We start from the raw sequence: 60,948 nt of genomic DNA, 5'->3' as shown, positions 1-60,948 counted from the left end.
TAAAAGGCCAACTTGCTGGAATTACATTCCCCCTCCAAATTGAGACCCCTGACATTGGATTATTAGAATAATTGGTTTCCTGACTCTGTACAAGTGGTGTGTACCTGCTGAGCTTCACTGCACCTTGAGATACACAGATGCTACTTTCTCCTATCTTTAAGAGCAATGCTGCAAGATTTTGGGTGCTTGTCTCAAAAGCTGTACCACAACTGGATGGGGTCACAGGCTTATAAAGGAAGAGGGGTGCAAATAAAAGTATTCAGATGATTGAGGCAGGGGGGGAAGCAAGGCAGAAGAGTTTCAGAGTCAGTGATCGAGATGTGAGGAGCAGTCAGAGTGAGGGGAAAAATGGGATGCAATAGGGTGTGAGGTTCAGGATGAGAGTCTGGAAGGTGAAGGTATTATTGAGTGATTCACAGATGGGGAAAAAGCAGGGGGCAGGTGAATGCAGGATGGGCATGAAGACAGTGATGTGTTGGTTCTAAGGGGAGAAAAGGCGTGTGGGGATGGATTTGGATAGGGTAATGGGAGGAGGTTTAAGGGTGATGGGAGGAGAGGAATCGTGATATTAGGTGGATCGATAATGATGGGGGGCTGGGGGAGTTGGGTGACCTGGGGAGGGTAAAAGATGGTGGAGATTGTCTTAAAAGTTACATGCACCATTTTCACAAAGTTGTTCTTGAAAACACAGTTGCTCTGGATGTGCAAATCCTTGAAGATGGAGAAGGGGCTTTTGGAGGTGGGTAGTGTTCAAGGTCAGCACAAGTGGCCAACTAAAGCCACACCATAATAATGATGATGAGGCAACTGATGTCAATTATGCTCATTTGGTGTTTTACTCTGTTGTGAAGCCCACTTTGCAGTAGAACTAGTGGCTTTTGCTATTAAATAAACTGTTGGACTTTAACTTGGTGTTGCGAGACTTCTTACTGTGTTTACACCAGTCCAATGACAGCATCTCCACATTAAAGATTTTAAACCAAAGTTCCATCAGTAACAGATACTATATGTAACCTCTCGAACAGGAGCATCAAGTTCTCCTAGAATCATGGCCAACATTTATCCCTTAAGCAACTGATAAATTATTTGTGTTTTTGCACAAACTGTATGAAATCTTTGCCTGAAAAATACATTGGTCAGCAAAATCATCATATTTCGTTGGCTGTCAAGTACTTCGTGATTTACTGAGGATGTGAAAGGTTCTACACAAATGAAACTACTTCCTTTCTGTATTTTGCATATTTTCAATTCATTTTGCTTTTATGACATACTTTTTCAACTCACTCTGTACTTTCTTGTGAAATCGGTTTCCAAAATGCTATTTTAAATCACTTTTCAGGCTTAATTTTCTGAATTTAGTCCATGGCTGGCATCCATGCTATGCTAAAGCTTAAAGGGAGATATCCAGTGATTTAGAAATGAGGCAGAGGCTGAAACAGCTGAACTTTAGCATCTAGACGTCCATGGAGCAAAGGGTAAGTTTGGGGCAGGCACAAGTGGCAGAGTCAATTAAGGCCTGGTAATAGGGCAAGACTTATTAAATGAAATTGAGCACCATTGATCCATGGTGAGACAATCACCTTGATAATGTTGTTTACTCAAAAACAATGGAGAAAATCTGCAATCATAAAGGATGCAATATTAAATAAACACACACAAACACCGTTAACTTAGATGCTGGCAACTAGTTTGACTTTACAAAAATTGGTTTTATTTTAATTGCTTTTACAGAAATATATTATTCAGGCATTTGCAAACATTAAAATGTATAGATTTATTAAGAAAGACAAATTCTGCAACATCTCACAGGGTTGGTCCTTGGTAGGTTATATTTATGCAAACAAAATAAATAGTTCAGCATTACCAAACAGAAACAAATAAATTAATCCCTAGATACAAAAACACTCATTGAAACTAGTGCTATTTGGTAAAATCCACATCATTTTTTGAAGAATTCAAATCACTTCAACACATCTAGATAATAAAAATATAAAAAGACTGATAATCAAAAACAAATATACAAAATTAATCTGTTCTTGTCTATGTAATGTAGAACAATTTTTCACCTCCAGGATCTTAACCTGGTGGGCACCATTATCTGGTGTTAAGTGCTGAATTAAAATATTTATTCCAGGCAATTACAATGGTTCTAAGCTTTAGAGATATTGATCACATTTACAAATCGAATCCTTGAGGAAAGAAATAATCCAAACATTTGGTCAGATGACTGCCAATTCCCAACCAGATGCTCAGTTGTGTTGTTGAAGACATTTTTCTCAGTTTTCTAAAATTGAGATACAAATTGGAGATTAAGTCAAAACAGAACATATATTTTGTAATTAAACATCATCTGGTCTTATTTCTGGCCTGAATACAAGTCTTAGGAAGGGACTAGAACAGGCAGCCAGGGAATCAGGAAGATTGTGAGAATCAGAGGAGGTGGGGAATTCCTACAACCCAGCTTATGGTATGTTAGCCTATATAGGAAGGGGTATAGAGTATAAGAGCTGGAGTCTAATGTATCAGTTGTATAGAACATTGGTTAGGCCACATCTGGACTACTGCGTCCAGTTCTGATCGCCTTACTACCGGAAGGACGTGGAGAATCTGGAGAGAGTGCAGGGGAGGTTTACCAGGATGTTGCCTGGTATAGAAGGACTGGGTTATGAGGAAAGATTGAGCAAATTGGGGCTGTTTTCCCTTGAAAGACAGCGACTGAGGGGTGATCTAATAGAGGTATATAAGATTATGAAGGGTATAGAGTAAACAGTGGTAAGCTATTTCCTATGTTAGAGACACACAGTACGAGGGGCCACGGGCTTAGGGTGAGGGGGGGAGAGGTATAACACGGATATTAGAGGGAGGTTCTTCCACACAGAGGGTAGTGGGGGTATGGAATGCTCTGCCAAGCAAGGTGGTGGAGGCAAGCATACTGGAGTTGTTTAAGAGTTACTTAGACAGGCACATGAGTGGGTTGGAGATGGGAGGATATAGGAGATTGTTTTAAATAAGGTTCATTAGCATTGGGACGTCCCTGGTAATGTATAAGGATGTGGAATGATACTAATGTTTTTCTCTTTTCATTCACAGGTTTTAAGTCGGTCTGCCTTGTTGTCCAACGAGGGGCATACACGCGATGGGCCGTACTAGGGCTGCTCTTGGATGTTCGAGAATAGCCTAGTGCTTCATGTCGTTGTGTGTGCTTAAACTGGACCAGATGCTGGGCAAGACGACAGCTCAGTGACTATCGCTGTTTGCTATGCAGACACATGGATTTGGGCCAGTGTCTGTGGGAGTTTGCGCATTTTCCCCGTGCTTGTGTGGGTTTTCTCCAGGTGCTCCGGTTTCCTCCCACACCCCAAAGATGTGCTATTAGGCTGATTGGAGATAATAAATTGTCCCTAAATTAGTTTCCCTCAATGTGGAATGCCATAAGCATAGATAAGGGTCATGGGTGGAGGGACTGGTAATGTTAAAATGGCGGCACGGGCTCGTTGGGCCGAAGGGCCCGTTTCCCGGGCTGTTTTTGTTCTTTGAAAGATTAAGACAAAAATGTACCTTTAAGTCAGCAGTGGTTCTTTGGGATATAGCAATCACTGCAGAAAGTTGAATAGAGCATGCGGCCCAACACCTGCCTCATTCATGCATTGCTGCTCAGTTTGTGCGTGGGGACCTAAAACAGCCCTTTAAGTACATTGGCATGGAAAATCACTTGCGTGGGTTTTGACAGTAGTGACCAGAAGAGATCAAAAACAGCGTTAGGTGTATGCAGTTGGGTTTGTGGTAGGGTGAGGGGGAGGCAGATGTGGTCATGTGGAGAGCAACCCAGCTCCTCATGGTCAACAAGCAGTTTACCTCAGGTTACTCATTTTGCAACATTTTTGGGTAACAAAGAACAGAGAATGACTACAGTTTACATTCCACATTGTACACTTTTGCAATTATTTCCACCTTTTCCACTAAGTAATTCTCACTTCCCTTCAGCTGCATGGTTTCCTGAGGCTTGGGAAACCCAAGTTTAACCATGGAGGAAAAGTTAATTGTGAGGCACATAGCCTCATTGTAATGTTTAAATGACAAAACCACCTGCTGGGTTCCTTGTCCCCCATCTCTCACTCTTTACAGCCAGAAGCGGACTGACTGAGGCCCAGTCTGAAACAACTGACCTAAATGCAATAATCCTCGCAGATTAAAATTCCATTCATTGTTACAGTAACTGTATAATGTGGAATCCACAGCTCAATTTAAAAATTTGCTGACTGGACCACTTAATCTATTCACTAAAAGCTATATTCATTCCTCAGAGCCCAAGCTTTTGGGGCTGAATTTCCCCAGCTCTGGAGCAGCTTTGGATAAGGGGTGGGCAGCAGAAAATTAGACAAAAATTCAGACTGGCTAGCCGACATGCTTCTATATCCTCAGATTTTCTGGAGGGTCCTTTTATTCTAGTCAGTGATCTGTTTATCACTACTTATTTTGAAACCAACTGTGCAAGGCTTTTTGGCTGAATTCTAAGATAATCACTGAAATATAAACTTGTGTTTGTCAGACTGCCTCCTTTTGGTATCATGCAATAAAGCAATTATTAATTTTAACAGTTATTTTCGTCAATGTTGATTACTGTAAATCAAGGCGAAGCCCCAACTGTGATGAGGCACTAACCTTTCACCAGTTTCATGCATAAAAGCTGGAGAAATTTTATTTGCAATTAATATATATTTTGCACACTAGAGGGCGTTAAGTATGGACATTTAAACTGTACACAGCTCCAAACTAAACCATTCAGAAAATACTCAGACTTTGATAGTAACAACCCCCATTACAACGCGGGGGAAATGGTAGGGTAAAATTTCACTAACCTGCCACGTAAGCAGATTTCCTGCCTTGGAGAGGTGGAAACACTTCAATAATAGATTTAAATCAAGGTTTTATTGTGCAATCAGAACAGAATTTAGAATTCCTGCAGAAGGAACACAGCCCACAACATTACCTCTGCCACCAACCCCACCCCACCAAGGCAGTAGGTGGTGGTTAGGGAGGGGAAATTGAACACAAAGATAAGGAACACATTTCAATGCTCTGCCTATGTGCCTGTTTCCATTATTGCGGCAGCGGGTTTGAACAATGTGAGGCTTCCTTGCCTTGGAAAGGTTTACTCAAACAAGGCTCTCGCAGAGCAACTTATATTAGCTGCTGCTGGCTGGGTTTCATGGGCTTTGGACATCCAGGAATGAAAAGGGATACAGAATTCAGGCTCATGAAGTTAAATGCCTTTTACAGCACTCCTTGTGGGCCAGGAGGAATACACATAGTTCCCCTGCACCAAAAGGAAGTGTATGGCCTACCTTTGTCAATCAAGGATGCTTTATCACACAGACCCCGCCTATGCTCCCCAAGCCTGCATTACCTCTGCTTATAGTTATTGTGACTAAACTCTACAAGCCTAACAACTCCCATTTCCCTAAGCCCCGATCTCCTGCTCTCTTCCCAACCAGATTTCCAGGACCAACTCCAACTATGGTTTCCTGTTGTTGTTTTAATACTCAGTAATTCATCTGCCAATTTGACAGGCAGCCAGGTGGGACAGAAACTTTTTTTTTGTAGTAAGGCCCAGTCATTCAATTGAGCAGGACCTAATGTCCATAGTTTTGCTAGGATTTTCTATTAGTTACAGAACTCAACTGCACATTCCCTACCTTTCCAAAAGGACAGGACTTTAGCGTTCAGAATTAAGTACCAGAACAAGTTATCCCCATTATTTCCATGTTTGGGTTAATTTCCAAATTGCAATGATCACTATTTGTTAAGTTCTTGCACACTCCTTTCTCACAAAATACATTGACACATAAGGTTGAACTCATGCTGTGTGACATTCATTATAAAAGTGCCCAGTTGGTACATGCCTTTGATAAAGTGGACTTAAATGAACCCATTAATGTACTTGTTATGCACTTTTCACAGCATGATCTCAACTCTTGAATGCAGACAGAATAGGATGCTTTTCAACACTGAGCACAAAAAAAATGTTGCCTACAATGCGTCATGATTGCCTAACTTGAATAATTACCCACACAGTTCAATCTAATGATGTTAGGAGAGAGAAACTTGCTTCAGTGGGTAAGTTTGAGTGCCAGTGTGTTCCAGCATTCAAAATCACAGCCATCAGATTAAAAGCTGAGCCACTTGGCCATAACTCTGTATGTGAGGATATCTAACAATGTCTGTGGTTAGTCTTGATTTTGTACTACAAGCTGTTGAAGGGGCAAGTTGATAATGACAACAGTGAGAGATTCTGGGTCCTGAATAAATTGGATATGCAACTATACAATTTTAAGGGCTCCAACAACAGATAGAACCTGATGGAATGAGGCACATATTTGTAATAATCAAGTTTCAGTGCTGGAGAGGATGATTAGCAGTAGTCAACAATTTTCAAGATATTACATTGGACTTGTGCTTGAAATTATGAAAGTTTAATTTGTACCTATCATACAAGTACAGCAGCTTCACACTATTCAATAGAGGGAGGCGTGCTGTTTTTCACCCTTATATCTCTTTTGCTTCTCTTTCTTACTTGAATTGATTTCTCTTTCTCTCCCATTCCATTTATCTTCTCACCATTTTTGTTTGAAAATAATATCTATGAATATGGATCAAATGTGGATAAATGATATTAAAGACATCAGACATGATTTGACTGAAATGGGGATTCATGGTTGATAAACTGAATGACCTATTATGTTCGTTTCTGTCTCTCCTTTTAAAATTATTTTCTCTGATCTCTATTTATTTTCTCTCAACTACCTTTTTAATTATTTTCACTTCCCCCTTTTCTGCGTTCTTATTATTTGGCTTTAACTCATATTCTTCTGCTTATTTCTGCAACCGTTGCTGGTGAACATCATTAGCCTCAACAACTGATACCAAATTCTGAGCCCATCTATTTCTTTCAATGCTGAACTCACTTTATTTTGAAGTTGGACATGAATTACATTTCTGTTTCAAACATAAACCATGCAATAAGATGAAGGTGAGAAAGTCAAGCACTCACCCCTTTTTTTCTTGCAGTTTTTCTTGTTTTGATGGTCATTTTTATTTAATTGTTTTCTTAAATCTTCAATTTTATCTTCATCAATATATTCATAGTCATGAATGTCAGACAAATTCAAGTTTTCCACATCCATCGCAAGGCCTGCAGCTAAAAAAGGGTTTAAAGGTGTGATTTACAAAGACAATATAACAAAGGTTGCTTAAACAAAAAAAAATATCGTATATTAATGATTTGGAAATTATACTAAGATTGCCATTTGATAATTATGGAGTTATTGCCTGAATGATTTATTTTAATATAGTTATCATTTGGCAATTGAGAATAACTGATTCTCAAACATTTTCAAGATGGGTCACAATTCTGAAGTCTCCTGTACTCTGGTAAATCTGCAGAGAGAAAAAAAAATCACTGTTTCGTTTACTCTCACTTCATTTTTCTTTCTTGCCTGTTTCTGTTTCTCCCCTTTTCTAATTTGCTGTCTTCTAATTCCTCATTTTTGTTTGATAATGATATGAAAGAATCTGGATCAAAGATAGATAAATGGTGTTGAGGTCAGATCAGATATGATTTGACTGACTGGGGATACATGGTTGATTAGATGAATGAATATTTGCATAAGGTTCTTTTCTATCTCTCCTTTTAAAATTCTTTCCGCTGTTCCCATTATTTATTTTCTCTCATCCTCTTCTTTTCACTTTCCTCTTATCTCTGCCAAATTTCCTTTGTGGATTTGCCTCACGTTCTGTCACTGGTTTCTGCAACCATTGCCCTATTTATTCTCGAATGGGACACAGAGACTATAGGAGGTGGGTAGCACCTCTGTAGGCTATCAGTGAAACTAAAGAGCAGATCAGGGAGCTGATGGATGCCAGAAGTAAAAACTAGTTGATGTGGAAATGGAATGATCCACCAACTGAGAAATGGCTGGGTTGCTTCTGGGGCTTATAAAAACTGGACGGCAATAGCTTAGAGACAGTTCAAGCACACAGTTTTCCAAGAATGAAGCTTAGGATACGGTGGCCCAGTAGCACAATGGTTAGCATTGCTGCCTTACAGCACCAGAGGCCCGAGTTTCATTCCTGGTTTGGGTCATTGTTTGTGTGGAGTTTGCACCCACATTCTAAAAGACATGCTGGTCAGCTGCATTGACTGAACAGTTGTAGACTGTGGTGACTAGGGAAATTTCACAGTCATTCTATTGCAATGTTAATGTAAGCCTTACTAGTGATTAATAAATAAGCTTTAACACTGGGATGGCATGGTGGCACAAGGGTTAGCACTGCTGCTTCTCAGCTCCAGTGACCTGGGTTCGATTCCCAGCTTGGCTCATTGCCTGTGTGGAGTTTGCAGATTCTCCCCGTGTCTGCATGGGTTTCCCCTGGCTTCTCCAGTTCCCTCCCCATTTTATTTCAGATTTCCAGCATCCACAATATTTTGCTTCTGTAGAATAGGCCAGTAGAGCACCATTGGACAAGATGAGCACAATTGTTCAGCTGAGTCTGTTACTTGCATGTACATCAATTAGCTGTCTCTCTAACTATTGTGATAAACAGCTGTACCTATATTTTGTAAAGATATCCATATTAAGCATTGGACGTATATTTATTAGTCCTTGAGCAAATTGACAAAAAGTCAGTACAGATTTTCAAAAATGTGTGGATTCAGTTGATTGGCCATGCTAAATTGACCCTTAGTGTCCCGGGATGTATTGGTTAGAGGGATTAGTGGGGTAAATACGTGAGGTTACGGGGATAAGGCCTGGGTGCGGACTCGATGGACCTCCTTCTTAACTGTAGGGATTCCATGCACATGTTTCAACTGTGCAAGTTTGCAAAAAAAAATGAGCATCCACAATTTTCAAATTATATCATGCCAAGTCTCAATTCATATTTAGTTGTTTTAACATATCATTCATCATTTTAGTGCCCACCACACAAACTTCCTCATAATTAATTGCAGGTTATTTGATTGTAATCAAACACTCAATCCAGTACCTTCAACACATGGATTTGTAAAAACAGAAATGTAAGCACTGAAAATCTGTACTGACTTTTGGTCAATTTGCTCAAGGACTAATAAATATAAGTCCAATGCTTAATACAGATATCTGTACAAAATATAGGTACAGCTGTTTATCACAATAGTTAGACAGTTAATTGATGCACATGCAAATAACAGGCTCAACTGAACAATTGTGCTCATCTTGTCCAATGGTGCTCTACTGGCCTGTTCTACAGAAGCAAAACATTGTGGATGCTGGAAATCTGAAATAAAACAGAAAACGTGTCAAATACTCAGCAGGTCTGGGAAAATACACAGAGACACAAATACAGTTAGTGTTTGAAGTTTGTGACCTTTCATCAGAACTCAAAATGTAAACCTTGTTTCGGCCTCCACAGATACTGGCCACCATGCTAAGTCTTTCCAGCATTTCTGGTTATTTCTATATTGGTTTAAAGAACAAAGAACAACCAGCACGAGAAACAGGCCCTTCGGCCCAACGAGCCCACGCCACCACCTTAACAAAGCATTTAGTTCTAAATTAGGTCCAATACTAAATTCATAATTTTTTTTAGGCATCTGTGAATTTTCCATGAATCCAAGTTCAAAGGAGACCAATATAAAGGCAATTTTATCCCATCACTCCCCATCTGCATATGACTCTCTGTCCAAAAGTGGGATACGTTATACTGTCTGTGAAGCAGTGATCTATAAAACTTTACTAATGTGTGGCATAGCACCTGCTGCTAGAGAACAAACAGCAAACCATACAACATGGTAACACAACCATGCGAAGGTGACAATGTCATTCGGGGGAGGTGGGGGTTGGGGGGCGGGGGGGGGGGGGGGGAGGGGCGGTGGTGGTGATGGTGGTGTAGTGGACCATGCAAAGATCCGTTGACCTCGGGCAGGATTGTCTGGTCTTGGGCAAGCACGCAGTCAGAAAATCCTGCCCCTAATTTCTGAAAGTACAATTATAATTTGTCACTGGTAAGGTATCTCACATAACAAACCTTTAAGCAGTGCCACGCCTGTTTCTAGTGCACTGTGGTCAGGTCTTCCTTTCACATGCTCTGTAATTGTAACACAATGAAGAACATTTTCTGTTTTTTCAGTTACGTCTTGGATGTGTTCCTGAGAGTTTGGTTTGTTTCTTGGCATTTCTGTTGGTGAATTCTAATTTAAAAAAAAATCAGTGAATCAGCACAACAACATTTTTCCAATATGTATTAATAACATAATATAAGCAGTTAACTGAAAACCTTGTCAAAAGTTGATAGTGTCAGAATCTGACTGAAAACTGGTATGGTTTCCACCTCGAGAAACAGGCAGATTTTTACAGGACTTTTAAAAAAAGTGTTTCAATTTGTCAAAAAAAAGGGCGGGGTGGAGCCTAAATATCATTTTTAAAGGGCACCTTGATCAGAGCTGGCACGTCTTGCCCTACATCTGCTCCAGGCAAATCAGAGTCAGCATTCTCCATCATCCGCCCTCATTATCATTATCAGCATCTTGCCCACGGACAGCACAGTATCACAGTGGTTAGCACTGCTGCCTCACAGCGCCAGGGACCTGGATTCAATTTTGGCCTTGGGTCACTGTGTGTGGAGTTTGTACATTCTTTCCATGTCTGTGTCGGTTTCCTTCCACAATCCGAAGATGTGCGGGTTAGGTTGGTTGACCAGGCTAAATTGACCCTAGTGTCAGGGTGATTAGAAGAGTAAACGTGGGGTTACAGGAATAGGATCTGGGTGGGATTGTGGATAGTGCAGACTCAATGGGCCGAACAGCCCCCTTCTGCATTGCAGGGATTCTATGAACATCACTGGCATCGGACCTCTTCCCCCACAATCCCCAGCCAAAGAATCAATGATGGCATGGTGTTGACCAGTGCTAGGGCACTGCCTGGCCATATCCCTCTCCCCCAGTGGCTATACTCACTTTTACTACTGGGGGAAATCACCCCAGGCCACAAGTTAACATCTGGATGAACCTGTTGTAAACCTCGCCAACATGTTACGTTGGTGAAATTTGAATATATGAGGGAATCATCTGGCAAGGGGGGTTGTTTAATGACATTCAAAAGTATTTAAATGTATTGTAATCAGGTTCACGCCTATAAATGTCACCAGCATGGGATAGCAAAAATAGGCAATCAATCATTAGCTCGGTGGTGAGATTTGCATTTTCCAGGTTTTGCCAAATCTTGAGCCCTTGCTGCCATTCCCAGGAATGGTGAGCATGGGCTCAAGATCACCCTCCCACCCATGTTTTGGTTACAAGCACTTCTTCAATGCTCTCCTTGACACACTGTTGCATTTCTGCGACTCCCACCCAAGACAAGGTCAACTTGTCCATTATTCCTGTCCTCAGTAAACTTCATTAAGCTCTCTATTCTTAAAAACACCAATTTAAAAAATCCCCACGTTCATTTACAAATCTACCCACGACCCCAACACAAATTACCTTTGCAGTGTGCACCTTTTAATAAACAGGGCTCATAACTCTATCAAGTTTTAAAATTCTCAGCATGTGATACTGAAACCACTGAAGATGACAGTTGTGTGAAATACAACTTAATTCCTCTGTGAGGATGTAATCAGAATATAAAACTAGCCACAAATCAGCATGAATTGAACAAATTGCTGAGGTTATATGAATAGTTGAAATTCTGAGGTTTGATTTAAAGCAGAAGTCAAAATCACATATTATAGGTTCATAGGATCCCTAAAGTGCAGAAGAGACCATTTAGCCCATCAAAATTGCACACAGTCTCTGATAGAGTACCTAAACCAGGCACTCTCCCCGGCCCTATCCCTACATCCCCATGCATTTGCTATGGCTAATCCATCTAATTTACATATCTTGGGACATAAAGAGGCAATACAGCATGGTAAATCCAGTTAACCTGCACACCTTTAAGCTGTAGTAGAAAATTGGAGTACACCGAGGAAATCCACATGGACACGAGGAGAATATGCAAACTACACACAGTCACCCAACCCATGTCCCTAGAGCTGTCTGTGAGGCAACAGTGCTAACCACTATAGCTCATCGTGTGACAAAGAAGGCATCCAGCAAAAACTGCAGCAGGCGACGGTGCAGAGGGACCTCGGGGTCCTTGTGCATGAGTCGCAAAAACCCAGCTTGCAGGTGCAGCAGGTGGTCAGGAAGGCAAATGGGATGCTGGCCTTCATAGCGAGGGGGATTGAATATAAAAGTAGGGAGGTCTTGCTGCAGCTGTATAGGGCATTGGTGAGGCCGCAGCTGGAGTACTGTGTGCAGTTTTGGGCGCCGCACCTGCGCAAGGATATTTTGGCCCTGGAGGGAGTGCAGAGGAGGTTTACTAGGCTGATACCGGAGTTGAGGGGATTGAGCTATGAGGAGAGGCTGAATAAACTAGGCTTGTACTCGTTAGAGTTTAGAAGAATGAGGGGAGATCTCATTGAGACGTATAAGATGATGAATGGGATGGATAGGATAGAGGTGGAGAGACTCTTCCCGCTCAAAAAAGACAGTAGGACTAGGGGGCACAGCCTCAAGATAAAGGGGAGGCGGTTTAGAACGGAGTTGAGGAGGAACTTCTTCACTCAAAGGGTGGTGAATCTCTGGAATTCTCTGCCCGTTGAAGTGGTGGAGGCTGCCTCGCTAAATATTTTTAAGAAGCGGGTTGATGGGTTCTTGATAAGAGAGGGGATTAAGGGTTATGGGGAGAGGGCGGGAAAGTGGAACTGAGCCACAACAGATCAGCCATGATCTTATTGAATGGCGGGGCAGGCTCGAAGGGCTAGATGGCCTACTCCTGCTCCTATTTCTTATGTTCTTATGAATGGGGGAACCCTGAGTAAGACTCCACTCCCCCTCTGTCCTTTGATTTGGACCCCCCCGGGACAGAGTGTCCTTATGTGGCCTCAATTAACCCATCTCAATCAGCTTTTCCCTCAAGTTTCATGCTCAATTCTGGTGCAGGTTATACTGCAGTACCAGCATTGGCTACCTGTCCTGGCAGTGGAGTATTGCTGGCTGACTGGCTAGCAACTTTGAGATGGACGTCCACCCACAGCAGGATACACTTCCTGAAGTACCTTGAGTGGAAATCAGAAATAATATTACTGACATTTCTTGCTCTCCTAAGACTTTGAGACTCTCAGTCTAAATATGATGCTCTTAATCTCTGGCTGTGATCATCTGACTCAGTCCTTGGCACCTTTCTATGGCTCAGTTACACAGTGAACAGACTTTCTCAGCCAAGCTGTCTCTTTTAATTCCTTTCTATGGACAGACACTGACACAGCAATATGCAGTTCTTCCCTCTGGCCATCTGGATTTTTATTTTTTCCTTTGTATAACAAAAATTCTATATTAAACTGAATTGACATGAAAGTATAATTGTGTCTCATTTGATAGGAGATATTGCCTTACCTTTGGAGATTTGGGAGGATTCAATTTCCGAGGTTGAGGTGCAAATGGCCTCAATGTTGTTGATGTTATAGGTGATTGAGGTTTCTTTGGAGGACGGGGAGGAGGATGCAAAGTGGACTTTGCATATTTTCGCAGACTGTAGTACAAATCTTTGCTGATCTCTTCTATAACGGTTTTTGGTGTAGAAGATGGAACATTTATTGCTGCTTCCTGCATTACTTGGATGGACATATTTACTCTCTGAACTGGAATGTTGAAACATTCTGATGGACTGTTCAGCAAACTGATCAGCAAGCATGGATCAGCAATTTCTTCTTCAATTTTTAATGAAGGCAAGGCTGCTAAATTGTCATCGATTGACAAATCTCTCACACTTACTTTAACATTAAAGGGAAGGCTAAAATCTTTGCAAATATCAGAAATATTGTACTGCTTTTTATCATGAATGACTTCCACAAAGCTCCCTTCCATGTATGTTGGAAGGAGGACTTTCTCATAGTCTTTACCCATAATTTTTTCACAAGCCAGAGCTTCAACTATCTGTTTGTCTCCTTCACAGCTGATTTCCATACTTTGGCATTGATGAACAATAAACTGGTCTCCTACACAGACAGATGAAAACTCTTCATAATCGGATTTGAACTCTTTTGTTGCAATGACATGCAAGTGCTCATTGCTTCTTATGGCAAGCTCCAAGTCGTATACTGTTGGGAATTCTCTTGGCCTTCTTTTAAAACGTCCTTTGTAGCTTTTAGGAATTAAAAAATGTTTTTTATTTAAATCACTTCTGTTCTCAGACACAATTGTTGTTTTGGCAAAGTGCTTCTCATGAACAACAATAACCTTTCCTGCTTTCAGAGGACTGTAAGTATGCTGCTGGTCAGGGTACTCAATTATTTCAGCCAACAGAGGGAAATCTTCATCCGGTTTTTTGAAAAGATCAATTAACGACAAAGGCTGTACAAAGGTGTTAATGTCGCTAACCTCTGTTACATCTACAACCTCTACATCAAGGTTGGATGGTATGTGTACAATATCTTTTCGTACTGAGGAAAATAAATGAGAGAAAAAATTAATTGTTTTTTTCATTAAGTGTACACAGAATTACTTTTACAGAGTTTGGAATCAAGAAGTGCTACATTTGTCATCCTTCCCAATAATTCTTCCTTTGAATTATGCACCAGAAGCTAAATAAGCAACTGTTGCAGATACTAGGAGATATACACAACATCAGCATAGTTTTCCATATGAATTTCCTTCCTAACTTTCCGAAGCACCTAACAGCACTTCAGAGAAACGATACTACAGAGGGGAATTAAATCTGTTCACCACTATATCATAACACTAATACTCTAATATATTATTAAAAGGTTACATTGTTGCACTTTGTCCAGCTGCAATTTTTCTCCATTTGAGGTCACTAAGTGACAAAATGTGCAGCTCAAGAAACATCGGAGGTGATTTTGTGTCTGCCTACTGAGCAAAAATGGTGTGGTAGTATCCTGACACTAGTGGGAAATGAAGTATCTTAATATGGGTCAGGCATAAAAAGGGAAAATCTGCAATTGCTTTGTTTAATTATAGTATTACATTTCAGCTACAGTTAAATCTTGCAATTATTCTGTTTTCCAATTGCCCCTAAAGGGAGAGATACTGAAAAAGTATTTCTACACTTTTCTACACATCTTTATATACTGACTACGGGCGCATTTTCTGATCTCTGCAGCACTGAGTAAGCACAGTAGGGTACAGGAATGCAAATGAGAATTTAGGGTCATATCCCCATAGTTCAAACAGATGAAAGAGTGTGGCAAGTATGTCAGCACATCCCTGAGCTTCCTTTTCTAGTGGACAATATTTTGTGCTAGGAATGCAGAGGAGAAAAAGTTATCCTACTCGCAAGTAAACCAGTAATTAGGTTTACTGAAGACCCAAAATCATGCAGTTCATAAACTGTATATTTGTCTGAGAGCAAGTATGGATAAATCAAGATTAAAATTACGGGCTGGATTGAGGTGTGCACCCTCTTTATTATGATGTTGCTTATACAAGATAAAAGAAAGTTGCTATTGTGAGACAACCCAACATACATATAAAAAAAATGTTCTCAGCAAAGCACTTCAGCAATTGTGCAAATTTTTAATGCTCCCTGGACTAGAAATTTATTTGTATTAACTCAAAAATAAAACCATACAGTCTCTACCTAATTTATTTCATCTAACATTTTTAGATTTATAGATTCTTAGGTTTTGCAAGAGCAGGATTTGCTTTCATGCTCACTTCTACTGTACAGTTGTTCCATGCTGCAGTAAGTGTCCATTTATCATTTTGTAACAGAACAACCATGATAAACCACTAACAAATTGGCTGGATTTTCCTCTTTGTTATTCGCTGATCCACAGCTTTCCACCCATTCAGTATACTGGACAGAAAATCAAGGGCGGGCAATTGCAAAGGCAGAAAATCTCAACATTAGTTTTGCTTAAGAAAGTAAGCAATGGAAAAAGAAATTTCTTACGATTCATCACTGCTTGTATTTCATACACAGGCACCAGGCTCAGGTCACTTTGAAGATACTCATTCAAAAGATTGGGTTCCCAAGCAGCTAATGTTTTTGCGAGCTTCACAACACGCCTTCTCCGTTTAGGGATCTTCCACTCCATAATCTCCATCAGCGTATAAAACTGGTCATCTTCACATTCATAAAACGTACCTTCATACGTTAATGGAAGCCTTACTGTTTCATTTTGACTTTCTCTGATAACTGTACAGTTCATATACTGCTCTCCATCCACTTCAACCAGAGAGTTTAGCACTATACGTTCCCCTTCTTTTATGAAGATGTCATTCACCTGAATATCCATATTGCTCCAAAAGTGTGGATGACCCAAACGGTGATGCCCAAATTTTATAGACTTTGTAATATCTCTAATACTGGTATAGGGGCATGGATCAGCAAGAACTTTGAAAAAACCTAATGAAAGAATCAATTTAAGTTAAATATTAATCGTTATCCTTCCCTATCCAAAACCATTATATATGAAATGATTTCTCAATTTTTAACATTTAAAGTCTTGGCATAACTTAGTCATCCTTTAAATGCATCGGATGTTGTAGCAAACACACAAGGACTGTACTGGTACAAATTTACTGAAATTCCCACCTAGCCCCAGTTCAGATCAACATAACCAGCAATTAAAATTTAAAACAAAATTTAAACGATCAAATAAAATATTAGAATGTCTCCATTTTAAATTTATTTTAGTTGTTTTCTAGGTGTTGCAGCATAATAGTCAGTCTCTCTGCCTTTGGGCCAGAAACTCTGGTTTCAAGTCCCACTCTGGAACATGATGGTCGAGGAAAGTGCTTGCAAGCATGGATAAACAGGTTGAGTATCAACTTGTAAATCCTTCCAACGTATGCCAAAGCAGGTTGCAAGAGTGGAAGAGATTCTTGGCCAGCCACGTGACAAAAAGAACCTGGGAACCTCTACTATCATTATCCTCAGCTTCAGGCTACAAAGTGTGTGTAAAATTGTATGTTGCTACAGGTACTCAGACTCCTTGGGGGGGGCCAGTTGGCTGGACACTCAGTGTGGATCACTGTTTCCTTGCAGGATCGGTTTCCTTGCCCTACTCCTTATGGAGATTGTGGCACTGTGGGTCTGACCTGTTGTCAGGCACAGAATTCAAGTTCTTTTCTCATATTTATTTCGATACCTCCATCGCCAATTAGATTACTGCCAAAAAACACTGAGACGTTATATATAACAATTGTGACACTAATCAGGTTATGCTGAAATACAATTGCATGCCCAAAACTTCGCATAGTTCTCCAACTTCAGTCTTTAATATTACTTCTATGCTTCTGTAATCTGTGCTTCTGGTTACAAAGTTCGTACAATTGAATTCAGCTTTTGCTATACAGGCTACACTTCACTCAACTAACTACATCTTACCACTCTGAAAATATTAGTGAGGAAATGGTTTTACAAAATGTTTTATAATTGCCTACTTATGTTGGCTAGAAACAATCAATTGGGAATGTAATAGCTTATATGGAATTTAATTCTTCAAGATGGGACGCACTTGCTCATATATATGTGCAAACTGCACCAAATCTACTTAGTGTAGGGCATGCATTTCTCAACACAACAATTAACTTAGTTTATATTGCATGTTTACAGTGTAAAAAAAATAAATTTGATGCTTTAGTCAAAAGCATTTGTTTTATTCAATCACAGGATGTAGGTGTCACTGGCTGGGCCAGCATTCATTGCCCATCACTAATTAAACTGAGTGGCTTGCAAGGCCATTTCAGAGGAATTCAAGAATCAGTCAAAATAAATTAGCGAACCAGATGGGCATTTACAACAATCATTTAATAATCATCATTAGACTTTTAATTCCAGATTATCAAATTCAAATTTCACCATCTGCCACGGTGGGATTCGAACCGGGCTACCCAGATCATTACCCTGGGTCTCTGGATCACTAGTACAGTGACAATACCTCCTCTAAAGGAAGAAAGAGGTTGCCAATAGCAGAGTGATTGAAACTGGGGTCTTGCAGGAGACCAGAATTGAAGGACTGCAGGTATTTCAGAACGTTGTATGGGTGAATGAGGTGACAGAGATAGAACAGGATGAGGCTTTAAAAGGATTGAAAACAAAAAATAATTTCAAAATCTATGTGTTGCACAACCAAAGTAGGTCAGCAAGTACAGTGCTTTTAGGTGAAAGGGAGCTAGCTGCTTTGAGTAAGGATACAGACTGCAGAGTTTTGGGTGAACTTAGACAACGCATAATATAAATGCAAAAATACCTGGATAGTCCAGTGGTAGTTCCACTGTATTTCTGAATTTGGTGTTTTTAATACCATCACAGCTCTCCACTTTCACTTTATCTATTTTGAATCCAATGACTTTAATTACTTCTCCTGTGGCCAGGCAACATTCGTGTCCATGCATTTCATAAACAGAACCTGGAAAAACATTTCACATGTTTTAATAGTAACTCCGGGAATCCTCAAAATGTACTTAAAGCACAATAGAAATGGAAAAAATTGGCTTGGATATATAGTTTAAAGATTGTAATACGCATCTGAATCAAATTTAATCTAGGAAAAGTAAATCACAAATACCAGAACTTTCTAATATGTTAAATTGCTGATCTATAATTATGGGAAAATAATAATCTTTGGTGTCATTTAAAAATGTTGTAATATCATGACAGACTAAAGTTAAATAACCCATTACATTTCAATTGTGAAATCCCTATAAACATAATCATGATAATTATGACAGAAACTAAGAGTTTGGAAAAATCTAAGTATTTTTATTTGACAAATGGAAGTTTTACCTCCATAAATAAAGTACAGTGCTACTGAGAAATCTACAACATGGTATATATTGCAATAATTTTGTGGCAGCTGGAGACAAATCATTTGATTTTTCAGAAATCATATCATCCAATCTTGTTCTCCTGAGGCATACCATACTGAGAGTCATGGAACATACAAGCAGGGATTGGTAATTTGGTTATTTTGGGAACCTTTATTTTGAATTACTCTGATGGACTTCAAACTCCTCCCACTACAGCATCAATTTATTGTTAAATAATTGGAGAGTTTTCACCTCTGTTACTCTATTTAGAACTTCTAATGTACAACATTAGTCATTTAGTCAAATTCTGTGTTGCAATGATTATACATCAATAGTTCTTAATGTGCATCGTTAATAAAACTTCATAAACTTGAAAGCAGGCAACACAGATTTGTAAGCAAATCATGCTCATAAAGTTAGCACAGGATTAAGATTGTTCAGGTTCACTATAATTGCAATAATAGCTGCAGAGAAAGGAGTGCTTAACAAGACCAAACATTCCCCCACAAAGAGTGACTAAGACTGATCTTAAGTCACTCTCATATACCTTAATGAATTTTATAACTTTTGTCTGGATGCCTTAGAAAGAGTCTCCCCAGAATGCTGCATAGCAGCACGAGATAAAAAGTTAAATGTCTTAGGTTTCCTCAATGGTCAGTTTGTGTCATCCCTAGATTTACATATACTAAATAAAAATATTCTCTCTTGTGGCATTTCAATAAATCAATAATTTTGATGTACACAATTATATGTTGGCAATGTCTAAAGGATACACGAAATGCGGTTGATCTTCTCATACAATTTTAAAATAATTAAAAACGCCTTCCCATAAACCACAAGAATGTACAATTTAAAGTGGTTTTGAATTGAAACTTGCTTTTGAATTGTGGCATCTATTTTGCATATACCATTTGTAGCAATTCATGATAAACTATCTAATTTTGGCCATGTACTGTATACAGGACATGCTTCAAAACTGCTGAAAAGGAAGACTAGATCCTTAATAATATTCATTAGTTAGTACAAAGCTCTTAGCTAATCAGTCTAAAGCAGGTATTTTCTGCAGTCATTAACTATAGCAAATTTACTGTCACAAATTTACTTATGCCATACAAAACATCACATGGAAGTTCAGAAGCGTTTCTGTAGTTTCATACAATTACTTAAACTGGACAGTCATGATACAACTGGTTAAACTTTAATTATATATTTATTGATTTTAAAATATATGACCTCACTTAATTAGAAAAATAAATAAACACTGGGGTTATAGTTTGTTGCAGAAGGGCAAAGAACTCCATTCACCTATAGCTGGACTTGCTCTTGCCCACTTAGTGTTAATGTTTTGAATCACTATTTGCTGCAAAGGCAAGCTGATAGTGTTGCAGTGAAGGAAACCAGGCATCTAAGACCTGAGCGAGCAAGTAATTGCATATCTCCTTTATCAAAATTGTGAAATTAGTAACATGAGGACTGAGAAGGAACTATAAATTAGAACTAAATATCACATCAGATACAGAAACTGGAATAAAGAGTGTGCTAAAACGATTAGATCGTTTAATTAGCAAACTGTAAAGTGCCAATGGAAAAGTATTTCTTAAACTTAAATTTTACATTTTTAAAATCTCCATCAACAATTAATAACCTGCGGGAATGAAACTCCAGCTTTGTAATAGCCAAATTTCTGTGCCAGAAAACTTGACAGTAAACAACACTTCTTGACCTTAAAAGGATATGTAGATTGAAACAGGCATGACTTAACTTTTTATGAAAAGTCTAACTATGAAAATACAGCAATGCTTTTCAATAAGGATCCAGACAGATGATAATTTTGCAAAACCTTTCGAATGGCATCTTCCTTTCCATTGAAGATGCTGTGACATTTCTGTAGAAATAGTAATAAGTACCAATACCCAATTGTTATTTTGACAAATTATGGCCCTCTTGATCACCCCCATAACTTTGCAGGAAAAGCAGCATACATTTTGGGTAAACTGGGCTGCCTCTCCATTTCGGGTGAAGTTACATTTGCAGTTGGGGTGTATTTTGAAGTAAATTCCTAGTTATAGAACCAAAAATGTTGTACTACAGAAGCCCATCAGCCTATTGTGTTCATATGATGTGTCAGCTCAAATTAAGTTGTCATTTTTCATCTTACTTGCTGCTTACTAAATCCCTCCCACTTCCTCTTCAGTAAAGGTGGATACAAGTAACTTGTTTCCTGTCATAACTTAGATCAAAAAAGGTTTCTGTTGCAGCTTCTTTTGCAATGATTTGAATTCGCCACAGTGCACACTCAGACCTTTGAGAATCGTAAGGCATAGATGTAAATGCTAGCTCTTCAGTTGCAGAATGATAGCTTCTGCAAAGAACTTCAATTGACTCCCCAGACTTTTCAAAAGGAGCTGAGGTCACAGAGTAAAAACGGTAATGAAGTCATTCAGACAGTAGAAAGATTAATTAGATAACTACATACGTTTTGAATTTGACATTTTCTGTTCTTGCTGAAATTTTCTACACCTTGCTGTTACTTCTTTAATGCAGTACAGGAGCTTGGGTATGAAACTTAAACAGTCAGAATATATGTACTGAAAACATAGTTTTTATCTTAATTTTACAAGGGACTGTTCACAATAAGGGTAGCAGGTGGATGAGAACAACATTACCTCCAAAATCTCTTCCAAGTTGTACCTGACTTGGATATATATCACCATCTTTTCATGATCACTGAACCAAAATCCTATAATTTCCGACCTGATGGCATTGTGAGGATACCTTCACCCTATGGATACCAAAGTGGTTTAACAGGGCAGTACAACACCTTACCCATGCTAACTGTGAGCTCTCCCCTTAACCTTCATTGCTCTAAGGACCGTTCTCCATCTAATCACGGGTATTCAAAATTAAGTTGTGTTTCAGAAGAACCAAAAGGGGAAAAAGAATCATTTTTTAATACATAGGTCTGTAACTAGAGATCATAGATTTAAGAAAATTAGTGAAGGAACTAAAAGGGAAAAGGAGTAGAAATTTCTCCATACTGAGGTTATGGAACACATTTCTTGAAAGAATGGTAGGATCAGATTACATAGGAATTTTCAAATGGCAATTGGACATTATCCCCATAACAGTGCATATTTCTGCAGGTTAAAGTTGGGACGTGGGACTAAATAGAATACTTCTTTCAAAGGAGCAGCACAGGCATGGTAGGTCAAATGCCTCCTTCTGTACTGACGGTCTCTGTGATTCAAACTAGGGACGGGCAACAAATTCTGGTTGGATCAGCAAACTTACGTTCACATAATGAATGGAAAAAAAAATCTGTTTAATGCATGACTTTCAGCTTCTGACTAATTTGAAGTGGAGGCACGCAGTTTTGGGTAGCAAAATGATAACGTGTGGTCAGATTAGTTCTCAACAAAGGACTTGATGTTGGAACAAGTTGGAAGAGCTGGGTGACATTTTTTCATTCCTATATTCTAATTGATAAATGCCTTTTTCAAAGGTTTCTTATCCAATTTATGCATTAGCTTTTTCACTTTACCACCGAAGCCCATCCGTCATTATAAAGATTTTCAATTACACCACTTATCTTGGTTAATAATGCTACTATTGGTTTAATCTCAAGCGCTCCTTTGATCTTCTGATACTGCCTTCTGGCATTCAAAAACAAAGGAAGTATTACTTTACATTCTGCATTTCCTTCCTAAAACATTTCAGTTTTGTGCTCTTTCATTTAACTATTTGAGTATTGAATTCATTAGCTAAGCACAAATAATATTGATTACTTGTATTATGAAATTTGAATATTGTTTTTTGTAGATTAGGTTTAAAATAACATACAAAATGAGATAATATTTCTGAGAACAAGTGATCAGATCTGAATATTTTTCACTCAGGCCACTCGTTATTTTAGCTGAACAACTAAACCCTCATTTCTCTGATTATTTAATTTAGCAATTCCAAACTCAAACAATAAAATAGCTATAGGAAAATAATTTATGCAACACAGCCCTTTTTTAATTTTGCCTAGCTCACTGCTGCTCGTGCATACGCTCTATTCTCCGAGTGAGTTATTGGTTTCTTTTTAGTGGTTTTATAGTCTTTATGCACTTGGTCAGCCTGTTTCATAAATCATCTGTTAATTGCGAAGACTGATTTCTGTATACTTTTTTAATGTAATTATGTCCCTCAGATTGCTTCTTGCTTCTGTTGAACAAACCTTTCTGACCCATATCCTATAATGATTTTAAAAACATCAAGGCTGGTAGCAATGGGTGCTATTCTGGTTGGCGGTTGGTGACTAGTGGAGTGCCGCAGGGATCGGTGCTGGGGCCTCAACTATTTACCATTTATACAGATGATCTGGAGGAGGGGGCTGAGTGTAGGGCGACGAAATTTGCTGATGACATGAAGATGAGTGGAAAGGCCAATTGCGTGGAGGGTGTGGAAAGTCTGCAGAGAGATCTGGATAGGTTGAGCGAGTGGGCGAGGACCTGGCAGATGGAGCATAATGTTAGCAAGTGTGAGGTTATCCACTTTGGCAGAAATAACAGTAGGAGGGATTATTATTTAAGAGGCAAAAAGCTGCAGCATACTACAGTGCAGAGGGACCTGGGGGTCCTTGTGCACGAGTCGCAAAAACCCAGTCTGCAGGTGCAGCAGGTGATCAAGAAGGTGAATGGAATGTTGGCCTTTATAGCGAGGGGGATAGAATATAAAAGTAGAGAGGTCTTGTTGCAACTGTACAGGGTACTGGTGAGGCTGCAGCTGGAGTACTGTGTGCTGTTTTGGTCGGCGCACTTGCGGAAGGATATATTGGCCTTGGAGGGAGTGCAGAGGAGGTTCACTAGGCTGATACCAGAGATGAGGGGGTCAGCCTATGAAGAGAGAATAAATAGACTGGGCCTGTACTTGTTGGAGTTTAGAAGGATGAGGGGAGATCTTATAGAGACGTATAAGATAATGAAGGGGATGGTTAGGGTAGAGGTAGAGAGATTCTTCCCGCTTAGAAAGGATAGCAGGACTGGAGGACACAGCCTCAAGATGCAGGGGGGGTGGGGGGGAGCAGTTTAGATCAGAGTTGAGGAGGAACCTCTTCACTCAAAGGGCGGTGAATCTCTGGAATTCTCTGCCCTTTCAAGTGGTAGAGGCTACCTCGCTAAATATATTTAAGTCAAGGGTAGATAGGTTTCTGATAGACAGGGGAATTAAGGGTTATGGGGAGAAAGCAGGAAAGTGGAACTGATCCACTTCAGATCAGCCATGATCTTATTGAATGACATGGCAGGCTCGAAGGGCTAGATGGCCTACTCCTGCTCCTATTTCTTATGTTCTTACGCTCTTAAGGCTACGATTCTCCTGAGTGAAATTCAAATGCTGCCGCCAATGGGAAATTTGGTGCATTTCCCGCTGGCACTGACAGTGCTAGTAAGATAGGATTTATTGACTTTAAAAAGTCTCAATGTGAATCACACCAGGCTAAACACATCAGCTGTTCAGCTGACAATCAAGAACACTTCCTACTTTTCCTTCCCTCAGGATGATTGAATGAAGAGTAACCCAGACTCATTAATGCAGGAAATATTTCATGTAAGACCTTTTATGAGACCAGTATTTTTGAGTTACAACTGTGGATTTACCTCTGACAGTCTCTACCACAACAAGAACCTGGAAAAAATTCATTGAAGCCTGTAACTTAGCTGCCCCCCCCCAAAAAAAATCCAGTTAATCACGAGACTAATTAGATGCTGCATGCAATGTCCACTTAAGACATGCAATATAACTGATTCAAACCTGTAGTTTTCCCCATGACAACCCCATCTCAATGGTTCTACCTTTCTGTGAAATATAGTTCTGAAATTGTACCTAATGCAGGAGCATCAGGGTGGCACTGCACACTAGGGTTTTGAGCTTGTATACAATACAATAAAATCTCTAGACTTGCACATATAAAGTCTCATGAGCTTCCACTCTCATCTAATTATTGAAAGATAAACACTCCCCATACACAATGAGAGAGTTAGCCCAATACCAGCCATTGCATATCTCCTAGTGATCAGCTTCCCACTATCTCACTCAGATGCTGAAAATGATGAGGAAAACGATCATAAAAAGACTTGCATTCTGGTGTAGCACCCCATCACCTCCTCTTAATGCCCCAAAGTGACTATGGATTATATTGAAATATTATAAACAATTCTTAATGAGGAAGCACTTCATGCTTAATGGAGCATGAACTGATTGATCTGCTCTGGAACTGTTCATCAAAGCAGCCGGCAGCTCATTTAGGCTAAAAAGGGGGATCTTGCTTTGGGCTGCACAGTGGCTAGCACTGCTGCCTCACAATGCCAGGGTTCTATTTCAGCCTTGGATGACTGACTGTGTAGAGTTTGCAGACTCTCCCCATGACTGCATGGGTTTCCTCTGAGTACTCTGGTTTCCTCCCACAGTCCAAAGACATGCAGGTTAGGTGGATTGGCCATGCTAAACTACCTCTTAGTGTCCAAAGATGTGTAGGTTTTGTGGATTTGCCATGATAAATGCATGAGGTTATGGGAGTGGGGTAAGGGGTGGGCATGGGTAAAATGCTCTTTTGGAGAATCAGTGCAGACCTGATAGGCTGAATGGCCTCCTTCAGCCAATAACTTCCAAAGAACTTTAAAGAGGTTTCAGAACAGCTGGGCCTTATGGAGAGAAAGCAACAGGATGTTCCCTGTGAAACTGACAGCTCCTTTCACTCAAAGCACTTCATACAGGTCTGGTAACACATCGGGCTTCTAAAATCAACAAATGGCAATGCCTACTGTAGAATAGAATGCTGCTACAAATTGAACGTTTCCAGGTGTTCAGGGAGCGTGGATTTTTATGAGACCAGATCACTTCAAAAATTTTACAGTACACAGACAATAATAAAGATTTTTTTACCAGAAATGCACCTGAAATCACCATCCCCAAGATTAGCTTTCACGTTTGCCAGGGATTCAAAGAGAAGTTCAGCTCGATTTGAAGGGATATGCCAGCCTGAGCCCCCCAACCCTCAGGATCCACCGGGGCTCCCCCCACCCACGTTCCCTAGCACCTAACAGTGGCAGAGGAGCAACTAGGCGCAGCTGGAGACAATATTACTTCTTTGCCCTACCGACACCCCCCAACCTTGTGGTCCACGGTACTTGGTCCCCAACTGGGGGGTGTGGGGGGCGGGGGGAGGGGGAGGAGGAGGAGGAGGAGGAGGAGGAGGAGGAGGAGGAGGAGGAATTGCAGGACGCTACTGAATCAAACTTTCAGCCCACTAATTGTATTAAAACGAATTTAAATCAAGTTCTCGTCTGTTCTAAACCAGAAACTGTTTTGGAACAATTGGCTGGGAGACTTGCAATGGGTTTGCAGCATGGTGAGAATCCCAATTTGACCGTCATGCCCAATTCAAGGGGCCAATGGGAATCCCAGCTGGGGTTAGTGGCCCCAGAGAATCACCCCCCAAGTTACTTTTCTCATTACTTCACTTTCAGTCTCTTTTTCAACATTGAAAGGCTTAAGCCTGAGTGGGCAGTGCCCATCCTTTATTTTTAATCAGGATATAAAAAAGTGTGGAACAAGAAAGTGGCCCCAAATTTCCATGCAGAATGTTACACTTCTTTTAACCCAATGAAAAGATTTGCACCGCTGGCTGGTGTGCCAGAGAGGCACTTACACATGATTTACCTGGGTGAGCTTATATACATAACCGCTGGAAGGGAATAATAATTGGTATAAATCCTATGCAAAATGGGATGGGTATGAGCAGCTTAAGTGCATGGGAGCATTTAACGAGACACTTCAGTCTACACACTTGAGCAAAGATATGGAACAGTGTTTGGCTCATTCATTTAACACTCAGGACTTCCTTCTAAGTCTCACAATAGTTCCAGAATTACGACAACATGAGCACCAAGCAGACAACAAGGTTTGGCATCAAGTCAAAAATAAGAACAGAAAAGTTCACTGGTTCACGAGCCCATGTGGGGGAAGCTGAATGCTGGATCTACAAAAAGTTCACTCAGAAATATAATTTCTGACTCCTACAAGTGCCAAGAAAAAGTTCAATGACCTCACCTGGATTGGCATGATAACATAGTGGACAGCCTTGTTCATCTTCCTTATCCAGCCTGGATACTACACTATGTCCTCTTACCATAAATATCCTTCATACTACACTCTGGTTCAGACCAGCCTCTAGCTTAACATTCTGCAGTATTGTTTCCCAGCTCACTCAACAGCAACTACTTACATATACAGATCAATATTTTTTTCCCATGACTTTAATTGGCTAATTTCTCTTTTCTTTCACTTTAGCTTTCCAATGTAACAAGGCACAAATTGAACTGCTAATCTTCCCCTCATTAACATTATCCTCTTACAGAACAAACTAGTCTACATGCCTACCACTGGCAGGTCAGTTGAGGGGAGATCTTTACTATTAACCTCCTAAGCCCCTTCAGGAGGTGGCCATGAAATTTTTGCAAAAGCGCTTAGTTCTTATGGAGGGTGATGGTTATGTCCACAATCTACCAACAGTACAAAAGTTCGTGGTTGAATAGCCAAGTAGTCACTCTGCCATCCCTGTGAAGCAGCATAAAGACATTTTCTATCACTCCCTCTCTATCCTGTCAGGGTAATGCTCATCCATTCACAGTTATCCTCTTTTTCTATAGATGTACCACAACTGCAAGGGGAAAGAGTACAAGGAAGGTGATGATAATGAACAGCAGGATCAGCCAAAAGCAGATTTATCCTAGTAGTCTATGAAGATGATGATGACGCAAAAATAACAAGCACCCGTCTACTCAAGAATCCCAATTGCCTGACACTGTCATTTCTCAGGAAAGTGGCAGATGCCAGGGCTCTAGCCATTCCCTTTAGAACACTACATCAGTGGCACATGGAATCAAGATCAGGCTGCTCAGGAGCAAGTCTCCATGAGATTAGGGCCATCTTACTACCATTAGGTTTTTATAGATCACAAGGAGCCCACTATCTCCCATGATTTTGACTTTAGGTGGCACCTAAGAGAAACCATAGCTAAAAGAAAGGCTCTTGTATGTATGTGAGAAAATGAGGGGAGAAAAGGCTGATTGCATGTAATTATGTTAATTATAATAAAAAACATACATTCATGTAACAATTTGTTATTGATGGAAGTTAGATTCACACAGGAAACAGTGCTCAGGTGACGACTGGCGCACTCACACAGGAATACATTGAACTGACATTGTCTTTTGTAAGATTGCCTTTCAAGGGAAAGTCACTTTACAGTGGAGGAGAAAGAACACAGTCTGCTATATCAAAGCTAGTCACTGCTGTATTACAGGGAAAGGCAGCAAGCAATGTGCAAACAGTACCACAAACATGGTAATGCAAAAACAACATAATTTGTTTTAATATTACTGGTTGAAGAATACTGGAAAACTTACTTTGATCTTCTTCAATCTCATAAGAGACAGCATCACAAAACAAGACAGGCGTATCAGCCTAGATTATACTCTCAGATCTTTAGTGAGGCTCAAAACCACAAAGTTCTGACTCAGAAGTGAGGTTAACACCTAAATTATACAAGATCAAGGACCCAATGTGAGAAGCTGTAGGAATAGACCCATAGACTATTAAACGTAGGTACAGCATGTGGAGCATCTTCATATCATACGTTTATTGGAAAGGTTAATTACCGAGGCAAAAAATGTTCCATGTGGCAAACCCTAAAAGATGAAATATTTTGCAGAGTCATTTTCCTGTACTTGGGTGGCATGGTAGCACTGCTGCTTCACAGCACCACGGACCCGGGTTCAATTCCCAGTTTAAGTCACTGTCTGTGAGTTTGCACATTCTCCCCATGTGTGTGTGGGTTTCCTTTGGGTTCCTCCCACATTCTGAAAGACATGCTGGTTAGATGCATTGACCCAAACAAGTGCAGACTGTGGCGACTAGTAACGTCACAGTAACGTCATTGCAATGTTAATGTAAGCCTTACTTGTGACTAATAAATAAACTTTATTTTTTACTTAAAATGTCACCTGCACACAATCTTTCCTGCAAAAGAATTACTTGTCCAGCAATTAGAAGAAATAAGTCCCATTTTTCATCTGCTTTTGCTTTCCTTTAAATTTTTTTTATAGAATCCCTCCAGTGTGGAAGGAGGCCATTCAGTCCATCGAGTCTGCACCAACCACAATCCCACCCAGGTCCTACCCCCATAACCCCATGCATTTACCCTAGCTAGTAGCCCTGACACTAAGGGGCAATTTAGCAGGGCCAATCTACTTAACCCATACATCTTTGGACTGTGGGAAGAAACCAAAGCATCCAGAGGAAACTCACGCAGACAAGGGGAGAACGTGCAAACTCCACACAGTCAGTGGCCTAAGCTGGGAATCAAACCTTGGTCCCTGATGCTGTGAGGCAATAGTGCTAACCACTATGCCACCGTGGTCAGCACAGGTGGCAGGGTGGTCTTGTTCCCGTTTTCTGATTTCTCATCCTTATGAACAAAATCCGAGATTACGTCAAAGGAAACGACTCCTTAAACATCCTAAAAGCACCCATTTCAAAGACTTTAAGTAAGAGTTTGTGTCACAACCATCAACATTACTTAAACAGTAATACAACTAATTATTAGATTCAGGAAATCTCAAATAAAAACAGGATAATGGATCAGAATTTCCAAGAAATGATAATCACAGTCAGACTGCCATTTTGAGCCTTCTTGTTACCTTAAGTCAGCACATTTCCCACCCAACATTCTGACTTAGGCTTGCTATAAAACGTGCATTATTGGCTCTGGGGACTCTTCAGTGCAGGGGAGATGAAGGCACGCCCCTTTCTACAGCAAATGCTGCCATAAAACAGGTAGGTCCAAAAAGTTTCCAGCCACTTTGAAAAGTCAAGGAGAAGGTGAGTGGATGGGGTGGATTGAGGGGAAGGTAATTGGAGCAGTTTAGTAAGGGAGTGGGGGATGTTGTCAGTACTATAGTTACCCAGGGATTAGAAGTGGCATTGATCTTTCTAACTTGTCATGGGTAATTATTCTGCTAAGAGAATTGGAACCTCTCTTAGCAGAACGTCTAATTTAAATTGGTGTCTCAGAAGGTTCCCAGTTTCATTTGGAACTTTACATTCACTACCTTGACCACTCAGTCAAAGTCACTGAAAGTTTTGTGGCATTACAGTCAGATTCTTGGAGCTAGATTCTTTAAATTGACCTCACATAAGAACACAAGATCTAAGAGCAGGAGCAGACCATCTGGCCCCTTGAGCCTGTTGGGCCATTCAATAAGATCATGGCTGATCATTTTGTGCACTCAGCTCTATTTACTTGCCAGCTCACCATAACCCTTAATTCCTTCATGGTAATTAGGAATTACCTCCTTTTCCTTTTGGAGTGCATATTTCAAAGTCCTCCTGACTTCAATGTAAACAACATAACTCTCCATCTTCTCAACTAATGTCTCCCAGTACTGCAGAGTATCCGGGAGCCCTCTTGCAGGGCTACTGCCTGAGACGCTTTTGGAGGCAGATCCACCAGATGGAATCTGTGTTTTAGGACAAGCATGGAGATAAGCATCATCTTGGTCCAGAATTGGGTAATCATGCATTGGCACCAACAAATTTTTAGCCCTTTATATTTTTTTAATTAGATATATTTTGCTTCTTTTTTTTAAGAAACACCCGATACAGAAGCAGGTCATTCGCCCAATCACTCCATGCCTGTCCCCTTGAGCCATCACCCATCTGTTCTCATCTAAATCTACTATTGAAACATCTATTTATTCCCTTTTCCCTCACATTCATCTAGCTTTCCAAAATTACTTGCTTCAGACACTCCCCGTGGTACTGAGTTCCACTCTTTGCTTTGATTTCCAACTGGATTTCTTGGTGACAATCTTACATTGTTGACCTCTAGTTTTGTTGTTCTCCACAACTAGAAACGTTCTCTATGTATCCACTCTATGAAAACCTTTCATAAGTTTAAATACCTTTATTAGGTTACCTCTCAGCCTTCTTTTTCAAGATTGAAGAGAAACAGTCTGTTGATCCTTTCCTGAAATGTATACATTTCTGCAATAATCTTTGTAAATATAAATCACTGCATCCCCTATATCCTTTTCATAATAGTGGCCAAAACTTCGCAGTACTTTAATTATGGCTTAACCAACTTTTGAATAAAATGTTTCACATAATTTTCCTACTTTCAATTCTATCCTTTTAGCAATAAAGCCTAGTGCTTGGTTTGCTTTACTTTACTTTACTTATGATCTCACTGATCTGTGGTATAACCTGAGTATCACTGACAGGATCAGCACTTGTTGACCATCACTAATTGCCCTAGAGAAGATGTGGTAAACTATAGTTAAGAAAGCGCACCAAAGCCTCTTTCTCAGAGGACTAAGGAAATTTGGAATGTCGGCTATGATTCTCACTAACTTTTATAGATGTACCATTGAAAGCATTCTTTCCGGTTGTATATGGCTTGGTATGGTTCCTGCTCTGCCCAAGAGAAGTGAGTGGGTGAGGGTCTGGCAGATGGAGTACAATGTTGGTAAATGTCATTCATTTCAATAGGATTAACAGCAAAATGGACTATTATTTAAATGGTAAAAAATTGCAGCATGCTGCTGCGCAGAGGGACCTGGGTGTCCTTGCACAGGAATCTCAAAGGGTTTGTTTGCAGGTGTAGCAGGTAATTAAGAAGGCAAATGGAATTTTGTCCTTCATTGCTAGAGGGATGGAGTTTAAAAACAGCAAGGTTATGTTGCAGCTATATAAGGTACTGTGTACAGTTTTGGTCTCCTTACTTAAAAGGATATTCTGGCACTGGAGGGGGTGCAGAGGAGATTCACTAGATTGATTCCAGAGTTGAGGGGGTTGGCTTATGAGGAGAGACTGAGTAGACTGGGGCTATACTCATTGGAATTCTTATTCTTCTGCGATCTTATAGAAACATATAAGATTATGAAGGGAATAGGTAAGATAGAAGCAAGGAAGTTGTTTCCACTGGTGGGTGAAACTAGAACTGGGCGCATAGCCTCAAAAGAAGGGGAAGCAGATTTAGGACTGAGCTGAGGAGGAACTTCTTCACACAAAGTGTTGTGAATCTGTGGAATTCCCTGCCTAGTGAAGCAGTTGAGGCTATCTCATTGAATGTTTTAAGGCAAAAACAGATAATTCCTTTAATGTTCAAAAATTTAAGGGCCATGGTGAGTGGGCGAATAAGTGGAGCTGAGTCCACAAAAAAAAAATCAGCCATGATCTTATTGAATGGCGGAGCAGGCTCGAGGAGCCAGCTGGCTCCTAGTTCTTACGTTAAGATCACAAAAAACTACAAAAGGTCACGAATGTAGCCCAATCCAACCTCCCATCCATTGGCTGTATACACATCTCACTGCCCCGGCAAAGCAGCCAGCATAACTAAGGACCCCAAGCAACCCAGACACACTCTCTTCCACCTTCTTTCTTCAGGTAAAAGATACAAAATTTTGAGGTCATGTACCAATCGACTCAAGAACATTTTTTTCCCTGCTGCCACGAGACTTTAGAGACAACCTACCTTGCATTATGTTGATCTTTCTTTACACCCTAGCTATAACTGTAACACTACTTTCTGCACTCTTTTGTTTCCTTCTCTATGAACAGTATGCTTTATCTGTGTAATGCACAAGAAACAATACTTTTCATTGTATCCTAATACATGAGACAATAATAAGCCAAAACAAAGTAAGCTGCAGTTCATCTGATGTAAGCACACCCATAGTGGAATTAAGAAAGGAGTTCCAGGGTTTTGATCCAATGACAGTGAAGGAATGTTGATATAGTCCCAAATCAGGATGGGTCCGGCTTGGAGTCAAACTTGCAAATGATGGTGCTCTTATGTGTCTGCTGCCCTTGTGTTTCTAGGCAGTAGAGATCACAGGCTTGGAACATGTTGTGAAATAAGTCTTGGTGAGATGTTGCAGTGCATCTTGTATGTGGTATATACTATTACTGTGCATCAGTGGTGGAAAGAATGAAGGTTTAAATTGGTGAATGGGGTATTGTTCCAGCAGGTTGGCTATGTGCTGAATGGTGTTGAGTTTTTTGGGTGTTGTTGGAGCAGCACTCATCCAGGCAAATTGAGTGCAATCCATCACACTCCAGGCTGCTGCCTTGTAAATAGTGCACAGGCTGTGGCGAGTCAACAGGATGTTGATGGTGGGAGATTCAGCAATATGGTAATGTAATCTAATGGCCAGATTAATGATTTGGGGACATGGGTTCAAATCAACCAAGGCAGTTGGTGGAATTTAAGTTCAATTGATAAGGCTAGAATATAAAGCTAGTTTCGATAATGGTGACCATGAAACTTATCAATTGTTGTAAAACCCCACCTGGCTTACTAATGCTCTTTAGGGAGAGAGATCTGTCATCCTTACCTAGCCTGGCCTACATGTGACTCCTGAACCTACAGCAATGCGGTTGACTCTTAACAGTCCTCAGAAATGTTCAAGGGCAATTCGGGATGAGCAACAAGTGCTGGTTTTGCCAGCAACACCAATATCCCATGAAAGAATAAAGAATTAAAAAAAGAGTATTACTCCTGATCAGCTTCAGAATCACTGAAATTTTAATATGGACCAAACTATTTAAAAGATCTAGGGGTACATGTTCATAGCTCCTGGAAAGTGGAGTCACAGGTGGACAGAGTGGTGAAGAAGGCATTTGGCATGCATGGTTTCATCGGTTAGAACACTGAGTTGAGGCGTCCTTTGAAGTTGTACAAGACATTGGTAAGGCCACACTTGGAATACTATGTGCAACTCTGGTCACCCTATTATAGGAAGGATATTATTAAACTAGAAAGAGCGCAGGAAAGATCTACTAGGATGCTACCGGGACTTGATTGATTGAGTTATAAGGAGAGGCTGGGACTTTTTTTTCCTGGTGTGTAGGAGACTGAGGGGTGACCTTATAGAGGTCTAAAAAATAATGATGGGCATAGACAAGGTAGATCGTCAACATCTTTTTCCAAAGGTAGGGGAGTCTAAAAGTAGAGGGCAGAGGTTTAAGGTGAGAGAGGTGAGATACAAAAAAGTGTTCAGAGGGACAGATTTTTCACACAGAGGGTGGTGTGTCTGAAACAAGCTGCCAGAGGTAGTAGTAGAGGCAGGTACAATTTTATTTTTTAAAAAGCATTTAGAAGATAAAGGGGGGGCGGTTCAGAACGGAGTTGAGGAGGAACTTCTTCACTCAAAGGGTGGTGAATCTCTGGAATTCTCTGCCCGTTGAAGTGGTGGAGGCTGCCTCGCTAAATATTTTTAAGAAGTGGGTTGATGGGTTTTTGATAAGAGAGGGGATTAAGGGTTATGGGGAGAGGGCGGGAAAGTGGAACTGAGCCACGACAGATCAGCCATGATCTTATTGAATGGCGGGGCAGGCTCGAAGGGCCAGATGGCCTACTCCTGCTCCTATTTCTTATGTTCTTATGTTCTTATAGTTACATGGGTACGATGGGTATAGGAGAGATACAAGCCAAATGCGGGCAATTGGGATTAGCTAGGGGTTTTAAAAAAAAAGGGGCAGCATGGACAAGTTGGGCCGGACAGCCTGTTTCATGCAGTAAACCTCTATGACCTGGGTGGGCAGCTCCTTTACAGGCCTGTCCTCTAGCAGGAAGTAGTACTGGTGGAGAATGGAGTGCTGGAGACACTGGCAAAATTAGGAGCCACTGCATCTTTGACCTTAGTTATTTATTTTGTTTGATTTATTATTGTCACATGTATTAGTATACAGTGAAAAATATTGTTTCTTGCATGCTATACAGACAAAGCATACCATCCATAGAGATGGAAATGAGAGAGTAGGGTTACAGTCATAGCCAGGATGTAGAGAAAGATCAACTTAGTGCAAGGTAGGTCCATTCAAAAGTCTGACATCAGCAGGGAAGAAGTTGTTCTTGAGTTGGTTGGTACATGACCTCAGCTTTTTGAATTTTTTTCCTGACAGAAGAAGTTGAAAGAGAGAGAATGTCCGGGGTACATGGGGTCCTTAATTATGCTGACTGCATTGCCGAGGCAGCGGGAAATGTAGACAATGAACAGGAGGCCAGTTTATGTGATGGATTGGGCTATCCATGATCTTTCGTAGTTTCTTGTGGTCTTAGGCAGAGTGGGAACCATACCAAGCTGTGATACAATCAGAAAGAATGCTTTCTATGGTGCATCTGTAAAAGTTGGAGAGTTGTAGCTGACATGCCAAATTTCCTTAGTTTCCTTCCTAAGAAAGTAGAAGTATTGGTGGGCTTTCTTAACTAAAGTGTTGGCATGAAGGGACCAGAACAGGTTGTTGGTGATCTGGACACCTAAAAACTTGAAGCTCTCAATTATTTCTATTTCATCCCCATTGATGTAGACAGGGACATGTTCTCCATGCTCCCTGAAGTAGATGACAATCTCCTTTGTTTTGTTGACACCGAGGGAGAGATTATTGTTGCAGCACCAGTTCCATGGAACTTAAGTTTTTTAAACCTTGCCCTACGATTTGAATTCTGCAAACCCTCCAGTTAACGGGAGTAGATTTTATATGCAACTTTCCCTAGGGTCTCTGGTCAATAGTCAAATTGGAGAATGAGGCGAGAGACCTGGAATACTACTTTTCAATAGCTGTCAGCCAAGCTTTATACCCAAGGAAACCCAGTAAAGAACAAAAGGAAAGTCACTACCCTTTTTCCTAATCTTTGCATTTAAGGAACTGAACATTCATAAGAAATGAACATAAGAAATAGAAGCAGGAGTAGGCCATCTATCCCTTCAAGCCTGCCCTGCCATTCAGCAAGATCATGGCTGATCTGAAGTGGATCAATTCCACTTTCTCGCTTTCTCCCCATAACTCTTAATTCCCCTGTCTATCAGAAACCTATCTACCCGTGACTTAAATATATTTAGCAAGGTAGCCTCCACCACTTCAACGGGCAGAGAATTCCAGAGATTCACCACCCTTTGAGTGAAGAAGTTCCTCCTCAACTCTGATTGAAACTGACCCACAACTTATCTTGAGTCCTGCTACCCTTTCTAAGCAGGAAGAATCTCTCTACCTTTACCCTATCCATCCCCTTCATTATCTTATGCATCTCTATAAGATTCCCCCCTCAGCCTTCTAAACTCCAACGAGTACAGTTAGCCTCTCTTCATAGGCTAACCCCCTCATCTTCAGTATCAGCCGAGTGAACCTTCTCTGCACTCCCTCCAAGGCCAATATATCCTTGCGCAAGTGCGGCGACCAAAATGGCACACAGTACTCCAGCTGTGGCCTCACCAGCACCCTGTACAGTGGCAGCAAGACCTCCCTACTTTTATATTCTATCCCCCTCGCTATAAAGGCCAACATTCCATTTGCCTTCTTGATCACCCGCTGCACCTGCAGACTGGGTTTTTGCGACTCATGCACAAGGAACCCCAGGTCCCTCTGCACCGTAGCATGCTGCAGCTTTTCGCCTTTTAAATAATAATCCCTCCTACTATTATTTCTGCAAAGTGGATAACCTCACACTTGCTAACATTATACTCCATCTGCCAGGTCCTCACCCACTCGCTCAGCTTATCCAGATCTCTGCAGACTTTCCACACCCTCCACACAATTTGCTTTTCTACTCATCTTTGTGTCATCAGCAAATTTTGTCACCCTACACTCAGCCCCTTCCTCCAGATCATCTATATAAATGGTAAACAGTTGAGGACCCAGCACCGATCCCTGCAGCACTCCACTAGTCATCAGCTGCCAACCAGAACAGCACCCATTGACACCAACACTCTGCTTCCTATTAGACAGCCAATCCTCTATCCACGCTAACACATTACCCCAACTCTGTGCACCCTAACCTTCCGTAGCAACCTTTTGTGAGGCACCTTATCAAATGCCTTTTAGAAATCTAAAAACACCACATCCACCGGTTCCCCTCTGTCTACTGCACTAGTCACATCCTCATAGAAGTCCAATAAATTCGTCAAACACGACTTCCCTTAACGAATCTGTGCTGCATCTGCTCGATCAAACCATTCTTTTCTAGGTGCCTCGCTATTTCTTCTTTGATGACGGATTCTAGCATTTTTCCAACTACAGACGTTAAACTAACCGGCCTATAATTCCCTGCCTTCCTCAAGGTGAAAAATGCAGAAGACTGATCCTGTTTAATTTCACAGTTAGAGGGTTGTGAGAATACAAAATGCCTTGAACAAGAATTTTACTCTCTTGGCTAAACTAAAAAAGCTGCGATGATTAAAGATTCTGTTATAACAATGTAAATCTTTTCTCAATGTATATATTTTACTACGAACACTTAAAGCCCTTCTCTCATCAACTTCGCATAATTTTCAAATTAAGGCTTCAACTTAAACTAGTTAAATAAAATTTTAGTTAAAGGGTCATTTTATTTATTACTCTGGCAACATTCATCAGATTTCAGAAACTGGTGCTTTAAAATGACATAAATCCTTTCCAAGTAACATATTTATTGAAATATGAGACTATAAATATCTTTGACACATAAGCAAAGAAATGTTTAATGTATTCATGTGCCATTCGCATATCAGTTATTTTAATGCAATGTTGAGCTTATATCACAAACTATAATCTCTGGCTGTTCAGTAACTATTCCATACGATAAGATATATTTTCCGTCATATTCTATATTATTTATTCACACATTTTTTTGAAATATCATTCTATAACTTATTCTTACTGGTCTAGTATATTCATCTGACTTTTTTCATTCACGATCAATCGTTTTTTGATGTTGGAATATGTCTCAGCTAATAGATCTGGATTTTCTTTTGCAGAATGTTTGTGCCCACTGAGACTAGAATAAACTCCTGCAATTTGTGTTAGTACGAAACATGTTTAGGTAAGTGCTTAATGTATTCATATGTCATTCACCTGTCAGAGCATGACTAGACATATAGCAATATTCTCTTGCTGTGAATTAACCCCTGAACTGAATCAGACTGCCAACTGATCCAGAATTGTGTGCATTTCTGTGCTATCACTGTACCTCCCACTAGGAGCAGCACTGAAACATTCCAAACCTATTTCCTACAAGGAATTGCTGTTAGAATAAGAGAGGGAAAGGTACCTGTGATACTAATTCACTTTCACCAGTTTAAAACAAAAGCCCATGTCTGGTCCATTATTCCCACCATTCACAGTACTCGTGGACAGCATGGTGGCACAGTTGTTAGCACTGCTGCCTCACAATACCAGGGACCTGGGTTAAATTCCAATCTTGAGTGACTGTCTGGGTGGCGTTCTCCCTGTGTCTGCATGGGTTTCCTCTGGGTGCTCCAGTTTCCTCCCACAGTCCAAACGTATGTGGGTTAGATTGATTGGCCGTGTAAATTGTCCCTTCGTGTCAGGGGAATTGGTAGGGTAAATACGTAGGGTTACCGGGATAGGGGCTGCGTGGGATTGTAAGTGCAGACTCAATGGGCTGAACGGCCTCCTTCTACACTGTAGGGACTCTATGATTCAATGACATTTTTAAATTGATCGAAAGTGGCTGGCTAATGTTAATGATGATGTACATCTACAAGCTCAAGGCAGTGAACAAAAAAAAGCATTCTCCTGGTACATTTATAATTATCAAAATATTGCCGGTACTCACATCTTCTGTCATCCAATTCCTCTCCCTCAATATATTTTATCATACCACATTAAAAGGTGTAGCCAAACAAGCCAGCTAAAATAGTGTTTTGTAAAGCACTCTGGGACAATTGGGCAAAAAACTAAACCGACAGGTTGCAGTTTAAAGACAGACAAACAGGCTGCAACCCTGATGAGTGAATACACAGGATATGGGCCATCTCCAGGATGAGAGAGACTTTCTGGTCACGCTGGGTTGTGTGCCAGATGTAAAGGCACCGTGAATCCTTACTTAGGAGGAAGGTATGTGACCTATGTGCCTACAACACCTACTGACATGGCCGCTGGGGCCACAGCCAGAGATCAGTGTGGTAGCACCTGATTGGACTCTTATTGATCACAGTGATCAAGTCCTGATCAATTGATTGGCAATGGCCAAAAAAGGGGCGTTAACCAAACAGGGTATAAAGGGTGCTGCACAAGCAGGAATCTCTCTCTCTCTCTGACCCCATGAACAAGCTACAACAATGGTGAACATCGCCAGCAAGAGGAGAGCGACCACACCCGAGAAGGAAGGAAGAAAGGCTACAGCCAGAATGCCAGACCAGACCAAAGGACCAAACTACACAGACAACTACCAAAACCAGCGCACAGATAAAGGCCAATATCTGTTTGGGTACTTGTCAGTCACGCAAAGTTAAGTCAAGGTTTTGTATTGTACTTGAACTTTAGTATTTTCCTGTAGGATACCTTATTGCTCGTCGGGTGGGTGATTATTGATTGCGTGGGTTTAAATAAATATTGTTTGTACTAACAAGACGTCGACTTGTAGTTATTTGTCCACTGTATAAAGGGTTAAAACAGACTGATTTTACAACAAAGGGAATAAGGTTCTGCCAGTCAGTTTAAGTTACTGATTGTAAACATTCTCCATGTGACATTAAAAACATGTAATAAAACGCCATACAAATAATGATACTTAGGCTAAAATTTAAAATCTTTTCACTCTCCTACCATAACTTCAATAGAAGGAATCAGGCTGGCATGCAGAAACTTTGGGCCCTAGTTTCTCTGACAATTTCTGCAGTACTTTGAAGAAGTCAAATCCTCCACCTGGCCCAAACAAAACAACGTTTGTAGGAAGGCACATAGCTACGCAGGATGCCAACTGATGAACTGACATACTTATTGAGACTAACCATTTTGACCTATTGAGTGGTTCACCTCTCAATGACTAAAGCATTAGGAACAAAGTGAATGAGCTAATGGCGCAAATCAGCACAAATAGGTATGATATAGTGGCCATTACGGAAACGTGGTTGCAGGGTGACAGGGACTGGGAGCTGAATGTCCAGGGGTATCAGGTGTTTAGGAAGGATAGACGGGAGGAAAAAGGGGGTAGGGTGGCTCTGTTAATTAAGGATAATATCAGGGCGGTAGTAAGGGAAGATATAGACTCCAAAGAGCAAAACGTGGAATTGTTGTGGGTGGAGATAAGGAATAGTAAGGGGAGGGAGACACTGGTGGATGTGGTCTACAGGCCCCCAAATAATAATTTTGAGGTGGGGCGGGCTATAAACAAGCAAATAATTGATGCATGCAGAAACGGAACGGCGATAATTATGGGGGATTTTAATCTGTATATTAATTGGATGACCCAAGTCAGACACGGTGGGCTTCAGGAAGAGTTCTTGGAATGCTGTCGGGATAGTTTCCTTGAACAGTATATAACGGAACTACGAGGGAGCGAGCTATCTTAGATCTGGTGTTGTTTAGCAAGGCAGGTAGAATTAGGGATCTTCTTGTGAGGGATCCTCTTGGGACGAGTGATCATAGTATGGTTGAATTTCTGATGCAGATGAAGGATGAGAAAGTAGGGTCCCGAACCTGTGTCCTGTTTGAACAGAGGGGAATATGATAGGATGACAGTGGAATTGGCGAATGTGGATTGGGGGTGCAGATTGGTTGGTAGGATGGCTGAGGAACAGTGGAGGATTTTTAAGATTTTTTTGGTACTCAGCAGAAATATATTCCAATGGTAAAGAAGGACTGTAGGAGAAGGGATAACCAGCCGTGGTTATTGAAGGAAATAAAGGAGAGTATTAAATTGAAAGCTGATGCGTTCAGAGTGGCTAAAAATAATGGGCGATTAGAAGATTGGGAAAGATTTAAAAATCAACAAAGAATGACTACGAAGGTGATAAAGAAAGGAAAGATAAGAGTATGAAGCTAAACTAGCACTAAATATGAAAAATGACAGTAAAAGTTTTTACAAATATACAAAGAGGAGGAGGCTGGCTAGACTGAATGTTGGAGGACCCTTGGAGGATGAGAGGGGGGATTTAGCGGTGGGCGATGAGGAAATGGCTGAGGCTTTAAATAAGTCTTTTGCCTCGGTCTTCACGGAGGACATGAATAGATTGCTGGATATTAAAGATAGAAGGATGGTAGGAGATGAGAGCCTAAATGTGATTACTATCACTAGAGATGTAGTGCTTGATAGACTAATGGGACTGAAGGTGGACAAGTCCCCAGGACCGGATGGAATGCATCCCAGGGTTCTGAAAGAAATGGCAGAGGTGATAGTGGATGCCTTAGTAATTATTTATCAAAATTCGCTGGACTCCGGGGAAGTGCTGGAAGATTGGAAAATGGCTAATGTTACGCCGCTGTTTAAAAAAGGTAGCAGACAAAAGGCAGGGAATTATAGGCCGGTTAGTTTAACGTCAGTAGCTGCAAAAATGCTAGAGTCCTTCATCAAAGAAGAAATAGTGAGGCACCTAGAAAAGAATGGTTTGATCGAGCAGACACAGCACGAATTTGTTGAGGGGAAGTTGTGTTTGACGAATTTATTGGATTTCTATGAGGATGTGACTAGTGCAGTAGATAGAGGGGAACCGGTGGATGTGGTGTTTTTAGATTTCCAAAAGGCGTTTGATAAAGTGCCTCACAAAAGGTTGCTACAGAAGGTTAGGGTGCACAGAGTTGGGGGTAAGGTGTTAGCGTGGATAGAGGATTGGCTGTCTAATAGGAAGCAAAGAGTTGGTATCAATTCATGCTATTCTGGTTGGCAGCTGGTGACTAGTGGAGTGCCGCAGGGTTCGGTGCTGGGGCCTCAACTGTTTACCATTTATATAGATGATCTGGAGGAGGGAGCTGAGTGTAGGGTGACAAAATTTGCTGATGACACAAAGATGAGTAGAAAAGCAAATTGCGTGGAGGGTGTGGAAAGTCTGCAGAGAGATCTGGATCGGCTAAGCGAGTGGGCGAGGACCTGGCAGATGGAGTATAATGTTAGCAAGTGTGAGGTTATCCACTTTGGCAGAAATAATAGTAGGAGGGATTATTATTTAAAAGGCAAAAGGCTGCAGCATGCTATGGTGCAGAGGGACCTGGGGTTCCTTGTGCACGAGTCGCAAAAACCCAGTCTGCAGGTGCAGCAGGCGATCAAGAAGGCAAATGGAATGTTGGCCTTTATAGCGAGGGGGATAGAATATAAAAGTAGGGAGGTCTTGCTGCAACTGTACAGGGTACTGGTGAGGCCGCCTGCTGGAGTACTGTGCGCAGTCTTGGTCGCTGCACTTGCAGAAGGATATATTGGCCTTGGAGGGAGTGCAGAGGAGGTTCACTAGGCTGATACTGGAGATGAGGGGGTTGGCCTATGAAAAGAGACTAAATAGACTGGGTCTGTACTCGTTGGGAGTTTAGAAGGATGAGGGGGGATCTTATAGAGACATATAAGATAATGAAGGGGATGGATAGGGGAGAGGTAGAGAGATTCTTCCCACTTAGAAAGGACACAGCCTCAAGATAAGGGGGGGGGGGGGGAGGTTGGTGCAGTTTAGCTCAGAGTTGAGGAGGAACTTATTCACTCAAAGGGTGGTGAATCTCTGCCCGTTGAAGTAGTGGAGGCTACCTCGCTGAATATATTTAAGTCACGGGTAGATAGGTTTTTGATAGACAAGGGAATTAAGGATTATGGGGAGAAAGTGGGAAAGTGGAATTGATCCACTTCAAATCAGCCAAGATCTTATTGAATGGCGGGGCAGGCTCGAAGGGCTAGATGGCCTACTCCTGCTCCTATTTCTTATGACTCACAGGAGTTCCGAACAAGTTTTAAAATAATTTATTAAATGTTACCCACTCCTTATAAATAGGACTGTTTAGAACATTTCCAGGAGTTTTCCGGGGAAGTGCCGGAAGATTGGAAAACGGCTAATGTTACGCCGCTGTTTAAAAAAGGGAGCAGACAAAAGGCAGGGAATTATAGGCCGGTTAGTTTAACATCAGTAGCTGGAAAAATGCTAGAATCCTTCATCAAAGAAGAAATAGTGAGGCACCTAGAAAAGAATGGTTTGATCGAGCAGACACAGCACGGATTTGTTAAGGGAAAGTCGTGTTTGACGAATTTATTGGATTTCTATGAGGATGTGACTGGTGCAGTAGACAGAGGGGAACCGGTGGATGTGGTGTTTTTAGATTTCCAAAAGGCGTTTGATAAAGTGCCTCACAAAAGATTGCTACAGAAGGTTAGGGTGCACGGAGTTGGGGGTAAGGTGTTAGCATGGATAGAGGATTGGCTGTCTAATAGGAAGCAAAGAGTTGGTATCAATTCATGCTATTCTGGTTGGCAGCTGGTGACTAGTGGAGTGCCGCAGGGATCGGTGCTGGGGCCTCAACTGTTTACCATTTATATAGATGATCTGGAGGAGGGAGCTGAGTGTAGGATGATGAAATTTGCTGATGACACAAAGATGAGTAGAAAAGCAAATTGTGTGGAGGGTGTGGAAAGTCTGCAGAGAGATCTGGATCGGCTAAGCAAGTGGGCGAGGACCTGGCAGATAAGGGGCTCCAGATTTTGGAATTAACAAACAGCCAGAAATGTGCAGGTGCAGATGCCCAGCATACGTAAGGAGCAGGCAGATTTTAGCATTTACATTTGGATTAAAGACACACTGATGTCCATCTCCACTTAAATTGTAATGCTTAACTGCCAAAACAAGGTGATAATTTACATAGTTAATTCAGCAATCCCTCATGTTCAAAAGATACAGATCTGAAAATCAGGGTTGTAATATAATTGCAGCATCTATTTTGGCAATGACTCCCTAATGGAAATAGAATTATACTGTTCATTATAACTGATATTATAGCACGCTAAGTATAAAACTAAACAGTTTAAGGGAAAGTGTTTCTGGTAGGCTGTGCGGTTTTTTCCAGAACAATCTATCTGAAATTGACCAAGCTAGTGCGAAAGATCAAAACATTTCCAGTACAACTTATATCCTGCTTAAATCAAGTCTCAGTAGCTGTTGGTTCCTTCTGACGACTTTGAGACACCTGACTGCAGAAGTTTTTGAAAGATTTTACATTTGGAAACATGAAAACAGGTTTAAGCTGAATGTTGAGAAAAAAAAACGCTCTGCAAACTCATGCAATTTTGAGCACAATCTGTATCAAAACCAGGAATCCTTGGTCTTTTGGTTAATGTTCAGCTTTCACCTATCAGGTATGTTCATAACCAAACTTTCATTGGAAGCTAGCAGTGTGAAAATAGCTTCAAATACCCTGGGAAACAAGTTTCAGAAGTTAATCAAAAGGCCATGTTCATATTAATAGATTTTAGTAAATCAAAGTAAAAATGTATTATCCTACTTCAATGAAGGTATCTGAAATTACCAAACCCAACTTAAGAAGATTATAATTAATTTATGCTCAATTTAAAGAACATTTTCTGCCAGTTACAATTATGTAGTGGGTCAACAAATCTCCCAAAACTGGCAATCTTCGTCTGTGTGTACATTGATAGTGATTATAGACTATTCTGCCACACAACGTCATAGCTGAGGCCAACCTGAGGGACACGTAACAACTTCAAACAACCATTTCCAATAATGTTCGCTCTTTCACCCTACAAAATAGGAACACAAGTAGACCATTCAGCCCTTTGAACCTATACTCCTATTCAATAAGATCATGGCAGACCTGCTGCCTCAAATCCACCATTCCACAGTATCCCAATAATCCTTTGATTTATTTAAAATCCAATAATCTACTGAACATTGATCGATGTAGATAACCTTCATTGCAGCATCTCTAAGGCAAATACATAGGAGACTAAAACTGTATCACTGCTCCAGGTCTGGTCTCAACAAGGCGGTGGATCATGAATGGAAATTAGGTTGATATTTTTTCCATATTTAGTATAGATAGGGGGGCTGTTGCATAGGAACATTGCATTTTTTCTGCTTTTATTGCTAATTCAGTGCCAGTTTGTGAATCGTGGCAAGTTTCACACAACTGATTCCTGTGACGCAGAAATTGGGTCTAAAAACGAAATTGAAAATGGCTGCTTGAGCCAGGTTGCAAAAAAAAGCTACTGTATTTATGCATAAGGTAAAAAAAAAACCAACGTCAATGTATTTGGTTATTATTTTCTATTAGAAGTCAGTAATTATCAAATTAATTTTACGTCCAACCCTACATTCGGCAGAGAAACTTGAGCCATGGCTTGAGCTGGGAGGGAAGCAGTTGTGTAACGTTTGGATGTAAGTTACTGAACATTTCTGATCTTTAAGCAATGACAATTAGAAATTTTCTAAGTATCTCCAAAGAACTTTATGTTGCAACCTATTTAGAACTAGTGTGTAAATCAGGGCAATCCAGTGCATAAGTACATGGATTACAAGAGTTCATGGCACAGGTCAATTTTCAACTTTTTAAAACTATCTGTATACAAAGAGGCAACAGTCTTTAGGTTGAAGCTATGCACTTTCTAGTAGCTTGGTCAAGAGCTCTATGGGGAGAGTTTGCTGTTTAGTTGAAGAATGGGCATGATAATGATGCCTAAAGAAGGAAAAATAAATTCAAAGATGGAAAAACAAAATCCACAAGAGCAAATACTGGAGCAGAGATAGTTATTATAAGAGTGTAGCATTATATACAGTAGGAACTGTTAAACCAGGGGGAAAAAAAAGACTTCCAATGAATGGGGTTAACAATGATAACTTTTGAAACACCATACTTTATTCTGTAGAGAAAGAAACATTACAGAGGAGCTTTTATAGATAAATTGTAGACAATTCTGGCCTCGAAAGCTGAAATGTAAAGCAGGTGTTTGTTATATGTTTCAAGAAGCAATTCCAAAGTAACTGCCCCAATATCAGCTGACACTATGAAGTATTTTTAGTCAAAGTAATTTTGAAAAAAAAGGCTACTGACATAGAATTGTTATCGAATGATCTTGGATCCCATGCAAGAGGCTCCATTGTCACAGACACATGTGGAATTTCAGTGGCATAAAAGTTTCTGAGCGACTTGCAGAACTCGGTGCCCCAATTCCTGATGTACACTTTTAGCGCCTGAGGCTCCATGCTGGATTTGCAAGCTTATAAAGCCCATACTGCTGAGGAGAGCTAAATTGTCCCCAGATTTAAATAGTGCAATAATGTAGCTGCAAATCTGTTGAAAGTATAATGGCCTCCAAATAGTTTGTAAACATTAAGTGCAAGTCAGCTATAAAAAAAAATTGCTAAACCATTTAGGAAAACTTAAATACAGAATTTTTTTTTTTGCAAATTACAAGTTTTCCAATAGAATAAATAGAGCTCTTCAAGTTCATCCAATCAATCGTTTGGCAGCACATGCCTGGAAGATCCCAGGATCAAATTCTGTCTTAGCAGATTCCAGTATAGGTGATGTCGGCATCTTGAGTTTAGGAAAGAAAACCTGCCAGAAATCAGTGATCATTGGGTTTAGAAGTCGGCCATGAGCGAATGGCAGGAGTTTATTAGCAATTTAGGTTTCTTTGGTAGGAAAGCTTGATATATATTTGTTTATGCTTTTTGACCACTTTAAAACTATTTTCAAATCTGACATCACGCGCGTTAGTCAAATATCACCGTCACGTCAAGTACAACGGAACAGTTTTTTCCACTGTGAAACATCAATAAGTAAATCATGGAATAGAACTCAGTTGTTTTAGCAGATAAACAAACACATTTAAGATTCAGTACAGAAACATAAAAGAGCTGTGTGGTTGGGGAAGGGAACTTTCTTATTTTTCTCATTAACTTATTGTTTTCCAGTCAGAATGGTGAGAAAGGAGAAACCTGAACGTAAAACCCAACAGAAAGCAGTAACGTTTCATTAATATTTATTTTGCTTTTAAACTGTGAAACCTACCTCTTTCCATTTACATGCATGCAAAATTTCTTCCAACATATTTTTATCGCATAGCATTAAACAAATTACTAATAATCTGAAAACAGATAGATATTGCTACAAAAAAGGTTGACATTTTTAGATGCAATAGAAAGTTAAGGAATTGTTTTTCAAATGTGCCCATTAATCTTTGTTTTGTAAAACTTAAGGATTTTTAAAATTGACATTAGTTTGAATAAATAACATATATTCAGCATTAGATAATTAATGGAATAAAATCTCTCAAAAACTGAATGGCTGGTCTCAAAGAATGGATAATAATTGCGATACAGACTATAAAACCAGCACACAATTTACGAGAATCATCTAAAAAAGTTGCAACAGCAAAGCCAACCACAAACTCAAGGAAATCCGTTAAAATATGGTGAAATCCTCTTCACAATTATATTATTTCTGATTTCCTTATCTAGACAACAGCCATATTCAGAAACGTTAATCAGATAATTTTAAAGATTTAGGTTCACTCAAATTGACAGTAAACTAAATATGGAAAAGTAGGGATCAAGAAGCAGGGAAACAGTAGGGAGCAAGCTGCATACATAACAATATTTGAAATTTGGTGAACAAATTGCACTGAAATATCAGGAAGCTAGAGAGCAACATTAAAGGCTTCCCAACAAAACGTATGGCAACACTGGGAATTGGCCGCAACAGGAAGATTGGATGCCATACTGTACCAGGAAAATGGGTTGTATGGAAATACTGGTGGCTCAAGGGAATGGTTGCATCAAGAGCTTGGAGGTCAGCTGTTCGGAAATATCAAAGTGCTGCTGAAAATTTTCAAGAAGCTGAGGTCCAGCTCCAGATAAATATTACTAGCAGAGTACACCGCACAGAAACAGCGAGGAGTCAGGAACCTGAAAGAGCAGCATTTCAATTGCAAAACCGGGCAGTTTCAGAGCTGCTGGGTTGGTCACACCAGTTGACTATAGTATCCACATGTAAAGGTGGAAATACAGGGAGATTTCCCTGGATAAAAGGCTACCGAGATCCTCAAAGAGCAGAGATTTCTAATTTTGTTACACATAATACATTGAGGCAACCATTTTGTCAATGTACAGTCTACATATGATGTGGCGATGCCTGCTTTGGACTGGGTGGGCCGGATTTAGACTTGGTGAGGCCCTAAGCTATATAAAGCTTGGAGGCCCCTTGTTAAAAAAGTTACACTAGAAAATCTCACAAAATGCATACCAAAACAAGACTCTTAAGGATCCAGTATAAGAGTTCATCCTTGGCTCAGACACCCCATTGACTGACATCATCGAGTTTCGTGAATTTTGTTGTTTCAACTGTGGATGTCAGCTCTACAATGCTCACATCTGCATCACATCCAGGGTTTTACTCAGCTGAGATTCTAATCTCTTTTGTCTCATTAGCAGAGGCACGAGGCTGTGGTTGTTTTGGACTCTGCTGATCATCTTGGGTTTGTGGATCCTTATCTGTTTCTGGAGTAAAGTAACTATCAACTTTCAGTAATTTTTTGAGTTGCTCTTCAAGCTGGTGCTTTCTCTTTCTCTGCATTGTAAACCTTCTGAAAATCTGTGAGGCCCCTGCGGATTGCGAGGCCCCAAGCTGTAGCTTGTTTGGCTTATACTTAAATCTGGCACTGGGGTTGGCACAGTAAGACCTGGTGTTGAGTCTTCTTATAGTGTACGTAGTGCATAGCAATACTTACTGACACATCTCTCAGGATCGAAAGATTTGTGTTTATTTTCAGTTAAATTAAATTCTGTGATATTATTGAAATGAATTGGTGTTTTGAGAAAATCAAACCGTACTGGATTCTGCAAAAACGCCAATATTGAAACCAGTGTTGACCGTAGTACATTAACATGGGGTGAATGTGGCTTCAATGTTACAATCGCCCTCTTCCAACTGTTTACCGAAATTAAAGGACATTTACAAACAATAGAAGTTAAAACAACAATAAAAGTCAATGCCGCTCTCTTTCCAACTGTTTACCTGGTTGCTAAATAAAAGTCCATAGAATTTAGCAAACATTTGAACTTCAGATCAAAGCTTTTCTGGCTAAGCATGTGGAATTCTATGTTTTAAATTGCAAAAAAAAGTCAACAGTGTCTTAAAGTGTCCTTCATACAAGGCGTGTTTGTGTAAAATTGTTCGGAACATTTCACTCAACTTTCATGGATTTCTCCTGTTAACTGTATCTGAAGGAGAGAAGTTAAGAAATACGAAAGAGCATTCAGACTGACTTTATTTTAGTTTTAAGCTACTTTAAGATTATTGTAAACTTTTTTTTTCAAGTCTGCAAAACTCCAGTGTAGAGTGGAGTTTGTTGCACTGCAAAGTCTGTGGCACTGGAACGCGCCATCCTGTCAAACACACCAGAAGAAAAAAAAAGTTCAACTCAGAAGTATTGTACAATGAATAAAACAGAAATCAATAAAGGTGTGCTTAAGAATGCGTCCCAGTGAAGCGATAAATCACAGCGCCTAAAATCTAACATTTACCTTGGAAGTAAATTCCAGAGTGGATCTGGATGACTCTTGGAAGAGTGGTGGGATCGAGCGAGTCGATAAAACTCTCCAGACTTTGCGCCATTGCCTTGCGATTTTCCTCACTTGCAGAGAGTTATCAGCAGAGCCCGAACTTCATGTCTGGATGCGACAGGTGTTCCTCGCGTTGTCAGCCACTAGCAGCTGGTCAGTCAATCAGCCAGTCTCCCCTCGCGGTGCAACTGGTCAGGGTCACAAGTCAGTCAGATTCTCCACAGAGTGGACGGGTCAAGTCAGTCAGTCAGCCTCTCCTCACGGTGTAACTGGTCAGATGTACAGGTCAGTCAGGCTCTCCACATAGTGTAATTGGTCAGGGCAATATAGCTCCACGTTACTGATTCTGAGGGAGCTCAGCGCGAAGCTTCTGCTTCCAGCGCATGAGTCAGATTATTCTTCACTGTGACACCAGAAGCGGAGCAAATGCAGAACAATGGTGGGCGGCAACTCCGGAAACACGATTAGCAAACACATATCGTGTAAATTTTGCAGCCCTCCTCGAAAGGTTAAAAGAGGTAGGCATCCAGATGTGATTGTAACGTTTGCATTCTTGATTTGACGTGGTTTCTTTTACATTGTTAGTTTATTCTATGGACAAGCTGATGATTTGCAGAGTGATGGTGTAATTTGCAAAATCTATTTACAAAAATATCAAATTGACATAAGCCCTGGGCTTCATTTAAAATGCAGCGAGGAGAATTGGAAACGGTCATGCCTTTCGTAGCATTTCCTCATCCTGTACCAAAACACTTGCGGCCAACGTATTAGGTGCAAACGTTTCAGTGCAATTATTGTAACTAAAATTTGCTAATTTTTTTCATACTATTCGAATTGCCTGTGAGATGAGGGAGAGCTAGCTGTCCCTTTTTCAGCATGCAGGAATCCCATAGGTCGCAGGCCATGTGGCTACAGCTATCAGTGCCTTCCAAAACTGTTCCCTCCCTGTCAGTTTGTGGGTCAGATAAAGGAGCTTACTTGCATGGTGAGTCTCCCTTGTTGTTTGCCTTCATCACAATTCCAGTTAGCCCCTGAGGCCAAACCAGGAATTTTTTTTAAAGAAGATTGGCGCAATTCAATGGTCCAGGCTCTTGTCTGTCACAATAATGAGGTTCCATGAGAAAGATCAACCATACCAGCCCCTCCTTATGTGCTGGCCATCAATTTACCAGATCATCACCTAATGCTTGGAGTGAGAATTCCCAAAATAGTAGTAGAAGAAAGCTTAGCCCTGAAGAAGTCAGAGTGAAAGCATCAAGCAGCAGAGATTACTAAAATTAACAGTCTAAAAAACTTTATCCAACTATTAACAATGTTTCATACTATTTTTCTTAACTGTATTATTATCTAAAACAGCATCATTTATCTTGAATGTCTCTAGTAATAGCAAGAGTAGCGTGCATCAGTTCAGCAATGGGAGGTCTCTGACTTATGCGTCCAGCAGGTCGATGTGATGCATCTGGCGTGTATGGATGAAGAGGGTTAGCATGTTTCCCACTTTCTTGTTTGTTAGTTTGATTTCCATTTTAACTACCACAGCTGGCTAGCAGCAATGCAATAAACAGAGCCAAAAGTGAAAGACTCCCTGTAAGCCTTTCCAAAGATCTCTACTGTGCCTGCTCATGGTGACACAAGACAACTGGGTCCCTTACAGCTCCAGGCTAAAACTTCAGAAGAACTCAAAGGAGGTTTGGCCCCCAGACATGCATTGTGCAGGTCCATTGGCATGTGGTCACATTCTGACACTTATGAATCAAAGTACCAGCTATACATGCATCAGCTGCCTTGTGATTACCTTGGGAGATTGAAGACTGAGGGTCAATCCTGACAAAGAAAAAGATTTTGAATGGAGCCAAATTAAATGCTGTGCATTCATTTGGGTCTAACTAAGGAAGTCAAAAAGGGTACCCTGATATTTGGGCAGTCTTGCACCCTGGAACTCCAGTTTGCCACAGAGATAACACTACATGAAGACAGCAATTTAAGTTATTACTTGATTAGCATCGAGAATGAGTCCTACAGCCAGTGTCTGATGGTGGGGGGAAACATTGTGTCCCAGTGGTCAGCCACTTTAAACTTCAAGACAGGGAGCCTTCAGTTAGTAAGGAGCTGACCTGTCATGGTCCACCGACTCAGTGGATGCTCGGAGCTCAACAAAACGGACCCAATCTATCGCACCAAGCAAAGGGGGAAAAAAAGGAGAAGCTGCCAATATTTCAGTTTGCAAGCTGGAACATCAGAATCATGTGCACAGGTTTGACAGCTGACTAGCAGATGGTTGATGATGCAAACAAGATGGCTGTGATCAGCATTGAAGTTGATAGCCTGAACATTGACATAGCTTCCTTTGAGAGATGAGGCTCACTGTGAGTGACTCACTGAAATTAAAACATTGCATGTTCATCTGGTGGGGGGAAAAGTTCAGGTGAATTGTGTAAGCAAAGATTAGGTTTTGCTGGAAGGAACTCTGCAATGGTTGGAACTCCTGCAAGTGGTTCAGATGTTCTCTCCATCTGCCTCTCAACTCAAATAGGGCAGTTATCCATGTGAATATCCATGGTTTAACACTGTGTTTTATTACAGAGGTGAAAGACTAATACTACAAGGAGCTTGACATTCCTATTTGCAGAAGTCAAAACACCTTTACCTATTGAGAGATTTCAAAGCAAGAGTGAATGTGGACCAGGAAGTTTGGCACTGCTGCTTCAGACATCATGGCCTGGGTAAGATAAATGAGAATGGGCAGAGACTACTTGAACATTGGGTAAGTGACACGTACCTTCAGAACAAAACTATACCACAAGGTGTCGAGAGATCCAAGATTGGGACGTAGACATTAGCTGGACCTGATTATCAGCAAACTTTATTCCCGCAACACAAATAGCTACCACAGGGCTGACTATGATATCAATCACTCCCTGGTGTGCACCAGAATTAGGATGTAATCCATAAAACTTTTTCATTCAAAGCAGAAATGCCATTATCATATCATCATCATCATCATCAACCATATTGACTACCCAGATTAAAAACCATTGAACAGATATTATCTCACAGAAATAAAATGGAAGATACTACATCTACAATACTGTACACCCAACATGTGGGAGTGAGAGCAGAAAAATGCTGGCTGATTTAAGGCTAGCATAACTCTGAAACTTTTCATTAAAGCCAAGCAGTTTTCAATTTCAAAAGTGATTATGAATCCTCAAAGTAATGTCCAACAAATTGCTGGTAGTGCATCAGTCATTCTTGGTTGCATTTTTTCCATAGTCCCTGCATGTCCTTCACCATAAGGAATGCTAGTAGCATGTATGATGGGATTAAAAAGGCAACAGGTCCATCAGCAAGAAACCAGAACCATTGAAAGCAAAGATTGGGGATGTCAACAAAAAAAAATTGGAGAGATGGATGGAGCACTCTCTTAAGTTGTATTCTAGGGGAAACCCTATCACAGAGGACGCTTTGACATCATAGAGAGCTGTCTGTCCTAGAGGAACATAATGGAGGAGCTAAGCAATGCTATTGACCTTCTTGCCATAGGCAAAATTCGAAGAGCTAATGTGATATCACCTGAACGCATCAAGAATAAGAAACCAGTATTCCTGCAGAATATACACAAACCTCTGTCTCTGCTGGTAGAGGCGTAGAGCCCCAGGATATGTGAGGTGCAAAGACCGTGACCACATCTGATGACGAGAGCAAACCAAGCCTTCTCCCTGCTAAGCATTATTGCGGAAGCATTAGCCCATGTTGCCCTTGGCTGAATGCATCTATGTGAAATCCCAGCCTAGTTTCAGAACTGGAAGATTCACAACCGACATAATCTTCAGATCAGCAGCTGCAAGAGAAATGTCGTGAAACAAAGGAGACCAGTATAAACTGCCTTCATTCACTTAACCCAAGGCATTCAGCCATTTGAGCGGGGTGGTCTATGTAAACTGCCAGAGAAAATTGACTGCGCAATAAACTGTTCAATGTGATTTTTCTCTTTCAGTGACAACATGATTGATAAAATCAGCAATGACGGGGCAACATCAGAACCCTTTAAGATGCGCAGTGGGGTCAAACATGGTGTGTTCTGCCGTCAACAACTGATATATTCTTCCCTTTGTTTTTACATGCCTTCAAAAGAACATAAGAAATAGAAGCAGGAGTAGGCCATCTAGCCCTTTGAGCCTGCCCCGCCATTCAATAAGATCATGGCTGATCTAAGAACATAAGAAATAGGAGCAGGAGTAGGCCATCTAGCTCTTCGAGCCTGCCCCGCCATTCAATAAGATCATGGCTGATCTGTCGCTGCTCAGTTCCACTTTCCCGCTTTCTCCCCATAACCCTTAATCCCCTCTCTTATCAAAAACCCATCAACCCGTGTCTTAAAAATATTTAGCGAGGCAGCCTCCACCACTTCAACGGGCAGAGAATTCCAGAGATTCACCACCCTTTGAGTGAAGAAGTTCCTCCTCAACTCCGTTCTAAACCGCCCCCCTTTTATCTTGAGGCTGTGCCCCCTAGTCCTACTGTCTTTTTTGAGCGGGAAGAGTCTCTCCACCTCTATCCTATCCATCCCATTCATCATCTTATACGTCTCAATGCGATCTCCCCTCATTCTTCTAAACTCTAACGAGTACAAGCCTAGTTTATTCAGCCTGTCCTCATAGCTCAACCCCCTCAACTCCGGTATCAGCCTAGTAAACCTCCTCTGCACTCCCTCCAAGGCCAAAATATCTTTGCGCAGGTGCGGCGACCAAAACTGCACACAGTATTCCAGCTGCGGCCTCACCAATGCCCTATACAGCTGCAGCAAGACCTCCCTACTTTTATATTCAATCCCCCTCGCTATGAAGGCCAGCATCCCATTCGCCTTCCTGACCACCTGCTGCACCTGCAAGCTGGGTTTTTGCGACTCATGCACAAGGACCCCTAGGTCCCTCTGCACCGTCGCCTGCTGCAGTTTTTCGCCCCGTAAGTAATAGTCCTTCCTACCATTCTTCCTACCAAAGTGGACCACCTCACACTTGCCAACATTAAATTCCATCTGAAGTGGATCAGTTCCACTTTCCCACTTTCTCCCCATAACCCTTAATTCCCCTTGTCTGTCAAAAACCTATCTACCCATGACTTAAATATATTTAGCGAGGTAGCCTCCACCACTTCAACAGGCACAGAATTCCAGAGATTCACCACCCTTTGTGTGAAGAAGTTCCTCCTCAACTCTGATCTAAACTGCCCCGCCCTTATATTGAGACTGTGCCCTCTAGTTCTGCTATCCTTTCTAAGCGGGAAGAATCTCTCTACCTCTACCCTATCCATCCCTTTCATTATCTTATACGTCTCTATAAAATTCCCCCTCATCCTTCTAAACTCCAACGAGTACAGACCCAGTCTATTTAGTCTCTCTTCATAGGCCAACTCCCTCATCTCCGGTATCAGCCTAGTGAACCTCCTCTGCACTCCCTCCAAAGCCAAAATATCCTTGCGTGAGTGCGGCGACCAAAACTGCACACACTACTCCAGCTGCAGCCTCACCAGTACTCTGTACAGTTGCAGCAAGACCTCCCTGCTTTTATATTCTATCCCCCTCACTATAAAGGCCAGCATTCCATTCGCCTTCTTGATCACTTGCTGCACCTGCAGACTGGATTTTTGCGACTCGTGCACAAGGACCCCCAGGTCCCTCTGCACCGTAGCATGCTGCAGCTTTTGGCCCTTCAAGTAGTAATCCCTCCTACTATTATTTCTGCCAAAGTGGATAACCTCACACTTGCTAACATTATACTCCATGTGCCAGGTCCTCGCCCACTCGCTCAGCCTATCCAGATCCCTCTGTAGACCTTCCACACCCTCCACGCAATTTGCTTTACCACTCATCTTCGTGTCATCAGCAAATTTCGTCACCCTACACTCAGCCCCCTCCTCCAGATCATCTATATAAATGGTAAACAGTTGAGGCCCCAGCACCGATCCCTGCGGCACTCCACTAGTTACCAACCGCCAATCAGAATAGCACCCATTGATACCAATGGTTCATCTACAGATGTTGTCTACTTAGATATTAGAACTGAAGGGAAGCTGTTTGGCAGTGCATGCCAAATATTCAAGACAAAGGTGTGCAAAGTCCTCTCTTACACTGATGATGCCGCACTTTGGTATATTCATTAGGTACTGTTAACATTTAATGAAGAAATCCGTGCAATTAGCAATTAAACTACACCACAGGAGTTCATCTTTTTAAACCAAAAAACAATGTCTCAAAAAGATTAAATAAAGTATGCATTATTAACTTTAGCTTACAAAGACATATGTTATAAACTCAGTTCTACTGTTCACTCCCTCTCTCGCTTTCCCCACTCTCTAGCAAGAGCTCCTTTGTCTTATGGAAACCTTTTTAAGGTTCATTTATTTTCCTGGGATCAACTCAAAAGTTAGATCGCCACTCTCTGGAATTCACTATGATTTCTCTACAGTGTTCCAGCTATTCTCCGAGTACATGATTTCATGGAGGGGTGGGTTCTTTCCATCAGCTTTCTTTACAGACATCAGGGCAGGAATTTTCCCATCTTGCCTGGCACAGGAATTCGGGTAGGTGAGGGGAGGACCATGGAAAAGTCTGTTGACCTCAGGCAGGATTTTATGGTTTTTGGGATGAGCAAGGCCAAAAAATCCCATTGCATCAACTTGAATTCCACAGCTCAAGTCTCTCTGTGACCACTGTGCACTGTGTTTAAAACATCAGAAAACACTTTGATTTTCTAGAGCCAGCTGCTATGGTTTCAAACTGCGACCAAATTGATTGGACACCAAGACTGACTGCCTTTTATTGCAGATTGCAGCAGACTTCTTCCTTTAGTTTCCAATTAAGTGAATTTTCCAGTTATTTTTCTGCTTACCAACTTGTCTTCTACCGAACAATAGTTCCCAGTTGCAGGCTGCCTTATGGATGATAGATGTAACATTTACGAGGTTTTGTTTCATCACTTACAAGAAACTATGAGCTACATAAGACACAAAGGTGACACAGCCTCTTAGCTGCTTCTCTCAACCAGTCTTCCCTAAATGGTTATGTCTTATCTGAATTCCCAGAGATCAACTCAAAAATTAAAAAAATTCTCACTAAGTTTTGATTTTTAAAATTTGCTTTATTGTCACGTATTAACAGAAGTGAAAAGTATTGTTTCTTGCGCGCTATATAGACAAGAGATACTATTCATAGAGAAGGAAACTTCTTACAATCATAGCTAGGGTGCAGAGAAAGATCAACTTAATGCAGGGTTCAGTTAAAAGTCTGACAGCAGCAGGGAAGAAGTTGTTCTTGAGTTGATTGGTACGTGACCTCAGATTTTTGTATCTTTTTCCTGAGAGAAGGTAGTAGAAAAGAGAATGTCCGGGGTGTGTGGGTCCTTAATTATGCTGGCTGTTTTGCCAATGCAGCGGGAACTGTAAACAGAATCAGTGGTTGGGAGGCTGGTTTGCGTGATGAATTGGGCTACGTGCACAACCTTTTGTAGTTCCTTGCAGTCTTGGACAGAGCGGGAGCCATACCAAGCTGTGATACAACCAGAAAGAATGCTTCCTATGATGCATCTTTAAAAGTTGGTGAGAGTCGTAGCTGACATGCCAAATTTCCTTAGTCTTCTGAAAAAGTGGAGTCATTGGTGGGCTCTCTTAACTATAGTGTCAGCATGGGGGGGAGGAGGAGGAACCAGGACAGGTTATTGGTGATCCGGACACCTAAAAACTTGAAGCTCTCAACCTTTTCTACCTCGTCTCTAACGATTTAGGCAGGAGCATGTTCCCCTTTACACTTCCTGAAGTTGATGACAATCTCTTTCATTCTGTTGACATTGAGGGAGAGATTACTGTTGCTGCACCAGTTCACCTGATTCTCTATCTCATTCCTGTACTCTGTCTTATCATTGTTTGAGAACCGACCCATTACAGTGGTGTCGTCAGCACACTTGAAAATTGAATTGGAGGGAAATTTGACCGCACAATCATAGGTGTATAAGGAGTATGGTAGGGGGCTGAGAACACAGTCTTGTGGGGCACCAGTGTTGAGGATGATTGTGGAGGAGGTGTTGATGCCTTATGCTTACTGATTGTGGTCTGAGAGTTAAGAAGTTCAGAATCCAGTCACAGAGGGAGGTACCAAGGCCCAGACCATGGAGTTTGGAGATGAGTTTTATGGGAATAATAGTGTTGAAAGCTGAGCTGTAGTCAATAAATACGAGTCTGACATAGGTGTCTTTGTTATCTAGGTGTTCCAGAATTGATTGCAGGGCCAGGGAAATGGCATCTGCTGTGGACCTGTTGCAGCAGTAGGTAAACTGTAGTGGATCCAGGTAGTTCAGGAGGCTGGAATTGATTCATACCACAACTAACCTTTCGAAGCACTACATAATGATGGATGTCAGAGCCACCAGCTGATAGTCATTAAGACACGCTGCTTGGTTTTTCTTGGGTAGCGAGATGATGGTCGTCATCTTGAAACAGATGTCGGGAATACCTCCGTCAGCTGACCCACGCAGCAGCTAAGTTCCACCCATTCTCAGTTCCAAGGTAGACATTCCAAAGCTTTCCTTAATTCTGGGCAACCACATGAATAATAACATTTGCAATTCTATAAAGGATGTGTCTCCACTTCTTGAGCTAAGTAAGCCCAACTGCTGTTTCATAATATAATCTTTCTGGCTGATAAACTCTTAAATTAATATGGTCCTAGCCTTTTAAGTGTAATGAACTCCAAGCTTGTTGGAATTGCATTTACTTCAAGGTTAATACTAGTTTCTCAATCATAATTTTATATTTGATACTTTTAACCTCCAATTAAATGTTAAATCCTAAAATGCATGAATTCGAGGCATTCAAAATACATTCTATAACACACAACACCTTCAGCAAATGGATGGATTCTCATGACTGCAGAGAATTTGGTTTTATCATCAGCACAGGAAGACAAATGCCATGGTCTAGGATATGGCACTGGAATGCTGGAGGTTGTTGATAGCTTCAAATATTTATGCTCTACAATCACCAGCAAGCAGTCACTTTTTTAGATCTTCTTTCATGGGGTGCAAGTGTCACTGGGAGGGCCAGCATTTGTTGCCTATCGCTAATTGCACTTGGCAGTTAAGAGTCAACAATATTGTTGTGGGTCTGAAATCACATGTAGCCCATAATGGGTAAGGACGGCAAATTCCCTTCCCAAACGGAGAGCATTGAACCAGAAAGGTTTTTACAACAATTGATGATCATTAGCTTCATATTCCAGATTTTTATTAGTTGAATTGAAATTCCATCAGCTGGCCATGGTGGGATTTGAACACTTCCTCAGAAGTATTAGCCCACTGACATTAGCACTACGCCATCAATTCCCAATGCCAAAATCAACAGCAAAAGTTGCAGTAGTTCTGTCCAAGTTAAGTGTGTGTGGGACAACAGCAACATGACTGACAACATTAAACTGAGTGTGTACCAAGCCTGCATCCATTCCTCTACAATAGTTAGACCTGGACAATGTATGTTAGGCAAGAGAAAAGGCTGAACAGTTTTCAACTTCATTGTCTCAAACAAATCGTCAATATCTCTTGGCAGGACAAATTCATGCTAACTCCAACAGCATGCAACAATCCATATCGACTTGGCCATGTTCTTTGGATGGATAACCCAAAGACCTTCTGTAAACCTTCAGTTAACTGGCCACTGAGTCACAGCCTACTGGGTATCTATATATCTGCTACAAGGACACCTGAAAGCGAAACATGAAGATGGTGGACTGACAAATGGGACCCAGTCACCAACAACCATGATCTTGGGAGGCTGACTGTTTGGAAGAGGTGAGTAGATTCCAGCATGGACTCTGTGGCAGTGAGATTCCAGCATGAATTTCCTCCAGCAGAATTATCCCTCTAAGTGCTTCATAGCTTTTGACTATTTTCAGTGCTGTATCCGTTTATCAAACTGATGTTGTATGATCCTTACAAATTCAAAGTGTGTCTACACTTTGTAAGACTGTCCTCTTACAATTGTGAACTGTTGTCTGGTCGCTCATAAGCACTCAGTATAGCCTTCTTCACTGTCTCACAGTCTCCAGACCTATTCTCGGACAGAGATGCATATACTTTTATAGCCTGACCTACAAATTTAGTCTGTATGACCAGGGTCCAAATGTCTTGTGGCCATCTCATTTGTTTAACTGCTTTTTCAAAAGCACACAAAAAGTCTTGGCTTCCTTTTCATTGAATGTTGGAAGAGCTTGTGCATATCTGAACATTTCCCCACAGGTTTCCTGTCTAGAACCACTTTCTCGTTCAGCTCTGTACCTGCTACCCTTGCATTTTAATTTTATTCTCCCTCCCTCTCTCTCTCACTCTGCGTTGGTTCTGGCTAACGCCTCTTGTATATTTAAGTTTATTTAAAGTGTACTTATTTATTAATAGAAACATAGAAACATGAAAAGTACAGCACAGTACAGGCCCTTCGGCCCTCAATGTTGTGCCGAGCTATATCCAAACCCAAGGTCAAGCTATCCCACTCCCTATCATTCTGGTGTGCTCTATGTGCCTATCCAGTAACCACTTGAAAGTTCCTAAAGTGTCTGACTGCACTATCACAGCAGGCAGTACATTTCACATCCCAACCACTCTGAGTAAAGAATCTACCTCGTATATTCCTCCTATATCTCCCACCACGAACCTTAGAATTATGCCCCCTAGTAACAGCTACATCCACCCGAGGAAATAGTTTCTGCACATCCACTCTATCTATCCCCCTCATCATATAAATCTCGATTAAGTCGCCCACTCATCCTCATCCGCTCTAAAGAGAAAAGCCCCAGCTCCCTCAATCTTTCCTCATAAAACCTACCCTCCAAACCAGGCAGAATCTTGATAAACCTCCTCTGCACTCTCTCCAATGCTTCCACATCCTTCTTATAGTGAGGTGAACACAATATTCCAAATGTGGTCTCACCAAGGTCCGGTATAGTTACAGCATGACTCCATGGCTCTTAAACTCAAACCCTCTGTTAATAAACACTAACACACTATAAGCCTTCTTCATGGCTCTATCCACTTGACTGGCAACCTTCAGAGTTCTGTGGATATGAACCCCAAGATCTCTCTTTTCCTCCGCATTCCTCATAACCCTGCCTTTGACCCTGTAATCTGCATTCAAGTTTGTCCTACCAAAATGAATCACCTCGCACTTATCAGGGTTAAACTCCATCTACCACTTTTCGGCCCAGCTCTGCATCCTATCAGTGTCTCTTTGCAGCCTGCAAGAGCCCTCCACGTCATCCAATATTCCACCAATCGTGGTGTCATAAGCAAATTTACTAACCCACCCTTCAGCCCCCTCTTCCAAGTCATTGATAAGAATCACAAATAGCAGAGGACCTAGTATTGATCCCTGTGGTAACTGGCCTCCAGTCTGAAAATTTTTCTTCCACCACCATCCTCTGTCTTCTCTGAGACATAAGAACATAAGAAATAGGAGCAGGAGTAGGCCATCTAGCCCTTCAAGCGTGTCCCACCATTCAATAAGATCATGGCTGATCTGAAGTGGCTCAGTTCCACTTTCCCGCTTTCTCCCCATAATCCTTAATTCCCTTGCCTACCAAAAACCTATCTACCCGTGTCTTAAATATATTTAGCGAGGTAGCCTCCACCACTTCAACGGGCAGAGAATTCCAGAGATTCACCACCCTTTGAGTGAAGAAGT

General features: G+C 41.0%; 1 protein-coding gene across 1 annotated transcript; it reads right to left on the bottom strand.

Annotated features, from left to right (window-relative positions):
- Positions 1 to 1,725: 1,725 nt before the first annotated feature.
- themis (thymocyte selection associated) lies at positions 1,726 to 49,594 on the bottom strand. Its single transcript, XM_080193302.1, has 7 exons — positions 49,189 to 49,594; positions 18,298 to 18,456; positions 15,993 to 16,448; positions 13,475 to 14,520; positions 10,066 to 10,228; positions 7,052 to 7,198; positions 1,726 to 2,284 (listed from the first exon to the last, which is right to left on the bottom strand). Exons 1-7 carry the CDS (start codon positions 49,277 to 49,279, stop codon positions 2,277 to 2,279), a joined length of 2,070 nt encoding a protein of 689 aa, XP_080049428.1. The 5' UTR covers positions 49,280 to 49,594; the 3' UTR covers positions 1,726 to 2,276.
- Positions 49,595 to 60,948: the final 11,354 nt, after the last annotated feature.

This window comes from Carcharhinus amblyrhynchos, chromosome 7, assembly GCF_965287045.1.
Source record: "Carcharhinus amblyrhynchos chromosome 7, sCarAmb.v2.hapA, whole genome shotgun sequence".
In the NCBI taxonomy this organism is placed as follows: domain Eukaryota; kingdom Metazoa; phylum Chordata; class Chondrichthyes; order Carcharhiniformes; family Carcharhinidae; genus Carcharhinus; species Carcharhinus amblyrhynchos.
The sequence above is the reverse complement of the archived record's forward strand: the minus strand, read 5'-3'. Positions and strand labels throughout refer to the sequence as shown.

Bases quoted from the DNA above. Each gene is read 5' to 3' on its own strand.
- themis (XM_080193302.1), bottom strand. From the start codon at position 49,279: ATGGCGCAAAGTCTGGAGAGTTTTATCGACTCGCTCGATCCCACCACT. The intron at 14,521-15,992 runs GTAAGAAATTTC...TATTTTCCTCAG, and splicing joins AATACAAGCAGTGATGAATC to TACGAAAAGATATTGTACAC. The intron at 7,199-10,065 runs GTTTGTTATGTG...ACCCTTTTTTAG, and splicing joins AGGCGTGGCACTGCTTAAAG to CTGCAGGCCTTGCGATGGAT.